A 60948-nucleotide genomic window follows, 5' to 3' on the forward strand; every position below is an offset into this window, starting at 1 on the left:
TGGGGTGTCTAAGACAAGGTTATGGTTTACTGGTTATGGTTATGCTGTCTATATGTGTATATCAATTTTGTAGTTGAAGTTATGAATATTGGCTCTATATTGTCTGTATTTCAAACTTATGCTCTGCTGCTGGGAAACATCCCAGACAAGTTGGTGTTAGCTCTGCCTAGCCTGCTTGATGGCCCATTAAGGACCATCAGCTACACAACTGACCCATTAAGAGAAGGCAGATACGCCTTGTGACTCAGCAAAGTATGCAGGGACTGGCCCATGTGACTCCAGACTCCATTTTGCTGTAGTTTTCCACAGTAAGAACAAAGAGATGTTCTTACACCTGGAAAAGACTATATAAGGCTGATATTTCCCCTCCATCTTGTCTTCAATCCTGCTTCTTACCTCTGGAGGGACTTTGCTACAAACGGAAGCTCTACACAAAGGACTGTTGCAGTGGGGGAGGTCCAGGTTGGATATCAGGAAAAACTATTTCACTAGGAGGGTGGTGAAACACTGGAATGCGTTACCTAGGGAGGTGGTGGAGTCTCCTTCCTTGGAGGTTTTTAAGGCCCGGCTTGACAAAGCCCTGGCTGGGATGATTTAGCTGGGAATTGGTCCTGCTTTGAGCAGGGGGTTGGACTAGATGACCTCTTGAGGTCCCTTCCAACTCTGATATTCTATGATTCTATGATTCTATGACTGAGGACCCATCCCAGCAGGGGATGTTCCAGAGACTTGATTTGAACCTGCAGTTTATTCTATCACTGCTACAAGCCTGAACCAAGAACTGTGCCATTACTGTATGTAATTGATCCCATTTAACCATTTCTAACTCTCATCTCTATTTTTTTCCTTTTATGAATAAACCTTTAGATTTTAGATTCTAAAGGATTGGCAGCAGCGTGATTTGTGGGTAAGATCTGATTTGTATATTGACCTGGGTCTGGGGCTTGGTCCTTTGGGATCAGGAGAACCTTTTTCTTTTACTGGGGTATTGGTTTTCATAACCATTTGTCCCCATAACGAGTGGCAGTGGTGGTGATACTGGGAAACTGGAGTGTCTAAGGAGATTGCTTGTGAGACTTGTGGTTAGCCAGTGGGGTAAGACCAAAGTCCTCTTTGTCTGGCTAGTTTGGTGCCTTAGAGGTGGAGAAACCCCAGCCTTGGGCTGTAACTGCCCTGTTTTAAGTGATTTGTCCTGAATTGGCACTCTCAGTTGGGTCCTGCCAGAACTGCATCGCTACTGTGGAAAATTACAGCAAAATGAAATCTGGAGTCACATGGGCCAGTCCCTGCATACTTTGCTGAGTTGTAGGGCGTATTTGCCTTCTCTCAATGGGTCAATTGTATAGCTGATGGTGTAGATCAATCTCTGATAATTTTCATATGACTTTACATTGTGCCTCTTCATATAACCTTGTGGTGGGTCTACCCACGTGTGACCTCTGTTTTCATGGGACTTTGTATCAAAACCTCATTTAGAAACTTTGCATTGCCCTTGGTATAATATTATAGTCCCTAAGGATAGAATAAGATAGAAGAAAAAATTCTTTTTGCTAGCAGTAGAACAAGAGCTCTCCCCGCCCCCACTCTTAATCAATTGCCCTGTTGAATGAATGAGGTGTGGATGAGCAAGGCATGGAAGGCAGCACCTCCAGACAGCCTCAACTGTTGGAGAGGGGCTGGGAGCCAGACCCAAGAACAATAAAACGTGTCAAGTGGGCTCATTAAAGACAAGCAGACATACTGAAGTCCTCGGGGGTTAGAAGCAAGCACCTTCTTTTGGAAACACCCTCTTTGCAGCATTGGGACAACACTCAAAAGAAAGCAGCACAAAGGACCAATGGACCCAGACACAGAGTTTGAATCTGGTATAGATTTGCATAAGAGGAAAGCTGCTATAAAAGTGAGGTGTCTTGCACAGGACCCCGGGTCTCGTCTTGTCAACATGGGAGCAACAATCCGGATTGGCAGAAGCCCGGCTCCACCCCCTCCCCCATCTAACTCACCTGGCCAGTGAAGTTAAGGGGAGCAACTAATTGGTAACAACAAGACGGAATGTGTTTGTGTGTGTGTGTGAGTGTAAGTGTAATATATTATATGCATATAATACAGTGTTAGTGAATACATGTATTACTAATAAATGTGGCATTTTGCCTTATTCCCCCTGAAAAGATCCTGTGCAGTACTTTAAGTACAACATTTTGGTGGAGAATGCGAAAGGGGGAGCAAGCATAGAACCCACAGTTATTATACAACTGGTGTGCACACCGCCAGCTTTAGCAAGCCTGGCACTAGAGGAAAAAGAGTGTAAACTTTCAGTTAATTAACCAAACTCTGAAGGATATAGGAGTTTAGGTTTCAATTGTGTTTCTCACTGTGATCCGGGGAAGGATTAACCAAACTCTGAAGGATATAGGAGTTTAGGTTTGAATTGTGTTATAGAGGTACATACACCCTCAGCCGTAGCAAGACTGAGCTAAAGAGGAGAACTTAGTGTTTCTCACTCTGATCCGGGGAAGGATCTAATCCGGGGAAGGATTTGTATAATTGGTATATGAACCCTCGGTGGTAGCAGACCGAGCAATACAGAGGGAAGCTTAGCGTCTCTCCCTCTGGCCCAGAGTGGGTTAAAAACATAAGATGCAGATCTTGTTCTGTTAAACCAAACTCTGAAGGATATAGGAGTTTGGGCAGTGTAGTGTGGTTTATGTTTGTTTTGTTTTTTGTAAGTAATATTGTGGTAATTTCACAATTTTGAAGAAAATGTTTAAGAAAAGGAACCAGGAAGGGTGGGGGCTAGTTGGAAAGCCCACCCTCCTTGCTAAATTGGTAGTGGAACAAGGCTTGTGCCCATGGAAAGGAACTGTTTATTGGAAAAAGCAGGATTGGGCCCAGGCAAGCAACAGATAGAGAAACTGAAAAACAGGTTGGGTACAGAGAGTTAAAACAGCACTCTCAAATCTTACAGCAGCAGTAACATCAGGAGAAGAAACATTTAAGACCCCAGAAGGGGGCAGACCTTTGGGACCCCTCTGGAGATTGGGAAGGGGGATATTTGGGATATTTGGGTAAATTCCTCCTCCCAGGGCCAAAATGCCATTAAAACAGTTAACAACAGTGCCTGCTTCTGCCTCAGATCTCCAGGCCATGGCAAAATGGCTGGAGATTTTAAAACAAAAATTTTTTTCTAGATGGAGTGTTAACGCCTTTTTACTGAGAGAAAGGGAGGATTTACACTCACAAAAAAATGCACCATTTAATTAGCATTTGTGCAGCCCCAAGTACCAAACACACTGTGGCAGAGACCAAGCAGGTTCTGCCAGGGTAAAAGCACTGTGCTAATTTGTTTCCAAGCTTCTATCTTTCAGGCTCTGAACCGGAACATCAGGAGAGCTGGTACCAGCTGAAGAGTTATAAAATACCATGGTTATAGTGTCATGACAAAGTCTGTGTTCAGTGTTGTGTGTTGCATGTTCTGTGTCTGTCTCTAGTGGTGTCCTGTGCTAGCATTGGGTCCAGAGAGAGAGGGGATACTACACTAGACAGGGCAAATGTCTTTTCCTCTCTCTACTTCCCCCATCTCCACCCAACTTATCAATCACCCCTTGTGTCCAAAAGACTTTAGTCCCCAGTGCATCAGGGTTATTTTGTTTTGTTTTGTCAGGTTCTCTAATAATCATTTTGTTGTTAATTTTTGGTCTTGATACATTTGTATTGTTAGTTACATTTGCTTGTATTATTATTAATTCCACACTTTCCTCTATGCACTCTGGTTCTATTTCCCCAAGCCCTGAAGGGTAGTTCTTGGGCCCCCATAACCTGTAAAACCTTGGCCCATAATTGTATGGCCCCATCTTTCAGGTCCCCAGAAACCTCTGAAAACAACTGTTAAAAATAGGGAATTCTACAACATTTTAGCAACTAAATAAGTCCAAATCAGTTTAACCTTGCATAACAACTGTGGTAATCCTACAAAATCTTATTTGTTGTGTGTGCTTAAAAAGGTCCTGACCTCAGTGACTTTTATTGTTTGATGGCTGTTGCAGCATCAAACTTGGGCCTCATTTTGTTTGTCAATGTACCCAATTATTGTAATGGTAATGGTTTTGTTGTATTTCCAATTATTATAATGATAATTGTTTGCATTTGTGTTTGTTATATCTGGTGTTTAGTCAATTGTAATGGTTTTACTTATATTCACCTGGTTATAATTGTTTGGTTTGTTTGCAACAAATACAAAAAATTTATATGGTGACCACTCAAGAATTGTTCTTGAGAGGTCAAAAGGGGGACAATGTAGATCAATCTCTGATAATTTTCATATGACTTTACATTGTGCCTCTTCATATAACCTTGTGGTGGGTCTACCCACGTGTGACCTCTGTTTTCATGGGACTTTGTATCAAAACCTCATTTAGAAACTTTGCATTGCCCTTGGTATAATATTATAGTCCCTAAGGATAGAATAAGATAGAAGAAAAAATTCTTTTTGCTAGCAGTAGAACAAGAGCTCTCCCCCCCCCCCCCCACTCTTAATCAATTGCCCTGTTGAATGAATAAGGTGTGGATGAGCAAGGCATGGAAGGCAGCACCTCCAGACAGCCTCAACTGTTGGAGAGGGGCTGGGAGCCAGACCCAAGAACAATAAAACGTGTCAAGTGGGCTCATTAAAGACAAGCAGACATACTGAAGTCCTCGGGGGTTAGAAGCAAGCACCTTCTTTTGGAAACACCCTCTTTGCAGCATTGGGACAACACTCAAAAGAAAGCAGCACAAAGGACCAATGGACCCAGACACAGAGTTTGAATCTGGTATAGATTTGCATAAGAGGAAAGCTGCTATAAAAGTGAGGTGTCTTGCAGAGGGTCTCGTCTTGTCAACATGGGAGCATCGATCCGGATCGGCAGAAGCCCGGCTCCACCCCCTCCCCCATCTAACTCACCTGGCCAGTGAAGTTAAGGGGAGCAACTAATTGGTAACAACAAGATGGAATGGGTTTTTGTGTGTGTGTGTGTGAGTGTAATATATTATATGCATATAATACAGTGTTAATGAATACATGTATTACTAATAAATGTGGCATTTTGTCTTATTCCCCCTGAAAAGATCCTGTGCAGTACTTTAAGTACAACAATGGTCCTTAATGGGCCATCAAGCAGGCTAGGCAGAGCTACCACCAACTTGTCTGGGGTGTCACCCAGAAGCAGAGCATAAGTTTGAAATACAGACAGTATAGAGCCAATATTCATAACTTCAACTACAAAATTGATACACACATATAGACAGCATAATCACAACCAGCAAACCATAACCTTGTCTTAGACACCCCATTTGACCCCCTTTGTACAAGATTTGGTGCCACTACAGGACTTTGGTTGCAACCATGTTCTATATGGTCCCAGACTATGTCAATAACGTCACACCCCCAACGCAAAATTGATGCAGGAAGGGATGACACAAACATTACTGACTGCACCTCAAGAGCTCCCCATCCTTGGGTCTGTCTCACTACAGCTAGTATTGGGTTAGAAGCCATATCAGAGTATAACAGAAATGGTTCATCAAAGTCATGTTCAACAACATGATTGAATCTTTTTACAAACTCAAGGTAAAACTTGGTTAGAATAACAGTGGACTGGATCTGCTTTTGCAGCATGGTTCCTGTATGTCTCGTGATCTTGCCAAGAGCTGAAGAAAACTGCTACTTTATCCATACAAGCTCGGGCAAATGTTTGGAACCCAATTAACATTATATCAATGTAGATATGAATGTTGTCCATAGTACAGGAATCTTGGCATTTAGCCATGAAAGCAATATGGTAGTGTGCCTCAGTTTCCCTTTTCATACAGCACATTAGGTCTGGAATGTCTTTTCCCCTGTGTAAAGTTCCAATACTGTTTACAGGCATTACCTGTGAAACCCCAGTGTAACAAGGCCTTTTAACATAACGTGTGTTCTCATGTATTCCTTTTAACATGTTCAAGGGATTCTCCAAAATATTAGGCACATTGTACATTTTTACAGTTTGTGGCAATAGCAACACATTCATTACAAAATTAAGCAATAACAACAAGTTCATTGCAAGTGTCCATCTACAATCATGGTTGTCATGCCACCCCTTTGGCTCAATACCATTGGAGTTTGGGCATTTTAGGGTTAACCTGTTGCTTCCCTTTGCAAAATTCAGTTTTCTCTTTCCTCCTTGTCCTGCAGGATCAAACCCTGATTTCTCTTGCTTAACAGAATTCACTGGCGGATTGGCCGGGCTCTCCGTGCTAACAGCTATTGGCAAGTCCTTCCTCTCCCAGACAGGCAAGTAATTTGCATTACCACAGACAGAAGCCAGTCCACCAGTTTCCATAGCCTTAACTGCTATCATTTCCAAGGCTGGACTCTGTCTTAAAGAGATACCACACAAATCCAAGGAGTCTGAGGGTGAGAGTTTGCTTGCTCTCCCCCGCATCCTCAAGCATTTAGCCATAAAACTGTTCTGCTTTGAAACACCAGTAACCAAATCTGTCCTCAGACCCTGAAGCACAGACTGCTCACTTAACGAATTAGAATGGAGACATTCCTGTTCCAACACCATTGTCTTCCCAACAAGCTGGCCACACCCAGCCACTTGGTTATAGGGTTGCTTAACTTTCTTAACAGCTTTTACTCCATTTGAGACCTTTTCAGAGCTACCCACACCGGATCTTTCGAAAGGAAAGTCAATGAATCCATTCACAACAGAAAATGTCTGGTTGTTAGGAACTGAAACTTCCTTGCTTAAATCACTTTCACATCCTTTAGCTGTAGCAAGCTGCTTGCACAGATTACCATGAGGATTTCTTTCCTTAGCAGCTTCTCTAAGCAACGTTTCACCCCTCACAGAAATTCTGCCCTTACCCTCTTCACCTAGGGCTTGCTCTAAAGGAACACTTTCCTGAGCAACAACAGACTCTGTCTGGGTCTTACTCACATTTAGGATCACCTTTGGCCCATCAGGCAGATTTCTACACAATCCCCTTTCAGGCAAACCCATAGACTCACTAGATAAAAGGTTAGAAACATTTTCCTTCCCTTTGCCACACACAAGTTCAGGAATCCTTTCCTTCTTGCTACAAGTTTCCACACCATCAGTAGGTAACACAATTAAATTATCTTTCTGCTTTCCTTGCCCCCTGGCTAGGATATTACCCTGATCAGACAGAGTTGCTACACCCTTTTCCAGCCACACATGAGCAACAGGTAAAATACAAGCACCAGAATTGTCTGGTCTCTGGGATTTTGCTAAGACACTAACTGGATGCAACCTAGTTACGGTGCCATTCTCCCCAGCAGACACAAACTTAGGACCATTTCCTTCCTGGGCTTTAGTTGAATCCAGAACCAACTCTGAGACAACTGCACTATTCTCAACCATCCCAGGCTGAAAGGCACCTTCTGTCTGCCCCACAGACTAAGAAGAGCTGGAGACACCTTCTTCCTTACCAGACACACAGCTACTCCCAACCAATAAACTGCTGCTCTTCTCACTACACTGAGCCACTTTTAGCAAATCACAGTTACCCTTTTCAGATTCACTTTTACAAGCTGTACTAGCCCACAATCCATCACCCATTAAAAATCTCCCCTTTCCCTCCTCAGTTAGGGCTTTAACTTGATCCTTCTCTTTAATCTGCTCCTGAGAAACATTTCCCTGACCAATGAGATCTTTCTGTGCTTGATCTAATTCCAGATTCACTTCTGAGCCATTCGACAGACATTCAGAAACTCCATTCACAGCCACACTGCTTTCTTGCACAGACAAACAGCTATTCCCCACCAGGTTCGAATCCCCCTCTCCACGGCCAGAGCAAAACTGGTTAAGTACAGAAAACTGCCCAGAGTAATACCACATATCAACAGAGTTATACACTGGATTTTCCAGAGGATACAATTTCTGCTGTTCTTCCCTTGCTTTTTTGACTGGGAGCTGGAGTCTGGCCGTCTCCTTCTCAGCCGCCAGAAGCTCCTTACGTGCTTTTTCTTCTCTCTTAGCAGCTTCTTTCTTTCTCTCGGCAGCCTTTTTCTTTCTTTCATCTGCTTCTTTCTCCAGCTGGGCCAAGGCTCACTTCTCTTTCATTCAAATTTCTGCCAGTTTTTGTTCATGTTCAGACTGCAGGCTGTCCATCCGGGCTTGCAGTTTCATTGCTTTTGCTGATGCTTTCTGGCTCATGGTCGCTGATCTTTAACCAACAAAACTCTCAATCCCAAAATTCCAATGTGGGTAGCGCGGGGTTCTGACCCAAAGCTTCATTGACCTGGTTCTGTGCATCCTGCCGACTACGCCACTGGAACGATGTGGTTCTGGCGGGACCCAACTGAGAGTGCCAACTCAGGACAAATTGCTAGTGGGTGTCAGGGGGGGTCTGTATGTGTACTGGTGGATGTCTGAAGGGGGGGGTCTGTGTGTGCATTAGTGACTAGTGGGTGGCTGGGTGGGGTCTGTATGTGCACTAGCAGGTGTATGGGGGGGGTCTGTGTGTGCACTTGGGGGGTCTGTGTGTGCACTAGTGAGTGTCTGGGGGGGTCTGTGCATGCACAGAGGGGTGTCTGTGTAGACACTATTGCAGGTGTCTGCTGTATTTGTGCATGGGTGGGGGGGTGCGCATGGATACCTGTGTATGTGCATGCCCGTGTGACAATCTACCTGGGGGTGAGGTTCCCCTACCCCCGGTCGGAGGAGCTGAGCCCTGGGGGTCAGCCCAGCCTGCCCCGGCCAGGGACTGTAGTGCGCCAGGCGGCTGGTTGCGCAGAGGCAGGACGGACCGTGTGGCGCAGTGTGTCTGACTGTGCATCACACTTGGCTGACCCCAGCCCTAGGGTGACTCTGCCCCTGCACCGTTCGTTCCAGCGTCCCAGCACCAGCTAACGCCCGGGGGTGATGAACGCCAGCCAGGAGCCCAGCGATCCCTGCTCTGCTGCGGGCTTGGAGCGGGGCCTCTCCTGTAGCCAAGACCAGGGGTGACTCATCCCAGGGCGAGGTGGCACTGGAGATGGGCAGGGGGACAGCTCCCACTCCTCCATTACCAGTGAGGCTGCCTAGGAAGGAGGAACCAGAGAGGTTGGATATGCAAAGATCTGCTCTGTCTCGAACCTACCCCCAGGCCTGCGGGGACGCAGGGACTCTGAGTGCCTGGGGAGCAGCTGGCCCTGGGGCTGTGGATGACGTGTGGGTATGTGGGGCTCTGACCCCACAGAAGCCGCAGCTCTGGGGGGGTTTGCTCTGTCTGTGGAGCTGTACACAGGCATGGGGAATGTCAGCAGGAGAAGGCAGGGGCCCAGGGAACTGCCATGGGGGTCTGGCAGCTCCGAGAGTCCCTCACGCCACGTCCATGCCCCTGGCAGCTCACAGGTCACGGCTGGGGCCTTTCGCTAGCAGGCTGCCAGGACCCAGCCGTGCCCACGATGGGGGTCCTCCAGCCCACTACAGCTGTGCTCTGCTGGGACGATGCAGCTGACAGGGCCTAGGATAGGGAGATAAAAGGCCCTGGACTTTGGAGCAAGCGGAGGGGATCAGACTTGGCCAAGGACCTGCCGGGCGAGTTGCTGCAGCAGTGGGGGAGCAGGCAAGATGGGCACGGCCACGCTCCGGGGCGAGCTGAGAAAGCAGGGGGGCTGCTGGGAGCGGGGCAGTCAGCAGGACGCACAGCGGGCCAGGCTGGACTCCAGGGCTCAGGTGCTGTGGACACAGATCGGTAGTTGCGGGGTGGGAGACACTGACGATACCCAGCTGCAATTCTTGCCCTATGGACCTTGTGGGTCTGATCCCTGGGAGCGCGGTCTGGGCCATCCAAGCCCCCAGGTAGGTCAGGGCCGCCCGGGCCTCCAGCCTGCAGGATACGGCTCGCCCGCGGGGGCAGTGCTGTGGGGCCGAGCCCAGGGAGAGGGAACCCTACCAAGATGGACAGGCAGCCTCTGTCCATGGGAGGCCGCGCGCCCGGCTGTGTCTTCCCCATGGGGCCTGCTTTGCTGCCCCGTCCCATGAGCTCAGCTCGGGGGGAGCCGGAGACACGCAGGCAGCGCTGCTCCCCCTGCCATCTGGGCAGCCCCTTGCTCCCCTTGGCCTGCCCCTTTGTCTGCACCCGGGCGCCCGCCCCGTCACTGGGCACAACTGAAGCGGTAAATAAAGAAAGAGATCCCCTCCCCCCTGGGGATGCCACAGGCTGCTGGCACGGGGGGGTGGGGGGGGCCATCGGCTTCACATGGAGTCTGGTGCCTTTGTGCACTTTATAAAAGCAATTAAAGGGCTCTGCTTCCCGCAGGCGCGAGAGCCGGGGGGAGGGGAGATCCGGGCGGGCTGGGGTCTCTCCAGCGAGGGGACGGGGGAGCGGAGATCCGGGCGGGCTGGGGTCTCTCCAGCGAGAGCCGGGGGGAGGGGAGATCCGGGCGGGCTGGGGTCTCTCCAGCGAGGGGAGGGGGGAGCGGAGATCCGGGCGGGCTGGGGTCTCTCCAGCGAGGGGAGGGGGGAGCGGAGATCCGGGCGGGCTGGGGTCTCTCCAGCGAGGGGAGGCGGGGAGGGGAGATCCGGGCGGGCTGGGGTCTCTCCAGCGAGGGGAGGCGGGGAGGGGAGATCCGGGCGGGCTGGGGTCTCTCCAGCGAGGGGAGGCGGGGAGGGGAGATCCGGGCGGGCTGGGGTCTCTCCAGCGAGGGGAGGTGGGGAGCGGAGATCCGGGCGGGCTGGGGTCTCTCCAGCGAGGGGAGGTGGGGAGCGGAGATCCGGGCGGGCTGGGGTCTCTCCAGCGAGGGGAGGGGGGAGGGGAGATCCGGGCGGGCTGGGGTCTCTCCAGCGAGGGGAGGGGGGAGGGGAGATCCGGGCGGGCTGGGGTCTCTCCAGCGAGGGGAGGGGGGAGGGGAGATCCGGGCGGGCTGGGGTCTCTCCAGCGAGGGGAGGGGGGAGGGGAGATCCGGGCGGGCTGGGGTCTCTCCAGCGAGGGGAGGCGGGGAGCGGAGATCCGGGCGGGCTGGGGTCTCTCCAGCGAGGGGAGGTGGGGAGGGGAGATCCGGGCGGGCTGGGGTCTCTCCAGCGAGGGGAGGTGGGGAGCGGAGATCCGGGCGGGCTGGGGTCTCTCCAGCGAGGGGAGGGGGGGAGCGGAGATCCGGACGGACTGGGGTCTCTCCAGCGAGGGGAGGGGGGAGCGGAGATCCGGGCAGGCTGGGGTCTCTCCAGCGAGGGGAGGGGGGAGGGGAGATCCGGGCGGGCTGGGGTCTCTCCAGCGAGGGGAGGGGGGAGGGGAGATCCGGGCGGGCTGGGGTCTCTCCAGCGAGGGGAGGGGGAGCGGAGATCCGGGCGGGCTGGGGTCTCTCCAGCGAGGGGAGGGGGGGAGTGGAGATCCGGGCGGGCTGGGGTCTCTCCAGCGAGGGGAGGGGGGGAGTGGAGATCCGGGCGGGCTGGGGTCTCTCCAGCGAGGGGAGGCGGGGAGGGGAGATCCGGGCGGGCTGGGGTCTCTCCAGCGAGGGGAGGGGGGGAGTGGAGATCCAGGCGGGCTGGGGTCTCTCTCTTGCACTGGTAGAAGTTCAGTGGAGGCTCCGGGGTGAGCTCGGGCCCTGGTTCAAGCCCTGGCGAGGTACCAGACCCCTGGTGGGCTCCTGCCCAGCGGCCAAGTGATGCCACCCTGCTCAGGCGGGACAGGCTGGGAGGCCCCCTGACCTGGGCAGCCCGTGACAGCCCCAGCCCATTCCCGAGACTGGCGCTGTACAAGGCACGATGCACAGAGCTCCCGCCAGGGGGCCGGGCCCTGGGAGTGCCCAGGGGCACGAGGGGGCAGCATCTCCGAGCTCCCCAGCCAGCCCCATCAAAGCATTGGCTTGAACCAGCCTCCTGTGGGGTGAGGGCAGGCAGGGCAGTGCCAGCTCGGAGGGGGCACAGTGCTGCAGGCCCCCTCCCCCCATGCAGCTGGCAGGGACGTCTGTGCAACAAGACACCCGGTCCCCGGCCCCAGAGGATGGGAGATGCTGGGAGGGCCCATGCATGCCCAGGTACCCACCCCAGCTGCCCTCAATGCCAGCCTGCTCCCCTCTCAGTGCCCCGCTGCAGGGGGCAGCCCCTGCCCCATGTCTTGGGGGCAGATTCTTTCCCAGCCCCCTGCTGCCTTTGCTCTCAGGGTCTTCAACAGGTGAGGCACATGGGATCAGTTTAACCCTCTGCGTGCCAGTGGAGGTGTCTCCAATAGTCCCTTTTATGGCACCTTCTGCCCTCGGCTCTCAGGGGTCAGGAGAGCTGGAGTCAGGGCCCTGCTCCAATCTTGGGTAAGTGTGACGACGTGGGGGATTTTCTTGGTTTTTCTGTGTTTTTCCAATGGTTTGCATGCAGAGGGGGTGGAACTCAGTTTCCCTGTGTGCTATGGGTTTAACGAGGTGATGGGAGAGGGAGTTTGTTGTTACAGAGGACCAGAGCGGGAACTTGGGACCCCAGCCGATGGTCTGGAGGATGGAGACGTCAGCAACTGGTGACCTGGTGACCCGGAGGCCCAGCTCAGTTCTGCCGGTTCTGGCCTGTGGGAGGACAATGGGCTGCAGAGAGAGGACCCCAGTGACCTGACCAGCCGGTTCCAGCCAGAGGGGCCAGAGGACAGAAGTGAGGAGAGGAGGCTTCGCTTTACGACCGTTTACCTGGAGAGAAGACAATGGACAGAGGCTGGGCCTGGGGCCAGGGATCTCAGATGCCCAGATGGGAGCAGGGGGGCTCTGGGCTGGAGAGGGGGAGCAGGCAGAGCCCACCTGGATGCAGAGAGACTGGGATGTGCTGGGCTGAGGGAGGCCAGGCCTGAGGGTCAGAGAGTTTCCTGTGCTGTGTTCAATGCTCAATAAACCCTCCTGTTTTATGCTGGCTGAGAGTCACTCTGGTCTAGAGAACAGGGCGGGGGGCGGGAGGGCATCATCCCCTTCGGGGGTGGAGGCTCCGGGGGTCCAGAGCGAGGGGACTCCCTGAGGGGGCCCAGGGCAGAGACAGACGTGCTAAGGCTCAGAGAGGTGCGGCTCGAGGAGGTGGAGGGGCCTGACCCCGAGAGAGAGTGGACCCCCGAGAAGGGCTGTCGCACTGAAAGGGGCACCCCCCACGGACTGCACGGGGCCAAGAGTGGGCAAGGCCTGTGAGTCCGTGACAGTAAGTTACTTAGATGCTCTGAGCCTCAGTTTCCCATCTGTGCAATGGAGATAGCGGCACTAGCCTGCGTCCCGGGGGTGTGAGGACAGAGGCCTGACAGATGGGGCGGTGCCCAGACACTACAGTGGGGGGGCATGTGAGTACCCCAGACTGGTAAATAGCCCCCCCCCCCCTCCCAGTGGGGCAGGTCACTGGCCCCATGTCACGCAGGGGCAGCCGGCAGGGCCGGCTTGATGGCTGGCGCCAGCTGGGGAGCGGGGCTGGGATGCCAGCAGTGGGCCTGGCGTCAGAGAGCCCCTGCGAGCAGTGTCTGGGCAGGGTGCCGCTCACGGGCCTGGCAACTCCCCTGGGACGGGCACACCCCAGAGCTGGCAGCCGCCCCCGGCCCCCCAGGCACGTCCTGAAGGGAGGCCTCTGCTGAGGGATACCAATGAGCCAGCCATTCCCACCCCACCCTGGGGACCTGGCAGACGTAACTGATGGAGCCAGGCCCCCCAGCACGGATGGCGCATATCGTCCGCAGCACAGTAAGACTAACGAAGGGGGGGGGGGGAAACTGACGCTCCCTCCCTTCGGAAGTGGGCGAGACCAGCGCCTCCGTGGGCCGCTCGGATCGGCGGGAGAGAGCCCGGCTGGCTCTGCGGGCTGGACCTAGTGGGCCCCAGGCAGAGATCGTCCCAGGCAGGGTACCTAGGGCTGGGGGGAGCAGTGTGCCAGGAAGGTTAAAAGGAACCACAGCTACCTCTGCACTGGCAGTGCTGGATGGTGCACCAAAGCACCCGCACGAGGGGGCTGGGCCCAGCCACGCATGAGATGGGAAGGGGTCCTAGAATATCAGGGTTGGAAGGGACCTCAGGAGGTATCTAGTCCAACCCCCTGCTCAAAGCAGGACCAACCCCAACTAAATCATCCCAGCCAGGGCTTTGTTAGGCCGGGCCTTAAAAACCTCCAAGGAAGGAGATTCCACCACCTCCCTAGGGAACCCATTCCAGTGTTTCACCACCCTCCTAGTGAAATAGTTGTTGTGGATTGTGGGGGAGTTAGGGCCCTGCACCCCTCTTCCCGAGATTCACTGCGACTCTCAACCAGCCAGTAAAGCAGAAGGTTTATTTAAGGACAGGAACACAGTCTCAAGCAGAGTGTGTAGGTACGACCAGACCCCCTCAATTAGGTCCCTCTGGGAGGTTCAGGGAGCTTAGACCCCAGCTTGGGGTTCCCTGCGTTGCACCACCCAGCCCCAACCGAAACTAAACTCCCAGCCCCTCCCGCTGCTCCTCTCCTTTGTTCAGTCTCCAGGGCTGAAGGTGTTAATTCTCCCCACCCCCGTTCCTGGCTCAGGTTACAGCTCAGGTAGCTTCCTTCAAGGGAAGTCCCACATCCCCACTGCAACCCCCCTGCAACATTCCCAGGTCAAATCTGCCCTGCTCCCTGCTCCGTCACAATAGTGTTTCCTAATATCCAACCTAGACCTCCCCCACTGCAACTTGAGACCATTGCTCCTTGTTCTGTCATCTGCCACCACGGAGAACAGTGGGCTGTAGTCCACGAAAGCTTATGCTCTAATAAATTTGTTAGTCTCTAAGGTGCCACAAGTACTCCTGTTCTTCTTTTTGCGGATACAGACTAACACGGCTGTTACTCTGAAACCCCTTCAGGTAGTTGAAGGCTGCTATCAAATCCCCCCTCATTCTTCTCTTCTGCAGACTAAACAATCCCAGTTCCCTCAGCCTCACCTCATAAGTCATGTGCTCCAGCCCCCAATCATTTTTGTTGCCCTCCGCTGGACTCCCTCCAATTTGTCCACATCCCTTCTGTAGTGGGGGCCCAAAACTGGACATAGTACTCCAGATGAGGCCTCACCAGTTCCGAATAGAGAGGAACGATCTTGTCCCTCGATCTGCTGGCAACGCTCCTACTTATACAGTCCAAAATGCCGTTAGCCTTCTCGGCAAGGAGGGCACACTGTCGACTCATATCCAGCTTCTCGTCCAATGTAACCCCTCGGTCCTTTTCTGCAGAACTGCTGCCTAGCCACTCGGTCCCTAGTCTGTAGCAGTGCATGGGATTCTTCCGTCCTAAGTGCAGGGCTCTGCACGTGTCCTCGTAGCTGCTCCGCACGGTCAGAGCGCGGCAGGACATTCAGCTCCTTTGCCAAGCCCTCCTGGCCCCTTTGTGCTCCCTGGCAACCAGCCAAACTCTACAGCTGGCCATGCCCGGGCAGGTTCAAACCCCCTGACGGTGCCAACGGGACGTGTTGGGGTCTGCTCAGACCAGTACACGGCTCTGTCACCGCCCGCCCTGTGACAGCAGGGGCCTCTGCGCTGGGGGGGTCTGGGTCAATTCCCTGCCATCAGTCGCCTGCCCACGAGCACCAGGCCTCATCCTGGCTCTCACCAGCCTGGCAGGGGAGCACCAACCCCCCTTGGGTCCCGGGTCCCCCACATCTACCCCTCCAAGTTCTTAGTGCCCACTCAGACTGTCCCTCTGGTGCATGGGCGTGAAACCAGCGCCCCAGATACCAGCTCACTTTGGGGCACGCACTCCCCCGTTTGCACCCCGCCTTGGGAGAAAACAGAAGGGTTATTTCATGGGCAAGCTGCAGATTCCCAGACGAAATAGGGTTTGGGGGGAGGGGAGCAAACTCAGCCGAGTGACACGGACGTTAACGGCACCCTCGGGTGTTACACTTCCAGCCTGGACAAAGTCCTGGGTGCAAGCAGCGTTCCCTGGCATCCTAACCCAGCCCCCCCGCAGCCCCAGGAGGGCGCCAGGCTTCCCGGCCAGCTCCCACCACAGGACTGGCCCGGGGGGCTCACTCTGGGGACAGGTTTGGGGTTGTTTGTCACTCGCTGTAGGGCCTCCGGGGGGGACGCTCCCTCCGGGCTCAGTGCCCGACACCTGGCTAGCGGCTCCCATGTGCGGCGATGGGTTTATCCTGGGCTGGAGCCGGCTTGTCTGAGCCCCTCCCTGCAGGGCTGCGCGGTGGGGCTGGTCACATCGCTGTTGCCATGACCATTTTCGGCCTAGGCACACGTCCCTTCCCCCCCTGACTGGCCAAGGGGCGGCTGTGGCTGGGAGGGGCCGTGCAGCGAACTGACCTAACACGCCCACGGCTGGTTTACCTGCTGGGGGGGGGTTAAACCACTGGGTCTCCCCAGGGGGTCTCTGGACCTGATTGCCCAGGTGTGCTGAGCACCGGGCCCGAGAGAGCCAAACCCCTTCCAGCCGCCCAGCCCCACTGCTCCCTCATGGGCGGGGGGCAGAGCGGTCGGTTCTCCGCTGCCCTCGGCCGGGACCATTGGCTGAGAAACTGGAGCTCCCGGCCGGCCTAGGGGAGCGCCTGACCCCCGGGTGGCTGCACCGCGGGCTCACGGAGCCGGCCCTGTCCCAGGCTTTGCTCTGGCCATGGAGACAAGCAGCGGAGAGTCCAGGGGTCATGTCTCGGACAGGCTCGTTCCTGGCAGGGTGACATGCTGGGTACGGGGCGGCCCATGGAGGCCTGTTTGCAGACGGCGCCAGCTGCTGATTAAGAGATTGTGAAAGCTACACGAAGGGCGGATCCAGGTGTTGCGGATTGTGGGGGAGTTAGGGCCCTGCACCCCTCTTCCCGAGATTCACTGCGACTCTCAACCAGCCAGTAAAGCAGAAGGTTTATTTAAGGACAGGAACACAGTCTCAAGCAGAGTGTGTAGGTACGACCAGACCCCCTCAATTAGGTCCCTCTGGGAGGTTCAGGGAGCTTAGACCCCAGCTTGGGGTTCCCTGCGTTGCACCACCCAGCCCCAACTGAAACTAAACTCTCAACTCCTCCCGCTGCTCCTCTCCTTTGTTCAGTCTCCCGGGCAGAAGGTGTTAATTCTCCCCACCCCCGTTCCTGGCTCAGGTTACAGCTCAGGTAGCTTCCTTCAAGGGAAGTCCCACATCCCCACTGCAACCCCCCTGCAACATTCCCAGGTCAAATCTGCCCTGCTCCCTGCTCCGTCACACCAGGCAAAGACACCGGGGCTGCGGGTCGTGAATAAGGCCAGTGGATGGTTCTGATACATCTGGGGGTGCAAACAGGCATCTGGGATCTTTCACTGGGAGCGGGGGGAGCTGCCTGGTCCCACGGGCGGAAGAGCACAGCCAGGCCTAGCAGTCCGGCACTGGAAGGACTCGGGGAGCATTGCTCTAGAGGTGAAAGTATCTCGTTAAAGAGATCGAGGATCCAGACCGTGTCCGATGGTTTTATTTGACATGTGGCCATTTGCTGCCCGTCCGTCTCCTGCGCATCGCTCGGCTCGCTGAACCTTGTGCCGTGACCTCTGCCTCGGTTTCCCTAGAGCTGTCTGTGAGCGCCGGGTGAGGGGTGGGCGGCAGCACGGGGTGGGTAGCAGCCAAGGGGTGGGTGGTGAGGGGGGTAGCATTGAGGAGCTGGGTGGTGGTAATGGGGGTGGGTGGTGGCGAGAGGGGGTGGCAGTGAGGGGCTGGGTGGTGGTAATGGGGGTGGGCAGTGGTGAGGGGGAGTAGCAGTGAGGGGCTGGGTGGTGGTAAGTGGGGTGGGAAGCAGCCAGGGGGTGGGCGGCAGCGGGGGGTGGGACAAGCTCCCTGTTGCCACACTGGCACATCAAGCAGTGTACCTGAGTGTGCAGTGCACTGTCTGTGACACACGAGCATGCCGCGGGTGTGCTAAGGCAGGGGCAGGCCGGTGCGCGTCTCACCCCAGCACGGAAGAGCCCAGGAGGACCCGGCCTCGGGGCAGCTGCCCAGTGGGGCAGAGCCCTTTGCCAGGAGGAGACCAGCTGGGCTCGGCCGTGCCCAGTGCTGGCTGCCAGTCACACGGGCTGGGCAGGGCAGCATGTGGCTGTGTGAACCCGCGAGCCCCAGCACCCTCCCCTTGCCAGCACGGGGCACCTCCGAGCAGGCGCTGGGCTGGTGCGCGACCCCCCCGACTGCCCTGCAGCGACGCACGCTGCTCTCTGGGGCTGGGTGCCCCCTGACCACTGGCACCCTTCACACACCTCAGCGCTCTCAGGCTCTCCGGCCCCATGTCCAATGGGGAAACTGAGGCACAGACCGGGACGGGACCTTCCCAGTGTCACGGAATCCCCCTGGTCACCTCTTACCCCAACCCACGCATCCTCCTCACCCAGTTGCAGAGCCCACTTCAGCCAGGACCGGCCGGGCGGGTGTGGGGGGTGTCCTGGGGCTTTGCAAACTTCCCCCTCCCCCGCCCAGCCCAGGGCTCGGAGCCACCGAACTGTTTGGAGTGCGACGTGCCCCAGCTAGTGGGGAGCCCGGCCTGACAGCTCCGTAGCTAGGAGAAGGGACGGCCAGAGAGGCAGGGACTGGGCCCCCGTTAGCCAGGGGCCAGGACTTGCTCTGTCTGGGGGGGCTGGCCGTGCAGGGCGGCTCGCACGGGGCAGTGCCGTAGGCCGGTACATTGCCAGCCAGTTTCCAGCAGCCGGAGCAGAGAGATGCAGCCAGGCCAGGCCCAGGTCGCTGTGCCCAGCCTCACCTCGGCCTCAGGTGCCCCCACCCCGCATGGCTGGGTATCCCCCCCCGAGAGCAGCCATCTCCGCCATGCTGCTGCCCCGTCATCCCCCTGCCAGGGAGCTCGCCAGCCCGTTAGCCTCCACCGAGCCCTGGACCCGAGTGCCGAGTCTGCCTGGCCGAGGGACCCTCCCCACAGGCTGGGGAGACCAGCCGAGGAGGGAAACCTGACGGTTTGGACCAAGCACCCAAGCAGGCAACTCTGACCCCGTGCAGCGCGGCCCATGGATGCCAGCCGCGATCAGCTGGGCCCCTCTGACACCCCTGGACACAGGACTCCCGGCCTCCCTGGACAAGCTGGTCTCGCTGACCACTGCCCGTCCCCAGCCTCCATGGGCAACCAGTCAGCCCCAGCCCCTCCTGGCCAGCGCCTCCAGCCAGGGCCAGCCTGGGGGAGGAACTGGGCCGCAGGGTGATGCTCTGAACAGGCCCAGCCAGGGGAGCCCGAGGCACTGGGGCAGCCTGGGGGCGCTGCAATCCCCAGGGCTAACTCTTGGGGGGGGGGGTTGAGATGCCTGGGGGGTCTGGCAGCTTCTCCCCTCCTGGACGTGAGGGGGGGTCGGCCCCTGGCAAGCTGGGGGGCTCTTTGATTGGGCAGTTGGCACAGCCGCAGGGCCAGTCGCCCAGGGACTGATGTGGGAGGCGCCCGCCCACCCCCCGAGGAGGGACCGAGGTGCCCAGGCTGCCTCCCGTGGCCCCCCACGTCCCCACTCAAGGGCCAGTCGCGGAGGGGCTGTGGGGCTGGGAGGGGTGAGACTCGGCAGCAGGGTGGGGGGGGGATCAGGGTGGGTACCAGGGCTAGGGACGGGGCAAAGCCCCAGCGGATATGCTGCAGGGGCCGCCCCCATCCCAGGCCCAGAGCGGGTGGGACCAGCAGGGCCCCCCAGTGCAAACAGCTGTGAGCAGAGCGGGAGGCGGAGCTTTACTGGGGCGCTGCCCCCCCTCACACCTGCAGCTCCTTGTCCTGCTCCAGCGGGGGCCGGTGGCGGATCACGTGGCGCGTGGACACATCCAGGTAGTCGAAGTAGTTGAGTTTCAGCTTGCGCGCAATCCGCCTGCCCAGGAACTCCATGTGCTGGGGGCGACAGGCAGGGCGGGGGGCATGAGGCCAGGGCAGGTGCCCAGGGGCAGCGGCGGGGGGGCGTGCCTGTGGGGCGGGGACAGGAGGCCAGGCAAGGGGATCCCGATGGAGATGGGCGGGCCCCCACCAAGCACCTGCCCCACCTTGGAAGGGGCCACTCAGCCTCCATGGCCCCTTCACTGACTGGCCTTGCCATGGGGCCTGGGAACATGAGCTCCCCCAAGCACCCACACACAGACACACTAGTCCTGAGAGAACCCCTGCTCCAAAGCAGCCTCCCGGCCTGCCGACAACCCGTGCAAACTCACAGCAAAGGGGCTGGGCTGGCAGGGGGCTGTGGGTCGGGAGTGAGGGGCACTGGCAGAGCTGGGGGGAGCCCAGGGCTGGGAGAGCAGGGGGCTGCGGGTTGGGAGTGAGGGGCACCGGCAGAGCTGGGGGTGGGGGAGCCCAGGGCTGGAGTAGCAGGGGGCTGCGGGTCGGGAGTGAGGGGCACCGGCAGAGCTGGGGGTGGGGGAGCCCAGGGCTGGGGTAGCAGGGGGCTGCGGGTCGGGAGTGAGGGGCACCGGCAGAGCTGGGGGTGGGGGAGCCCAGGGCTGGGGTAGCAGGGGGCTGCGGGTCGGGAGTGAGGGGCACCGGCAGAGCTGTGGGTGGGGGAGCCCAGGGCTGGGCTAGCAGGGGGCTGCAGGTCGGGAGTGAGGGGCACTGGCAGAGCTGGGGGGATGCAGGGCTGGGCTGGCAGGGGGCTGCGGGTCGGGAGTGAGGGGCACTGGCAGAGCTGTGGGTGGGGGAGCCCAGGGCTGGGCTAGCAGGGGCTGCAGGTCGGGAGTGAGTGGCACCGGCAGAGCTGGGGGTGGGGGAGTCCAGGACTGGGCTAGCAGGGCTGTGGGTCGGGAGTGAGGGGCACTGGCAGAGCTGGGGGGACCCAGGGCTGGGCTAGCAGGGGCTGTGGGTCGGGAGTGAGGGGCACCGGCAGAGATGGGGGGACCCAGGGCTGGGGGAGCAGGGGGCTGTGGGTCGGGAGTGAGGGGCACTGGCAGAGATGGGGGGACCCAGGGCTGGGGGAGCAGGGGGCTGTGGGTCGGGAGTGAGGGGCACTGGCAGAGCTGGGGGGACCCAGGGCTGGGGGAGCAGGGGGCTGTGGGTCGGGAGTGAGGGGCACTGGCAGAGCTGGGGGCTGTGGGTCAGGAGTGAGGGGCACTGGCAGAGCTGGGGGGAGCCCAGGGCTGGGGGAGCAGGGGGCTGTGGGTCAGGAGTGAGGGGCACTGGCAGAGCTGGGGGGAGCCCAGGGCTGGGGGAGCAGGGGGCTGTGGGTCGGGAGTGAGGGGCACTGGTAGAGCTGGGGGGGAGCCGAGGGCTGGGGGAGCAGGGGGCTGTGGGTCGGGAGTGAGGGGCACTGGCAGAGCTGGGGGGACCCAGGGCTGGGGGAGCAGGGGGCTGTGGGTCAGGAGTGAGGGGCACTGGCAGAGCTGGGGGGACCCAGGGCTGGGGGAGCAGGGGGCTGTGGGTCGGGAGTGAGGGGCACTGGTAGAGCTGGGGGGAGCCCAGGGCTGGGGGAGCAGGGGGCTGTGGGTCGGGAGTGAGGGGCACCGGCAGAGCTGGGGGGACCCAGGGCTGGGCTAGCAGGGCTGCGGGTCGGGATGGTGGGACTCTCTCTGATCTCTCGGGTTCACAGCGGGCTCATGGCTGCAGTGGTGACATGCGCCAGGCACAGCATGTGGGCTCCAGTGTGGTGCCCGGCACGGCCCCCTGGCAGGGCCAGGCCAGGTTGCTCACCTCGTACTGGTTCGACAGGCTGGCCAGGGTCAGCACCTCCAGCCCGTGGCCGTTGATGATGAGGCTGTAGAAGCGTTTCCCGTAGGCTGCAGGACAGGCCGGAGGCAGCCGGTGAGGGGCGAGAGTCCCATTGGGGGGGGGGGGGGAGACACCCTCTCCCTGGGCAGGGGCCGTACCGTCCGTCTGGGCCATCAGCCGGACGTAGATCTGGTGCAGGGGCCCCTCCTCCCACAGCCGCCTCTTGATGTAGATCTGGTAGCAGCCCCGGGCGTGGTTGATGATCAGGTGCCGCTTGTGCATGGAGCTGAGGAACAGCCAGAACCCAACCAGGATCCCGTAGACGAAGAAGCCGAAGTAATCCTGGGAGACCTGCGGGGACGGACCCGGGAGCCAAGACCCAGAGCCGGGGGGGGAAGCGAGCTAGAGGCACCCGCTGGTCCTGGCTCCCCGGATGGGGAAGTAGCTGGAGGACCCGGGGGGAGGGGTCCCCAGTTACCTAGAACCCACCCGGGGGGGTGGGGGGGAATGGAAACGACACCCTTTGCCCGGCCCAGTACCAGCCCCTGGGGCCCAGCCGGGGTGAGGACACGGGGCTGGCGTGGGGCTCTGGGGCACGGCCTGGGACCAGCCAGGGGTCTCCTACCTTCTCACTCTTAAAGTAGAAGACCCCGCCCAGGACACAGAGCAGGAAGATCAGGGCCCCCTTCCACAGCGTGTCCTTGTAATACTCCATGACGAACACTGGGGGGCGATAGAGAGAGCTCAGCATGGGGCCGGGGCCAGGACCTAAACCCACCCTCCCCCGTGCCAGCCAGCAAGGCCCAGGGCAATCACCACACTGGGGGGAACCTGGGGCTGCCCCAGAGAGGCCAGCAGCAAGACTCAAACCTGGGACCTTCAGTTCTAAGACCGGCCCACTCTGTCCCCGGAGCCACAGAGCCGAGCGTACAATAGGAGCACGTGGCAGCAGGCTCTTCCCTTTGGCGTGTGCCGGTCTGTGTAAGGGGCCACGGGCACCCGCACGTACGCAGTGAGTTCCACGGGGCAGGCAGAATGCCAGCGGGTTCCAGAGCAAGGGAGCAGAGGCAGCACATTTGTGGGTTCCAGATCACATTCTGGAGCAGGGAAGGCAGACAAGTGCCGGTTCCAGAATGGACTCTACAGTATATAATGCGGAACTCTTGCTGGCTCTGGAGTAGGAAGACAGAACAATTGTGGGTTCTGGAGTGGGGAAGGCAGAACCTCTGTGGGGTCCGCAGTAGTTTCTGGAGGAGAACAGACAGAAGCAGGTTCCAGATCAGGTTCTGGAGTGTAGGAGCCAGCATGGCGGTGAGTTCTAGAGTGGGCTCTGGAACAGGGAGGACAGACAATTGCTGTTTCAGAGGGGGGAAAGAGGAGTGTTTGCAAGCTCTGGAGCAGGGGAGGCTGTCTGGGTGTGGAGCTGGGAGGGCAATATTTGCTAGTTTTGGAGTGGGTTCTGGAGCAGGGAAGGCAGGAGGCTTGTGGATTCTGGAGTGTGGCAGGTTGAACATTTGTAGGTTCTGGAGCGGGGTGTGCAGAACATTAGTGGGTACCAGAGCAGGTTCTGGAGTGCAGAAGGTGGTTTCATGGCCCCTCTTCACCACACTCCCACCCAATGATACTGCCTGCATCAGACACATCCTCCTGTGGGCATCTCAAACACCTCCAGGAGCTTCGGGTGACGTGGGACCATGTACCCTGAAGCCCTCCAGGGCCCAAGTTCCTGGGCCTGGTGCCGGGGCGTGCTCCTCACCATTGGGCTGCTGCACCTGGAAGGGGTAATGCGTGTTCTGCTGCAGCCTGCGTGCCAGGCTCCTCTCCACGTCGAAGAAGGTGAGGTTCCAAAGCACGAAGGCGCCTCGCAGCATGGCTGCTCCTGGGAGGTGGGCGTCCGCCCACACCGACAGGGGCTGCCGAGGGAAGGGCGAGGAGCCGTCAGTCAGCAGGGAAACGCACCCTGTGCTACATACAGCCAACCCTGGAATTCATCAGGCCCATGTCAGCAATGGGGAAACTAAGGCACAGAGCTGGGACGTGCCTCAACCAAGGTCACCCAGTGAGTCGATGGCAGAGCTGGGAATAGACCCAAGAAGCCAAGTCCCAAGTTAATATCCCATGTTGCCATCCGGGAGGATCCCAAAGGGCTCCATAGACTCTGTCCACAGCCACCACTTCCCTGACCACTGATATGCAGCCACCTCTGGGGCTGTAACACCACCCAGCAGGAGGGGCAGGATAAGTCCTGATCTACTTGACAATACGGGGGGAACTGAGAGGCAGAATGGAATCGCCGCGCTGGGCTTTGGCCAGGACATCGGGGGGATCTCAAAGGACCACAAGCAGTCAGGGCCTCAGTGAAAAGCGCTTCCAGCAGCAAGTACCCCTAGCATTGCTGACAGCAACCCACCCCGAGCCCGAGCCGGTACGAGCTGAGACCGTCACAGCCCCAGTCTGTACCCAGGCCCCCACAGCACAGAGCCCCCCTGTCCCAGCACTTGCCAAGTCGCCTGGCCCATTGTCAGCTCCCCCTACCTGCAGGAGCTGGGGAGTCCCGGCTGGGGAACAGCGGGTCAGCGAAGACCGATTCGAGGGCCTTGTCTGTGGCAAGGGAGGCTCAACAGCAGGGCTCTTGCGGGGGGCGGGGGGCACGGAGTGCACTGCTGCGCCACGGCAACCGGCCCCTGTGGGCTCTAGAACAGGCGGACGGAGTTCTAGAGAATCCAGGATCCCGTTTCCAGGGCAACAGCGCTCAGGGAAGGGCGGTGCCAAAGCAGGCCATGTCCCCAGCCCCATGCACCAGGCCCTAGAGAAGGGCCTGGGAGTGCAGGGGGCTTGGGAGGGACTAGCACCAAGACATTGGGCAGCCTTCACATTGGCCTGCGGGGCAGGCTGGCTCCAGCTGGCCCCCCGTGCTTCCCCCTCCGGCTCCTAGGGAGCCTGGCCTTTAAAAGCCAGGACCTCCTGGCTAAGCTCTCGGCTGCCAACATCTCAGCGGGAAGGTCCCAGGCACCGGCTAGGGGGCCAGGCCAAACAGCAGCTGCTTAGCACCCCTTACTCCGGGGGGAACTCTGCACCCCTGCGCATGCGCAGAATTCATGGCCAGTGCAGAATTTGTTTTCCTCGCAGAAAATGCAGTTCTGCTTGAGACGTGCTGCAGTTCTGCCTTTCTCCCACCAGAGGCTGCCGTGGCGCCAGAACAGACAGGAACAGCTGACCGCAGTCGCATTCATCACAGCACCCTGCCCACAGAGCCAGGGTAGGAGGCACAGGATGGGGAGGGGGGCAGAGAGTCGTGCACATGGGGTTTCTGGGGGGTCACAGAAGCTAGTGGGGTGACAGCATTGAGCCAGGCGCTGTGTGGGGCTGCAGGGCCACCTGGGGATAGGGGCAGCCCGGGTCTGCATGGGGGAAGCTCCCTAGCTCCCTAACAATCCCTCCACCCCCCGCAAATCTGTTCCATACTTCTCCCACCCACACCCAACACCCAACACCCCTCCAGGTTCACTCCAAGGCTGCTTCCCCCTCCCTCAGCTCCTCCGTTACCCCTGACTCCCCCATCTTTGCACTGCTTCTGGGAGTGCAGGAAATACCATTCTGTATTGTAGTTTAAATGAATTACTCAGAGTTCTCTACTAATATGCCTAGTAAGGAATCTATTTGTCAAAAAACATTTTCTGAATCTTTTTTTGTTGTCTGCATTGTTACAGACACACTTGGTGACAGGTATTTTGAAATAAGTGACCAAAATAATCGAACTGGTGAATTTGAAAATATTGTGCGCAGAATTTTTGATTTTCTGGGCGCAGAATTCCCCCGGGGCCGGTGACCCCAGGTGGCTGGTAACCCCAGGGCCGGTAACTCCGGGTGGCTGGTAACTCCGGGTGGCTGGTAACCCCAGGGCCGGTAACCCTGGGTGGCTGGTAACCCCGGGGCCGGTAAACCAGGGTGGCTGGTAACTCTGGGGCCGGTAACCCTGGGTGGCTGGTAACTCCAGAGCCGGTAACCCCAGGGCCGGTAACCCCAGGTGGCTGGTAACTACAGAGCCGGTAACCCCAGGGCCGGTAACCCCGGGTGACTGGTAACCCCAGGGCCGGTAACCCCGGGGCCAGTAACCCCAGGGCCGGTGACGCTGGGTGGCTGGTAACTCTGGGGCCAGTAACCCCAGGGCCAGTAACCCCGGGGCCGGCGACGCCGGGTGGCTGAAGCCGGGAGCCGAGACCTATCCCCTGTGGCAGGAAGGGAAAGCTCACTTAGTCCATCCCTTAGTGAGTTGAAGGGCTCACGGGTCCCCAGGCCGCTGGGGAGGCTGGAGGGGTGGCCAGTGGGCCCTGCTCTTGGCCTGTTCTGCATAGACTCACTGGAGCCGAGCACCTGCCAGGCCTGGGTCCGTTCTTGGGCGAGCTGGGCCCCTGCTTCCTTTCTCCCGGCCCCGGGGCCAAGCTGAGCTGGCATCACATACAACCCCTCAACCCTGGCCCATCGCCCACTGTCCTATTGGCCTTGGCTCTTTGCCCCCAGAGCGTGGCTTGGCCTTGCAGAGATCACAAGCCTCTCGTCCCAGCAATGTGTGTTTGACACTGGACGCCCCTCCCGAGTGCCGCCCACCTGGTCTCCTCTCAGCCCGGTAGAGCAGCCGTTCTGGGCAGCCCATCACAGCCCAGTCTGCTGGCAGGGCACAAGACCCAGGTGGCCGGAAGAGGGTGAAGCAAGGTCTTCAGAAGCCCCCCAGTGCAGGGGAGATCAGGGAGCATAGCTGGGCCCAGCGGGGGGCATCCCCCGATGCCCACTAGGGGAACGTTGTGGTGACTTGCTCGGCCAGGTCGTCTGGGAGCCAGACCCACTGAGAAGGGGAGGCCCCTGGTGGAAGCTGCACTCTGCCTAGCCACTGGGGGAGCAGAGATACCAGACCAGAGGCAAGATGTGGGTCTTTCACACCCCGAGCGCCTCTGCTGGGTCCTATAGACGGGGGGGGGGAGGGGGGCTCAGCCAGACCCAGGAGTCCCCAGGCATGTGTACAACCCCTGCGTAGGGTTCTTAATGTTCTAATCCCTGAAAACCGAACACCCCTGCCCCACCCCTTCTCTGAGGCCCTGCCCCTGCTCCACCTCCCCCCCCCCCCGTCGCTCACTCCCCCCAGCCCCCAGGACTCACCTGCCACCTGCAGAGCTGGGTTGAGAGGAGGTGATGTGGGGCCCACCCAATCGGGGCTGGGGGGGGGGTTGGTCCCTGGAGCGAGGGGCTGGGGAGCGGAATTGGGGCTCGGCGGAGGGGGGGGCAGTCCCTGGAGCAAGGGGCTGGGGAGGGGAATCAGGGCACAGCGAGGGGAGGGTCAGTCTCTGGAGCAAGGGGATGGGGAGGGAAATCGGGGCACGGCGGGAAGGGTCGGTCCCTGGAGCGAGGGGCCAGGGAAATGGAGGCACAGTGACAGGGGCGTCAGTCCCTGGAGCGAGGGGCGGGAGGGAAATCGAGGCACAGTGGCAGGGGGGGGTCAGTCCCTGGAGCAAGGGGCTGGGGAGGGAAATCGAGGCACAGTTGGGTGCGGGGGTTGGTCCCTGGAGCGAGGGACGGGAGGGAAACTGAGACACAGTGGCGGGGGGGGTCAGTCCCTGGAGCAAGGGGCTGGGGAGGGAAATCAAGGCACAGCGGGGGGGGGGTTGGTCCCTAGAGCGAGGGCTGGGGAAATCGAGGCACAGCTGGGGGGGGGGGGGCAGACCCTGCCCACACGGCTCCGGCAGGTACTTTGGAGCCCAGTCCGGGCGCAGCCAGTTCGGCCAGGCCGGGGCGGGAAGAGCAGCATCCGCCGAACAGACCCACGGCTCCAGGCCCCAGCAGCAGCTGCTCTTCCCGCCCCCAGGTGGCGGAAGCCGGTTACTGCAGGTAACTGGACTTTTAACATCCCGCCAGCTGTGCTGCCAGCTTCCCTTCTCGACCAGATGTTCGGGTCGAAAACCGGCGCCCTGGGAACCCCACCCCTGTATCCGCCATCGTCTCAATACCTCACGGAAGGGGCGAGTGGGGTCAGACCTGGCTGGCTGCTGTGGTCACGGCAAGAGGTTTAGACGGGAAAGAACTTGCGAGGGACGCGATGTGCAGGGTCCTGCCTTTCACACCTGTCACCCAAGCAGGCAGGTGTGAGCTCTCGCAGGCCACGCTGAGAACAAGGCACAGCCGTGGAGACAGGCTGGCCTGGCCGGAGAACCCAGGTGAGCTCCTGGAAGAGGAGGCGCTGGGCTCAGAGCCACGCGCCTGTGCCTATCTAAGCAGCAGAAGTGGTTCTCCATTACAGGACAGACTTTGTCGGGGGAGGGGGAAGGTGTCTGGTGACCAGTGGGCCCCAGCTGCAAGGACTGGCCTGGGGGCGAGAAATCCCCTATGACAGGACAGGAACTTGTGTCGACTTTTGATTGCGTCTTTTGTTTTTCGCTTGCCTGGAACCTTACGTTTCCAACCCCTTCTACTGGCTTTCATCTGAATCTCGGCTGAAGCTCTGTTAAAGAAACTTCGGTTTGATTTCTAGAGAAACCTTCGGGCCTGGTGCTCAGGAGAGCGATGAACTGGGGCACTGTGTCCATGGAGGCAGCGGATCTGGGTGCACTGCAGGTGTCCAGAAGACGGGGACTGGGCCCTCGGGTATAACGAGGCGGGTGTGTAAATTGCTAGCCTGTTTAAAGGAGTGGGGCTGGGGAATTTCCCTGGCAGGGGGCGCACACGGGGCTCCCTCCCGCTATGAGCCGGTGGTAGCGATTCACCCCAGAAACCCTGACAAGTGCCACAATCCAGCCTAGGAATTCAGCTCAGGGGAGCCCTGGGCCAGAGAACTGTTGTGTGTCCTGGGGTCCTCCAAGCCTCCCGAAGCCCTTGGGGGAGAAACACCCCTTCCCCTGAGAAGCTGGGTTACAAAAGCCATGTGGTTGCTGGAATCCACTGGGCTTGGTGGCCTGCAGCTCCCCACTCCTCCTCCCCAGGGCTCTGACTCCCTGCCAGGCTGCAGCAACGGGCAAGTCCCTCCCTGCACGGTGAGCGCCAGGCCCCGGGGACAGACCCACGCATTCCCTGCAGGAACAGCCCTTTATTCGGGAGCACCGGGCGCTGCGCTGGACAGTAAAACACTGACAAATCCAAGAGGAATGTCATACAGAAAGGGGGTGCTATCAAAATGGGGAGCGGGGAACCAGGCACGGCTGCCCCTCCCGGGGGAACAGGCTGCCTGCGGCTACAGCACCAGGTGGGTGCCCAGGTCCCAGGTGCCACCCACGCTGCCAGGAACGTCCCAGCGAAACACCAGCCCCTGGCACTCAGCCTGTGCGTAGGGTTGCTCCGGGCGCAGGCCTGCGGAGGTGCTGGTGTCATTACGACGTATCCTCTGCAGCCGCTGGCTCGTCGGCGCTGGCCAGCAGCTTGCTCAAGCACTGGTGGATGTCATCCTGGCCCCGATACACCCTCTTCATGCCCCGGGGCAGGTAGCGGCAGGACGACAGGTTGAGGTAGCTCAGGGCAGGACAGCTGATGATCAGGGCACTGTGGGGAAGCAGAAATGCCTCGAATTGCATCCCTCGGCTACCTGGGGCTTCCCCCTAGATTTAGCACGTGGGGCGGCAGATCCAGCGCGGAGCGGAGCCATGGTGGGAGGCTGAAGGAGGCAAGGGGCCAGCCCACATGCCAGTGGTGGCACAAGAGAAGGTGGGAGGCCACGTGGGAGCTGAGCAGAAGGGCCCAGCCAGGAAGAGGCGGCGCAGCGGGACAGGGGAAGAGCCAAGCAGGGCCGCAGTGCGGAAGGAGAGCGGGGCAGTGAAGGGACTCGGGGTGCGGAGGCCGGCGTGGCAGGAGAGGCTGGTTTGGGGGGAGAGGAGGCTGCAGCAGCCACACAGAGAGTCAGTTACACACAGCAGCTCTCCGGCGAGAGGGAGGCTTTGCAGCTCAGGTCCCCGGGGGGAACGCAGCCATGGCCGGTGAGCACCAAGCCTGGCTGCCCGCAGCCCCTCTGCTGGCACTCACCTGACAGTGCTCACGGTGACCTTGGTCCCGGTCAGGTTGAGGGATCGCAGGGCTGCCCGGCTGCTGCCCTGCCCGAAGGCGGCCATGGCGCACTCCAGGTCGTGCTCGCTGAACCTCTGCCCTGCCAGATCGAGCTCCTGCAGGCTGTGGTGCCACTTCCAGGTGAGCAGATGGCTGCCCTCTGAGGGCAGGAGCAGGTGGTTATTGCTGCAGTACAGGCCCAAGTACAGCTGCTCTAGATCTGGGGTGCAGAGAGAGATACGACGTTACTCGAGATAGTTCAGGCCCAGGCACTGCGGGAGTTCCAAAGGGACCTCACAAAGCCGGGGGACGGGGCAACACAATGGCAGATGAAATTCAATGTGGATAAACGCAAAGTAACGCACATCGGAAAACATCATCCCAACGCTACATATAAAATGATGGGGTCTAAATTAGCTGTTACCACTCAAGAGAGCGAGCTCGGGGGGAGGGATAGTTCAGTGGTTTGAGCATTGCCTGCTAAACCCAGGGTTGTGAGTTCAATCCTTGAGGGGGCCACTTAGGGATCTGGGGAAAAATCAGTACTTGGTCCTGCTAGTCAAGGCAGGGGACTGGTCTCAATGACCTTTCAAGGTCCTGTCCAGTTCTAGGAGATCTCCATTAATTTATTTAAAAAATTTAATTGTGGCTAGTTCTCTGGAAACACCCACTCAGTGTGCAGCGGCAGTCAAACAAGGTAACAGAATGTTAGGAACCATTAGGAAAGGGATGGATAATATGCCAGTAAATATAATGCCTCTATATAAATCCTTGGTTCACCCACACCTTGAATATGGCATGTAGTTCTGGTTGCCCCAACCCAAAAAAGATACATTAGAAATGGAAAAGGTTCAGAGAAGGACAACAAAGATGACCAAGGGTATGGAACGGCTTCCGTATGAGGAGAGATTAATAAGACTGGGACTGTTCAGCTTGGGAAAGAGACGACTAAGGGGGGATACGCTAGAAGTCTATAAAATCTTGACTGGTGTGGAGAAGGGGAATAAGGACGTGTTATTTAACAGGCAGCAGGTTTAAAACGAACAGAAGTATTTTTTCACACAACGCACAGTCAGTCTGTGGAACTCTTTGCCAGGGGATGTTGTGAAGGCCAAGACCATAACAGGGTTCAATAAAGAACTAAGTAAGTTCCTGGAGAATAGGACTATTAATGGCGATTAGCCAAGCTGGGCAGGGATGCAGCCCCATGATCACCTGAGACATCTGACTGCCAGAAGCTAGGAGTAGACCATGGGGAATGGATCACTTGGGATTCCCTGTTCTGTTCATTCCCTCTGGGGCGCCTGGCATTGGCCACTGTCGGAGGACAGGCTACAGGGCTGGATGGACCTTTGCTCTGACCCAGTACTTATGTTCTTATAAGATGGGGGGTTGCTTTAGAATAACTATATCCTCTCCCATTTCCACAGCACCAGGCACCCCAGTGGGCCTTGCCACGTTTACAATGGTGTCAGCTGTGCTCAGGGCACAGGGCTGGGAGCCGGGACTCTACACCAGGGGCGGGCAAACTTCTTGGCCTGAGGGCCACATCGGGTTTCCGAAATTGTATGGAGGGCCGGTTAGGGGAGGCTGTGCCTCCCCAAACAGCCAGGCATGGCCTGGCCCCCGCTCCCTATCCGACCCCCCCACATCTCACCCCCTGACAGCCCCCCTGGGACTCCTGTTCCATCCAACCCCCCTGTCCCCTGTCCCCTGACCGCCCTGCCCCTTCCAACCCCTCCTCTCCTTCCTGACTTCCCCATCCAACCACTTCTTCTCCCTGACCCTGACTGCCCCCTGCCACCCCATCCAACCCCACCTCCTTCCTGACTTCCTCCGGGGACCCCTGCCCCCATTCAACCCCCTGTTCCCTGCCCTCTGACCGCCCCAACCTTTATCCACACTCCCGCCCACCACCCTGAACTCCCCTGCCCTCTATCCAACCCCCCCACTCCCTGCCCCCTTACCGCGCTGCCTGGAGCACCGGTGGCGCTACAGCCGCGCCGCCCAGAGCACCAGGACAGGGAGCCGCGCCGCCCGGCTACAGCCAGCCACGCCACCGTGCAGCAGAGCTCCGAGTCAGCTGCCCGGCAAGAACTCGCAGCCCCGCCGCCCAGAGCATTGCACCAGCGGCGCAGTGAGTGAGGCTGCAGGGGAGGCGGAACAGCAGGGGAGGGGCCAGGAGCTCAGGGGCCGGGCAGGAGGGTCCCACGAGCCGCATGTGCTACACATTAGGCTCAGGGCCTCACCAGGAGGCAGAAAGACTGTCCCTAGCTGCACCAGATGCACCTGTCCTCCACACGAGACACCCGCCTCCTCCTCCCCAGAGAGGGGGACTCCAAGGCTCACCAGGGCACGGCAGCTCCTGCAGCCCCTTGGGTGTCACGCGGAAGCAGCCACGCAGATCCAGGACCCGCAGCCTGGTGGAGGCCTGCAGGATGTTCTGCAGGACGCCGTCACTGATAAAGGAATAAGAGGTGGAGGCCAGGCACAGCTCCTCTAGCTGAGGGAAGCCCAAGGAGGTGGGGACGAACCGAGGGCTTGGCTTCGGGGACCAGACCACATTGAGCAGACGCAGCACCTGGAAGGGAAACAGATGGGGGCAGAAATGACCCACCAACCCCAGACAACAACCTCCCAATCAGCTGACAAGCTCTGGGGCTGGAGCACCCACGGGGAAAAATTGGGGGGTGCTCAGCACCCACCGGCAGCTCCCCGCTCCCCCGCCCAGCTCACCTCCGCCTCCTCCCGAGTGCGCCGCATGCCCGCTTTTTCCCCCTAGCTCCAAGAGCTTGTGCCGCAAAACAGCCGTTTTGCGTGGCTGGGAGGGAGGGGGAGGAACGCGGTGTGCTCGGGGAAGAGGCCGGGCCGGGGCCGGGATTTGGGGAAGGGGTCCAATAGGGGCGGGGACTTTGGGGAAGGGGTTAGAATGGGGCAGGGGAGGAAAAGGGTGGAGTCGGGGCAGGGCCAAGGGGGCGCAAGCACTTACCGGCGCCAGGGAAAGTTCGTGCCCATGGGCAGGAGCAACCCCTGGCCTGCTCCACTCAGGGCTGCTTTAAAGAGTAGGCAGCAAACATTGACCAGGTGCAGCTCCTGATGTGCTACAGTGCACCCCGGGGAAACTACAAATCCCAGCATGCAATGCAACCAAATGCACTGCATGCTGGGAACAGCAGTACCCTTGGACTATAGCTGTCTCTATTCCATGCATGTACACCGTGCCCATCATGGGGACAGGAGGGCACAGGAGGATTAAAACAGCCAGTGCAGATCAACCCTCCCTGCCTGCCTCCCATGGGGTGACGGACACCCTGCTCCAGGCGCAAATCAGAAGACAGAGGGAACAAAGAGATCCTGCACTGCGTCCTAGACCTGGCTTGGACAGGCTCAAGCAGCAGGCAGGAAGGGGTTCCCCTGAGGACACCCTGAAGTCCTGTCCCAGAAGGGAGCTGCAATGGGCAGAGTGGGAGAGGTGACCCCTGAGACAGCCAGGCTGCTCAGGGCCTTCCGGAAGCGAACCAGACCCTGGATGTGCACTGGGAAGGCACATGCCAGCGCTGTGCACAGCTCCAATAAAACCGGCCCTGCCCTGGGCAGCGTGCACTACAATCGTCTGAGCTGCGTCTGCCGAGATGCCCAGGGAAACTGGAGGAGGGGTGAGCTACAGACATGACGTCACTGGCACACACCGCTGGGATGGGCAGAGCTCCGGACATGGGCGAGGGTCTAGGGAAGAAGCAAGTCTCTAGGAGGGATCTGAAGGGGTGCCTGGTACCTAGGGTTTGGGAGGTCTCCCACCAGCAGGGGGCAGCGTGGGAGAGGGCAAGGCAATGCACGGCCATAAAGCAATGCCAGGACATGCAGGCATCACCTGCTGAAAAGCAGCTGCCTAGCTGGGAATGCCTGTGAGCCCTTCACCCAGGGATTGCCCAGCCTCTCCAGAGAGAGAAAGCACCCAGCGGCAGGGGACGCCCTCAGGTGTCAGGAGACCTCTCCTGGCTGCAGGGGCACACTGGGCGAGCGCACTGCATCGAACCGAGCACCACTTGCAGCCATGGGTGGCCACACAAGCTGCCAAGGTGGGGGGGGACGCAGATCGACAGGGAAGGGGCAGGAGAACGAACCGACCTGAGCTTCCGGGAAGCCTGTGAAACCAGAAGGAATAAGCTAGCATTGGAGCTGCAGGGCGGCCAAGGGTTCCCAGGGTGGGGGAGCGGAGCGAGGGAGATCAGAGGAGGAGCGGGAGAGGAGGGAAGGAGAGCTCGCGGGTACCTGCAGCTGCCGGCAGGCTGCCTGCAGGGGCTCTACTGAGAGCTGGAGGTGCTGGCTGCTCTGCCCGATCTCCGTGTTCACCTCCAGGAGCTGCAGCCCAAGGCAGCAACCGCTCTGCAGAGGGGCGACAGGTTCAGAGAATGAGGCACTCCCTGCTGATCGGTCGGGCCCCACGCCCACCCGCCTTGCTGAACCTTCCCAACGTGACCCAAGACAGCCTGGAACAGCAGCCCTGAGAGGTACGATCTGCCCTGTTCATCCCAATGGAGTGTTAACTCTGAAACCTAATGATGCAATGTGAGCTGCTAACCATGTCACAGCTGAGCAGAGCTGCCGGAAAGAGCAATGATTACAATGGAAATCTGACACATGACTCAATGGCATCTCATTTCAGAGTCAGGAATGGGGAGCGCCCGGCTTGTGGACAGAGCCTGTGGAAGCACCACTCCCAATTCAACCCCTGCCTCTTGTTGTTCCAGTCTCAGCAGAAGCAGCTTCCTGGGTCTCATAAGCCTCTGTTGAAGCAGGCTCAGAAACTGTCCCATCCCACGTACGTATGGTGCAGTCCAGCTCTGACAGGGAACACTCAGGCAAGGCCAGCCCCTCTATAACTCCCCGTCCCCCGGCGGCCTTTGCCAGGCTTACCGAGAGCGTGGCGATGATGGCATTCATTTGGCTGCTGTACGTCAGCCAGAGCTGCCGGATCCGAGAGCCAGCGGCCTCCAGAAAGCTCACCACAGCTGAGGAGTCAACCTGGAACAAACCAGAGGCCACCCAGCGAGGGGTTACCACCCAGCACGTGGCAGCCAGACGCCATGCACCGCCCTCAAAGCTGTCTGAGGAGATGCTGGCTAATTAGCCACAGAAAAAACTCCTTGGTTGTACACAGCTGTTGGCTACAGCAGATTAGGCGAGCAATCCTGGGACGGGATAAGGGGCTCGTCAGGCATGTCTGGGAGGGGGCTGGGCACTGTCCCAGGCAATGGAGTTGACAGTCTCAGCGCAGGCCCCGTGGGTTTGACTGGCTGTAGCTCAGTGTTCTCACGTTCCTAGGGGACCAGAGGGCTGGCAGATGGCTCCTCTCTGGCAGGGCACACAGTGCTCCCCTGGGGGGCTGGGCAGGATGGGCCTTACGACACATTTCCGAGCCTCGCCCCCCCCAGCAGGTAGCAATAGTGATGTGGCTGCAGCATCGCCCCGCAGGATGGCCCCCTTGTATTTCTGGGAGGGCCTCATGGGCTCCCCAGCCTAAACTGACCCCGTCTCCCTTCAGCTCAGCAGAGCCCAGCACACCCCTACCTGGGAATTCTGCAGGTTTAAGCTTTCCAGCCGGGGGCAGCATTCGGCCAGTGCACTCAGGGACTTGGTGGTCACTCCACTGCAGTGGGTCAGCTTGAGGGAAACGAGAAGGGGGCAGGACTCCGCAAGGGCCTGTAACGAGAGAGGGTGGTGAGCCAGCCAGCCCTGCCAGCCCACGAGCAGACCCTGTAAAAGGCGGGCTACATGCAGGCTGGGTTCGCCACCTCGCTCCAATTAAATTCCCTGTGAGGAAGACGATTCTGCTCTCAGTGCTGACAGAGGCTGCGTGACTGACAGCAGAGAGGGCCCGAAACGCGGAGCCTGAGGGCTGGATATCCTTTGCTCTTTGTGCCACTGGCTCTTAGTCGCAGAAGGCCCGCTTGTGATGGGGCTATGGCTACATCCATCCAAACCCAGGGATCGGAGCGGGCTGGCCGGTGTCCCAGGGCAGAAGGGCATTGCCCCCGGGGAGCAATCACCAAGGATGGCAGAGTATCACGCCAAACTGACCCCTGCCGTCTCACCTGCAGGACAACGGGCACGTGGCTCTTCCAGTGACAAAGAGCAAAGTCCCGGAGAAGTGAAAACCTGCACGGAGGAAAGAGAGAGTTAATCTACCTGCCGAGCCAGCCTGCATCCAGCCGTCCTGCGAGAGGGCAGTATAAAGGGGGAGGGGCAGCGCAGCGTCCAGCCCCTAAGGGGAGCTGGAGTGGGAAGGAATGTGGGGGTGACACAGCAGGAGAGGGCCAAGGCATGTGTCATGCACAGGGGATAGGACACCCCCCTCTAGAACGCAGCACCCACCTGTTCAGGGCCAGCCACTCCATCGTGCCGAGGATTCTCTTCTCGGTCTGGGGAGGCTGCTTTGTGCCAGGCTCCACCCAGCAGAAGCCGATTGACACCTTCTGCCACAGCACGGGATTGGAGGCTGCCCCGTACCACAGCCGGCACACACGAGCCACCCTGGGGATGGAGACAGCCGTCACTGCAATGGCACACGCCCGGTGAGACACCTAGCAGAGCCATCTCAGCACAGCGGGCCCCCAGGGGCCCACCGCCAGCAGGGGAGAGCCCAGCTAATGGTCAGGCAGAGCTTTTCAGGTGGGTCAGACCCCTTCCCTCAGCCCTTCCGCCCGAGTCTGTGACCCAATACAGCAATGAGCGTCGCTGGGAGCCCCCTGGAAATGCCCCTCAGGCTGGAGTGGTGGCAGAACAGGCCGCATGTGGGCCAGGGCCGGCTCCAGGGTTTGGGCCGCCCCAAGCAGCCAAAAAAAAAAAAAAAAAAAAGGCCGCGATCACGATCTGCGGCGGAAAGTCCTTCGCTCCGAGCCGGAGTGAGGGACCGTCCGCCGAATAGCTGGACGTGCCACCCCTCTCCGGAGTGGCTGCCCCAAGCACCTGCTTGACAAGCTGGTGCCTGGAGCCGGCCCTGATGTGGGCTCCAGGGCCACTGCCCATGGAGAGTCGGTGATGCACACACTCCGTGAATGTCACTGGCCACCCATTATAATCCACCAGGCCCACCTCAAGGCCTTGCTCTTGGGCTTTCAAACCGTGCACATTATAGGGCCAGCTGTCCACGGCACTGAGGTGCCCGAGGCTGTCCAATAGGTACCACCGGCCATCTCCTCTGAGGAGCACAACTCTGGCCATTCCTCCTCCTTGTTGAGTGCCAGCGCGCACGGGGGATATCCCTCAAGGCCAGGATCAAGCTACTGGGCCAAATTCAGCCATGGAGTAGGTGGCAGCAACACCTGGTGACTTCAATAGGGAGCTGCAAGTGCTTGCTCCAGGACTGACTTTGGTCCCAGGTCCTTCTCAGTCTGTTGGTTTACAGCGGGGTTCTGGGGACTGAGATGACAGGGTTGGGGGTTGGTTTGCCCCCAGCCCTCCTGTGACACCCTGAACTTATCAGCCAGGCCCTGCTCTGGGAGGTTTATATTCTGGCTTGGTAGAATTCACTTTTTATTCTTTATAATTCCTACACATAATATCAATGGTCTAGCTAATACTTAGTCCTGCCAGGAGTGCAGGGGGTGGGACTATCTGACCTCTCGAGGTCCCTGCCAGTCCTACCGTTCTCGGATTCTGTTTATTTGTAAGCCGGTTTTGTTTAGATTTTTACCAATTTACATTTTCACAGTTGTGTGACATTATTAGGGGTGGGGGCTGAGCACAGACAATAATTATTTAACGAAAGTAGCAGTTGAGATTCAAAAGTTAAAGCTACCTAAATGGCACCTCTGCTCCAGCTCCCTTAGCACCAGCATTACAACACGCTTTACACACAAGCAACACTTCTCTTACTTTGCCCATCTGTACATGTTGATTATTAGCGCTGGGAATACCTTTTCCTCGGTTTGTGGGTGTGCACGCTGAAATCGACGTTTACCGTTATTTACCAGTACAAATCTAATCCTTCCAAGCCCATTTAGATTGGTTCAAGTGCCCAGAGGCTGGGGGCACAGGGCACCAGTGCAGAATGTCAATGTAAGATTCCCCTGGGGGTACTGGAGACCCATAACACAGGGACTGCAGGCCGACCCCCTGAGGCATTGGGCTACCTCACCACTGCTCTGGTTAGCCCATCAGGTGGGACCGGGGAAGGTGGAGAGACATGACGGGAGAGCACGACATGGTGAAAGGAGCCTCGGAAATACCTTAGAGACGTTGTCAAGTGAGGGGTTTCTAAGCTCTGGGAGAAGAGCCCTCATGGCCGCCTGTCTTCTCTTCCTGGACTACTGCTTTACAAAACGAGTTCAAAGCCACGCCAGTGATAGACACACGATGGCAGGGTGCCTGGATTATTCTGATAAGTGAATCCCACCGCTCTAGGCATCAGGCTGTGGGTCAGCAAAGTGCCCCCTTTGTACTCAACTGCCCAGCTCCTGGTAGGTCTCGAAGATGTTCTGAGCATTCATTACAATGGGCCAGGGCAGCATGCAGGGCCAATGATCCTGAGAGGCATTTGATTCTGTCTCCCCCAACACCAGCAGAATTGGCAGCTGGCTCCCTGCTGCAGAACCTGCATCGGTGGCGACGCTGTCAGGGGCAGAGAGCGTCTAGCTCGGCCTGCAGAGCCAGGAGTGCCAGCCGTTACAGCCAGCTTGCAATGAGTGAAGGGACCGGCTTGGATCTGGAATCAGAGAGGCTAACCCTGCGATCCCACCACGTCACATCCCTCGTTACCCTCTGTCATAGGTTCTAACATGTGTTGTGATAACCGAGCCTAGAAAGTTACCCTCGCTGTGAGCTCAACTGTGAAAAGTGAGTGAACGATTGTCTCACACTAACGTCTCACAACACGCGTGGATGTGGAAGGGTGTGAAAAGGCAGCGATCGCAGCAGTGGCTGCCTGAAAGGACGGGACGGGACCACCGTCTGAGTGATGGGGAAGGAGCAACCTTCATCATCACGGCTGCCACCTGGACCCAGCGTGACACCCTGTGCCTTCTCCATCCTAATCCTGACAGGTGTCCTGACCGGAGTGGGCCAGAGAGAGGGACCCAGATGGCACCATCACCTCTACCAACGCTGGCTGAATCCTGAATGCCACCTGACATGTGAGACACTCCCCTCCCCTAAACCTAACCTGTCCTTTTCCTTCCCCATCTTATTTCTTTTCTTTCCTAGCCCTCTCCTTTTCCCTTCTGTCTCACAACAGGCTGGCTTAGCTCATTCCCCGCCACTGCTGTGAGCCTGTGACGAGACGCAGCTAAGCAACGTCCTGAACAGCCTGAGGCTGGTACGAGTTTGCCAGGTCTCAGAGTGGCAGATCAGACTGCGGGCTGGGTCTGTGTTTCTCCAGCAGGGAGTCTGCAAGTGAGAGTCAGCACTGGAGACAGGACCTGCATCTTTGCTGCTCTTTTTTCCTTCCCTCATGAGGGTATTTGTCTTGTTTTGTCTTTTAGGGAACGGGATTGGACTTTAACATCAGCCACAATGCCAGCTCCAGCCCATCTCTACTAACGTCTTCGCTCTTGCCCCCGGACAGTTATTGCCTCTTTAACACCAGACGAGTGTCTAACGGGGGGTTGGTTCTAAAAACTCGCTCCAGCTAAAGGGAAAGGGAACAAGGGAGATCTGACATTTCAAATGCTTTCACATTTTATCCCCCTCCCTTCTTTTCTGTGTCTTTAATAAGGGTGAAAAGGACGTTTAATGGGGTGTTTGCCATGGGACTATGCAGGCTGAGGTCTCTGCGTACCAAACCCCGAACCTTGTTCAACACGATTTAATGTTGGACAGATACAGTGTCTTGTTAACACCTTTGAGTCTTTGGGTCCCTTTATTCCATCTAAATGAATACACCGTACGGGCCCCATCACCAGCGGATCTGAGCACTGCACACCCTTCAATGGATTTAGCAATTTATCCTCACAAACGGCCCTGGGGGGCAGGGCAGAGCTATTGTCCCCTCTGGAGAGAAAGGGAACTTAGGCAGAGGGACAAAGGGCCAGATTTTTAAAGGTATTTAGGTGCCTAGTGGGATTTTCAAAGGCGTCTAGTACCTGACTCCCATTGATTTCAAGATCTTTACAAAGCTGGCCCTAAGTGACTTGCCCGAGGTGTGACAAAATGGGGGATTTTCGTGTTTTTCCAATGGTTTGCATGCAGAGGGGGTGGGACTCAGTTTCCCTGGGTGTTACTGGTTTAACGAGGTGAGGGGAGAGGAAGTTTGATGTTACAGAGGACCAGCGAGGGAACTTGGGACCCCAGCCAATGGCCTAGAGAATGGATACCTGAGCGACTGGTGACCTGACGACCCGGAGGCCCAGCTCAGGAGTTGCAGCCGGTTCTGGCCAGTGGGAGGACAATGGGCTGCGGGGAGAGGACCCCGGTGACCTAACCAGCGGTTCCAGCCAGAGGGAGCCAGAGGACGGAAGAGGGGAGAGGAAGCCCAGGCGACCCTGTTTACCTGGATAGAAGACAATGGACAGAGGCAGGGCTTGGGGCCGGTGATATCAGATGCTCTGGGCTGGAGAAGGGGAGCAGGCAGAGCCCACCTGGATGCAGAGAGACTGGGATGTGCTGTGCTGAGGGAGGCCAGGCCTGAGGCTCTGAGAGTTTCCTGTGCTGTGTTCAACGCTCAATAAACCCTCCTGTTTCACACTGGCTGAGAACAGGGTGGCATCAACCCCTTTGGGGGTGGAGGCCCTGGGGGTCCAGAGCACGTGGACTCCCTGAGGGGGCCCATGGCGAGAGACAGACGTGCTAAGGCTCAGAGAGGTGCGACTCCAGGAGGTGGAGGGGCCTGACCCTGAGAGAGAGTGGACCCTCGAGAAGGGCTGTCTCACTGAAAGGGGCACCCCCCCACGGACTGCACGGGGCCAAGAGTGGGCACGATCTGTGAGTCCATGACACGAGGTCACCCAGAAAGTCTATGACAGAGCAAGGAATTCATAGATTCCAAGGCCGGAAGGGACTGTTGTGATCATCTGAATGGAACCAAAGTCCCAAGCTAGTGCCCTAACCACTGGACCATCCCTCCTCTCTTCACCCCAGCCCCCCATTCCCTCCGACCCCAGCAAAGCAGGAAGCAAGGATGGAATACTAGCCCAAAGAGAAGGAAGCCTGCAAGCGTGCTCCCGGAAGCATTGAGTGACTGTGCCGTGCTGACCGCATGGTCCCTGCTAACCCACTTCCCGGTACCTCCACATACCTGCAGAGCAAGGGCACGGCCCCCTCAGATGCCACCAAAGACTGGAAGATCTGCACCAGGATTTCTACTGGGAGGCGCTCTCCCCAGGAGGCCCCCGCAGCCGCCCCGCTTTCCTCAGCCTGGCCCCCAAGCACAGGCTCCTTTGCGGCCAGAGCCCCTTCTTTCTCTCTCTTTCTCTCTCCTGCCACGGCGGTCCTTCGCATGCGCTGCAGCTTTCTCTTTGCCACTTTCCTGGAAGGGCGGTCTTGCCCGTCACCTATGTTGGAAACGATCAGCAGCATGTCATTGTCCGTCTCATGAACAAAGTAGTCCGGGGCCACTCTCCTGGGGGCCTTGAAAGCCTTCTTCTTTCTAGAGGCCTTGCTGGCATCCCCGGGTCTCCCACTTGCCTTGGTGCTCTGCTTCTTGGAAGCATTCTGCCCTGTGCCGGACGGTTCTGAAGAAGCCCCAGCCTCTCCCAAGTTCTCTGCTGCCCTGGACTCTTCCATAGTAGCCCGTATCGGCTGGGCTAATCGGCAGGGACAATCTGGCCGTATATTTCTGGCACAAAAGACAGGTGACAATCCCTACTAGGAGCGTTCGGGCCCTGGCCGCATGTTCCTACTGAGACACCCCGGCAGCTAAGTGAAAACCAACACAGGCCAAGGACAAAAGCTGAATCTCATTCCCTGGTTCCAGCCTCCGAGTGTTCACCCGTGGACAGGGCGTGGCGCTCGAAATGATGGATGTGTGTTCTGTTCCCGGCTCTGATGGGGATGTTCGACCCCAGGTGACACCTCTCTGCAACTCCGTTTCCCCAGCTGTAAATTGGGAATGAAGATCAATGGATTTTATGGCCAGAAGGGACCATCCTGACCATCTCGTCTGAACTCCTGCATCGCCCATGCCAGAGACCCCGCCCCAGTGAGAGTCTGGGTCCAGCCTGAACTAGAAAGACTCTAACCCAACCCAAAGGGGGTGACCTACCCAGAGCCCGGAGAGATCGACAGGGGAAATCAAGTACTACTGTTCCCATGAGCCTTTACATGCACGGCCCTAACTTCCCGCTTCTTCCACACAGCGCCCAATGAACTCCTGCCAGTGCCCCTGGAGACATCTGCCTATCTTCAGGGCTTCTCACCCTGGGGTCACCCCCAGCCCTGTGCCCCATTTCTGATCTGCCATGGGAGTGGACATGCTGGGTCACTCGGGGCTGGGCACGCTGCAGGAGCTGGGTGACACTCCAGGAACCGGCGTGGCACTGGGGGCAAATCTGCGTTTATGTCAATGTGGTGGGTGAATTTACTGGTGGGGGAGGGGCGAGAAGGGGAGGGGCGGGGGGACGGGACTCGGGGTGGGATGGGGGAGGGGCTAGAAGGGGGAGGGGCGGGGGACGGGACCCGGGTGGGGGAGGGGTGAGAAGGGGAGGGGCGGGGGGGACGGGACTCGGGGTGGGGTGGGGGAGGGGCTAGAAGGGGGAGGGGCGGGGGACGGGACCCGGGTGGGGGAGGGGCAAGAAGGGGAGGGGTGGGGGGACGGGACTCGGGGTGGGGTGGGGGAGGGGCGAGAAGGGGGAGGGGCGGGGGACGGGACTCGGGGTGGGGGAGGGGCAAGAAGGGGAGGGGTGGGGGGACGGGACTCGGGGTGGGGTGGGGGAGGGGCGAGAAGGGGAGGGGCGGGGGACGGGATCCGGGGTGGGGGAGGGGCGAGAAGGGGGAGGGGCGGGGGGGACGGGACCCGGGGTTGTGGAGGGGCGAGAAGGGGGAGGGGCGGGGGACGGGACTCGGGGTGGGGGAGGGGCGAGAAGGGGAGGGGCGGGGGACGGGACCCGGGGTGGGGGAGGGGCGGGGGGGACGGGATCCGGGGTTGTGGAGGGGGGGTGGTCAGGGGCTCCGTGGGGCAACCCAGGGGTCCCGCGCTGAGGATTGTGGGAAGGGGCGGGGGGGGCCGCGCGCTGCTGACCGGGATCCCCGCGCGCGCCGCCAGTTCCTCAGGCAGGGGCCCGCGAGGCCGGAAGTTGCGGCGCCATCCCGGGTCCGTCACTTCCGGGGCGGGGCCACACACACCCCCCCCCTCGCCGAACCGGGAAGGAGGCTGGAGCCGCGTGCAGGTGAGAGGGGGGAGCCGTGGAGGTCCGGGGGGCGGGAGGGGGGGGAAGGGGGCCGTGAGGAGGGGGGCGGGGGGAAGTGGGGGCGGGAGGGCTGGGAAGGGGGGCCGTGAGGAGGGGGGGCGGGGGGAAGTGGGGGCGGGAGGGCGGGGAAGGGGGGCCGTGAGGAGGGGGGCCGGGGGGAAGTGGGGGCGGGAGGGCTGGGAAGGGGGCCGTGAGGAGGGGGGGCGGGGAAAGTGGGGGCGGGAGGGCGGGGAAGGGGGCCGTGAGGAGGGGGGGCGGGGGAAGTGGGGGCGGGAGGGCTGGGAAGGGGGCCGTGAGGAGGGGGGGCGGGGAAAGTGGGGGCGGGAGGGCTGGGAAGGGGGCTGTGAGGAGGGGGGCCGGGGGGAAGTGGGGGCGGGAGGGCGGGGAAGGGGGCCGTGAGGAGGGGGGCCGGGGGGAAGTGGGGGCGGGAGGGCGGGGAAGGGGGCCGTGAGGAGGGGGGGCGGGGGAAGTGGGGGCGGGAGGGCTGGGAAGGGGGCCGTAGAAAGGAGAACGGGGGGAGGGGGAAGTGGGGACAGACTCTGGGGGACATGCCCGGAGCCCTGCAGCGTTGGCGGCCCAGAGCCGGAGGCTCGGTCGGGGGCAGCCGTTCTCCAGGTCTAGGCAACCCGGTGGGTTGGGGAGCTCCCCGGCAGGGGCAGAGCCAGGGGCCCGGCCTGGGGTGGTTCCTGCCCGGGGAGGGGGGCTGGGAAAGCCCCCAGTCGGCCAGGCATGATGTGGGGCATGGGCCGGGTCAGGGGCTGTGAGAGGCTCTTGGTCCGTTCAGCGGCTCTGGACCTTTCCAGGCTCCTGCCCCACTGGCAGGACTCGGATTGGTCTGCCCTCCCCCCAGGTTTCACCTCACAGCCAGGCCAGGACTGAGCAGCGCCTTCCCTTCTCGTTTCCATCGTGTTGGTATCAAATAAACCAACTATCGCACGTGCATGTCAGTGCACAGAGCCGTGGACACAAGTCGTGGTGTGAAGTCTGAGTTTGTCCTGTCGTTGCTAGTGCTTTTTCTGTAGCCTGTTGTAAAACCATGCAAATATCCAGATGAGCTGATGGGCCCCCGCAAGACCTCTCAGTACCCCCGGGGTGCACCTACCCCTGGCTGAGAGCCACTGGCAACTCTAACTCCTAAATAACGGGCCATGTGCGGTCGGGGTGGGGGTCACTGGTCCGGATCCAGCCAGCTCAGTCTTCAATCAAGCAGCTCTGACCGGCTGGCTGGGGTTCTCAGAAGAAGCCAATAAACTAGCAGATAAGAGGGGTCCATTGGGTGCTTAGTGGGGATTTCACAACACTTTTGATAAGGCGTCTCCATAAAAAGCTCTTCGGGGAAATGAATAACCCCTGGTAGGAGGGGAAGCGTTGTGGTGTGTTGGCCGCTGGCTGGGTGGGGCGAAGCAGGGAGCTGTGGTGAGCAGCAGCTGGCCTGTTTGGATAGAGGTTAATAGTGGGTGACTTGTTTGGGTGTTGGGCCCTGGGCTGTAGAGATTTAGAGGAAGGAGTGACTGCAGGTTGATGAAATTCACCAAGGACCCTAAGGTGTGTGAGAGGCTCAACTCCAGGTGGGAGTGAGCGTGGCCATGGGTAAGGCGACTTGTGCTGGTGGAGATGGTGTCTCACGCTGCTGGGCTCTGCATTTCCAGGACTTGCCGAGAGGGAGCTCAGGAGGTGTTGGGGACCTTGAGTGGTGCTGGAGTCTCATCTCATGGGCCGTCTGGCTGCCTCCCAACCGTGAGAGAGAATCTCCTGAGGCTGCAAAGCTGCAGAGAGGGGCACTGCGGATGGCCAAAGGTACGATGGGGTAATTTAGCTCTAGGATGAATGAGAACTGGTCCGCCCAGCCGCCGCCTTTCTCCCATCATCTGAGCCCCTGGAGTTACACAGGGACACTAGTGGCAGGTCCATTTAGCTCAGGTTAAAGGAGCAGACTCCGCTTCCTGCGGCAGGAGGGCAGGGAGATCAGTGCTGGGGCTGGATCTGAAACTACTGCTCTTGGTAGCTGTCCTGTTAAACTGGGAGCGGGTGGATCTCTGCCCGCTCAGAAACGCCCATTGCACAACTTCCCGCAGGCCCCGTTGCACAATTGGCCTGGCGCACACGGCCTGCGGGGAAGGAGCAGTGCAAGGTTTGTCGAGGTGCTCGATGCTCTTCTCCCAGCACCTGGCGCTCAGCTCTAGAGCTCAGCATGTTCCGTGCCCTGAGGGATCCGCCATCCTGACTTCTGACATACCCGCTCTGTGCTGGCTGCCACAGGGCAACTGCCAGGAGCCCTCCCAAGGGTGCAAACGGGACTCTTGCTCCAGTAACGCTGCAGTGACTTGCCTTGTCCTATGGCCCCCTGAGATTAACGCCCTGGAGGGTTAGAGCAGTGGTCCCCAACTTTTTCCGTGGGGCGGGCGCCAGACGACTAACCGCCGAGGACCGTGGCTGCTGGACAAACAGCCGCTGAAATGCCGCCGTGAAGCAGCGTCATCAAGAGGCGGCATTTTGGCGGTAGCACTTCTCGGCAGCATTTTGGTGGCTGCTTTTCTGGCAGCCAGTAGGCGGGCACACAGGGATGCCCCGGCGGGCGCCATGGCGGGGACCCCTGGGTTAGAGGAAGCAGCATCAGGCCGGCCGTGAGGATGAGGTGCCTGTTGGACATTCCAGATTGCAATCTGGAGCAGGGAGGGGCTGCGTCACCATTAACCCTGCAACCTGGGGGGCCTCCCAATGCTTTGCTGCTGTAGCTCCCAACCTGGGCTCCTCACAAACAGCCTGCCAGCACGCGGGTCACCCCCCGAGTGTGTGTGTAGCTGCAGCTCTGACCCCAGCAGCCTGTCAGCAAACGCCAGCCACACACTGCCTTCCAGGAGCTTCAGGGTGATCCTAGCACACTCCCAGTCCTGGATTTCCCCCTCCTCCCCCCCACGCGCACACAGGTTGTTCTGCACTGTCCAGCCCCCTCCTCAGCATACAACAGTCGCTCCCGTAAATGAATTCACAGCTCTGGATTCATTTTAATTAAAGAATGAAACAAGTTTGTTTATTTACAAAGAGGGAGATTTTGAGGGACTACAAGCATAAGGCATTGAAGTCGGACATTCTTACAAGAGAGAGATGAAGATGAAACGCTTTCTGAGCTTACAAACTAGACTTGGGTCCCGCTGAAGTCCCCTACTGCAGGTTTTCAGTATATTGCTGACCAAACCTGTAGGCCAGGATCGGCTTCTGAAGTCCACAGACTGTTTCTTTTGTCGTCGATTGTCTTTGGTGGAAAAGAGAGATGGAGAGGGAGAGAGAACTGGGTGTGGTTTTGCCCCTCACTTTTACAGTTCAATCATCCTTTGAAATGCGTTTTCCTGAGAGTTACCCCTAGTTAAAGTTCATTCACCCCATAAAGAAGGCCATGTGGTGTCTGGTGGTGAAAGAGGATGCACGCTGGTTCTTCTTGCCTTTGTTTGCCGAAATTCAGATTTTCCTTGTCTCCTGTTTTCCCCCCTCTTGCTGTCCGAGGATCCTGTTATAAATTGAGATGAACACACATCCTGTTGTTTAGGACCTGCCCAGGCGGGGCGACATGGGTTTGAACATGTGCCACCAATGTCATTGTGAAGGGATTTGTAACTTTACATGTATTGTTGCTACCCACATTCTGCCAGGATGTTATTGACCAGCGAGTTATTATTTTTCAGATGTACCTGACCAGGCCTATTTTGCCCACAGCCGATTACGGGTTTTGTAGGGTGTGAATACAGGGCGCGTTCCGTCCCAGCCTGACGCTGAGATGATGTGACTATGGAGCAGGGTGAAGACAGGCGAGGGTCCGTGGGGAGGCGGGTCTAGAGAGCTAGATCTGGGACCAGGTGTTGGCAGGGAGGTGATTGGGGCACGGGTAAGGTCACTACGAGGGTGTGGGGCATCCAGTGGGCTGTACTGTTATGTAGGAATCCAGGCCAAGCTCCAGTGGCTCTGTCCCGCTGGGCACCTGCTGCACTTGTGTCCCCTGCGTATTGATGCCCTCGCTCTCTGCCCATTGGGCAATGGATGGGTTCTGCAGTGGTCCCAGCTCGGGGAGCTAATGCTGTAGTTGTAACACACCAGGTGATGTGGCTGGAGGCTGCAGAGACCCTGTCCCCAGGGGCTTGGGAAGAACAAGGCTCAGCAGGTTCCCTCTTGCTCCCGTGTCCCAGTCCCAGTCACCGGATCGCTCGGCCTTAGCTCCTAGTCTTAAGCCGATCACGGGCCCATAGATACACCTCTGGTCCGCTCTGCCTTGCTGGGGAGCCTCCCTACACACAGCTCATCTCCGCCTCTGCTCAGGTCTCTCATTGCCCAGAGCTCTGGCATCCTCTGATTCTCCACGTCCCCCTCTGTCCATTTCCACCCCTGGGGGGCTGCTGGTGTCACTTCCCAGCACCTCCATCTCCTCTCACCTCAACTGCAACGGCTTGTCACCCCTCTTCAGAGCCCTGTAACTGCTAGCATGGGCAGAACGCCGCTCAGCGCCTCCCGGAGCCAGTCTCTCTGCCAGGCCTATGCTGGGTGCCCTCTCCTATTAGCCAGTGAGGGCTGGACAAGGAACCCATCGCCATCATTCCTGGGTCAGCCAGAGGAGTCACTGCAGAGCAGTCTGAGGTTTCTCCCCCCCACCCCCTCCCACCCACCCAGGGGGCTCTAGCCCCCCGCTGGGCCATGGGGGATGGGCCAGGCCACTCTGTGTGTTGTTGTTTGTATGGGGGGGATCTGCGTAGAGCCCGGACTCACCCTGGCCTTCCAGCGGGTCTAATCACTCAGCCTCTGGCTGTGATTTAGCACGTGTGGGGTGGTCAGTCCGTGTGCTACTGGGGGACATGGGCTCTGCCCCACAGCAGGTCTGGTCAGAACTGACACAGGGCACAGAAAGGTGCAGGGAGCGTGTCCCACAGCTGCTCTTGAGCCTGGGTCGAAAGTCTGACTAGAGGGTCTGAAGACAGCGCCCCCACTCCTGAGGGCCTTGCCCAGCTGTCAGCACCCCTGGGTCCTGCCTGCAGCTCTGCCCTGGGCTCTGACAGCGCGAATAGGAGTTGACCATTGGCTTGTTGCATTCAGCTCACTGGCTTATAACCGTGCTGAGACGTTGGATGGGAGCATTCGGACGTGCTCGCTCCGTGCATGGTCCCACCGCACCACCCCTGCTTGAGCCCTGGCCGCTGGAGCTCGGCGCTGGGCCCTGCTAGGACAGCACACCAGGCTGCCGGCTCACTGGTAACAGATGTTGTCTCTTTCAGCGATGGCTGGCTGTGGGGATCCCTGCTCCAGCAGCTCTGGACTCCTCATTGCCCTTCGCCTGGCATAGCTCGGGCTGTTGGGAGCGATTCGGTTTTGGATCCACCGGCCTATGAGGTAACCCCAGGTACAAACCCCCTGTTCTCCCCACCCCTCCGCTTCCCAGCTGCCCAGCGAGAGGGGACACAGGTGGGGCGGAGACAGCCCCTGCTGCCTTATAGGAATTAATTGAGTCTTCCCCTTAGTCACAGACAGACCCTGACTCACTGGTCGTGCCCTGTTCCTAGTGGCCAAATGCTCAGACCAGCGATTGCCGCCGTGAGCAGCTCTTTGCTGTCAGGCCCCTGCAGACAAGGGACTGGCTGGGCCGTGGAGACTGACAGACTGAGCCTCTGGGACAGGCGTGAGGCAGGCTGGACGGATGGGGCTGTGTGAAGGAAGCCGGCCCAGCTCTGTGCATGCACCTCAGTACCTGTCCGTCGCTGGGAGGGGGCTCTGCTGCTTCCTATGCCAGGTTCTCCTTCCCGCCCCATTCTCCCTGGCTCTGCGCCCTCTCCACTGCAGCACGCCTACCCCGGGAACCAGGGCCCCGCCTGCAGTCCCTTCAGAGCTGGCGCTGTTCACCAGTGCATTAGCTGAACTGGACCTTGCTCTCTTCTCTTGCCAGGGCTGAGAGGATGGCTGCCTCCGTGATGGGCCAGGCCATGGTCACCCACGTGCTGGTGGCCCTTTTCGGGATGGGCTCCTGGGTCTCCGTGAACTCCTTGTGGGTGGAGCTCCCCGTGGTGGTGAAGTGGCTTCCAGAAGGTGAGGCGCTGATGGGTGGTGATAAAGTGCAGCCTGTGGGCCCGGGATGGGTGATGCCCCTGGCTTCGCCTGGCACGTAGGAGCAGCCGCAGTGGGGGGTCAGGTGTCTTGCCTTCTGCTGTGCCGTTCATCTTCCTTTCTAGCTGCCCCGGAGCCAGCGGAGAGGAGGGAAGTGTTGAATGGGGAATTGCTGTTGTTACCCGGTCACATTCCGGTGATTGTGAACGGGGGTGGGTGGGGCTCAGACAATCCCCGTCCTAGGGAAACAGCTGTGAAGCTGCTAGTCCGGGGCTCGGCGACTAGGGGTTCTGGGGCGTGGGGGGTTCTCACGTAGCCCCCCCCCAGCGGTGTAAGGCCTCCGAATGCTGCGTTAGCCTGCGTGGCGCCCACCGCCCAGGTCACGAAGGCACAGAATGGGAGCCAAAGCTGGGCACGCGCCCGCAGATCGTGTCTAACCCAGCTGCTGGCCTGCCCCCCCGCCCGAGCAAGGCCCCAGAAGAGCAGCTGGCACCCTGCTGGCTCTGGCTGCCGGCGGTGTCCTGGACTCAGAGGGGGCCGGTGCCCAGAGCTGGCGGCGCAGAGATGTGCTGCCCTGCGAGCGTGCGGAACGTGTTGTGCTAACTGAGCACAAGGATGCACCAGCCCCAGGCAACAAACAGCACAGTCCAGCCGACGGGCGGAGAACAAAGGCAGGAAGGGCCGAGCTCCTCTGGCTTCCAGGGCCCAGGGCGAAGGAAGAGTCATTGGCAGGTCCTTGGTGGAGCGGGAGGCAGCAGGGACACTCTGGTGTGAACACGGGCAGCAGCCCTCTGGGCTCTGGATTGCTAGCTGGGGCCCTGAGTGCAGGGTTGCTGTAGGAGCCGGGAACGCAGGCCCCAAGGGAGCTTGGTTCTGCTCCCGGGCGGCTGTGCTGGGGGGCTCGGCCGGCCTAGTGAAGAAACGCTGTGGAGTCCCTGGGGGTCCAGCAGAACTTCTCCCCAAGGGGAGCCCTGCCTGGGGGATGGTTGGGGTATCCCGGTCTCCGTGCTGGGAGCCAGCAGGTGCTGCCTGGCCTTGGCCTTCTGCCCGCACTTCCCAGAGGAGAGCAGCTCTTAGCCCGTCTCTCGCGGATGCAGGCTGTGTGCTGGGGAAGGCCATCGGGGCAGGCTGACGGGGGGTTTCCGGAGTGCTGGGGCTGGCTCGTTAGCGGGATAAAGAGCCATAGGCAGGGCCGGGAGGCTCCGACCCGGTAAGTTAGTGTTCGGGCTGTTCCAGTTCCGCCCCCCAAACGGGTGAGGCTCTGTTCATGCTCGGGGAGGGGGGGGGGTGCTGGGTAGCCCATAGGGCTGCAGTGATCTGCACCAGCCCCACGCACGGCCCTGCCACAGCCACGCCATGAGCGCAGGGAGGCGGCTCTTCGCCCTTTGCTCGATCCGACAGCAGGATCTGATCCCCTGGGCAGAGAGGGGCCCACTCGCCTCTTCCGTAGCCGGGTTGGCTAGGAGGAGCCGGCCTCGGGGGTTCCAAGCGCTCCCATGGGGCGGGCCACACCTTGGTGACTGGCAGAGACAGCGGAGGAGGAGCAGGGGGATTTCCAGGCTCCTTTTGTTCCTGGTTTAACTCCCCTCCTGTCTGCCCTTCTCTGCCACTTTGCACACACATGCCAGCCACCTGCCCCCCTGTCATGCCCACATTTGGTCCCCCGCACCCACGCTACCCAGCCTCCTGGGGGCCCTCTTCTCCCCTTCCCCTGCTTCCCGCGGCGCCTCCACCCCCTGGGGGCAGCTGTTTCTCCTCCTCTGTGGAGGTCCCCCGCTGCTCCGGCATGCTCCCTCCCTGTCACGCAGAGCTTGCATTGCTGGCAGCCAGCCCTCTGCAGGCCATGGCAAGGGAGCCCTGGGGCTGGAGGGGCCCTAGCTGCAGGAGGCTGTCAGGCCAGCCCCACGCTCTGCACAGGCAGGGTCCTGCGGAGGGGGCAGGCTGGTGTGCTTCCCCTGGGGGGTTATTGAGGGTGCTGGAGATCTCGCCGTTGTGCCAGGGCTGCCCACCTGAAGCCTGCCTCTGCACCTGCTGCGGGCACGTGTTGTTCCCGGCTAAGCACTGCCAGGGGCTGGAGTTGTTACCCGGCCGTGCCAAGGGAGGGCAGGTCCTGTTCCCGGCACTGTGTGCCTGAGCCTCTCCGCCTCTCAGCTGGATTCCCTCGGTGGAATTCCCCTGCAGCCTTCCCACGCATGCCCTCGCCTGGCCCCTGCCACCAGGGCTGGCTGGGGCTCGGCTGAGAATAGCTGGGTTCTCGGGCGGTCTCCACGCAGGCCCAGCGCTGGGGGGGAGGGGGCCGTGGGTCGGGAGTGAGGGGCAGCAGCAGAGCTGTGCTTGTTGCTTTGCTAGCAGCATTTCGTTAGCTGCAGAAGGGCCAACGTTGGCCCAGCCCCCAGTCGCTATCTGCGGGGAGATCAGTCCCTGAGCTCCTTTCTCCTAGGTAGGGCTGCGCTGTGCGAATCCCACAGAAGGCCGCAGCAGCCCCATGGGAGCGCTGCCTTATCTCCCCCAGCCAGAGCTAGGACGATGCGAAACCCAGGCACTGGCCCCTTCGGGATGCTGTCCTGAAGTCTGTTTGCAGCCTCTGCTTCCCTCTCTGGCCGCGGGAGGAAAGGGGGAGGGGGGGCGAGGCGGCTCTGCTGGCCTGCAATAGAAGGGGGCAGAAATACAGGTGGCACCGCTCGGGACTGGGCCCTGGGTGCCTGGCGCACCGAGGATCCGGCTGCCCTGCACGGCAGCAGGGCGAAGGGCTCGGGGCGGCGGGGTGTCACTAGCGCTGCGTCTCTCCCCCTCCAGGCTGGAATCTCCCTGCCTACCTCTCAGTCCTCATCGCCCTGGGGAACGTGGGCCCCATCGCCGTCACCCTGGCTCACAGGCTGGCCCCTGGGCGGCTGAAGGAGCGCTGGGTCATCCACGCCATCCAGGTGCTAGGCGTGGTGGCAGCCCTCTTCCTGGCTCTCTTCTGGCACCGGACGGCGACAGTGGCAGGGGAGTCCCACAGCCTGGCCTTCCTGCTCCTGGCCTTCCTCCTGGCCTTCGTCTGCTGCACCTCCAACGTCACCTTCCTGCCCTTCATGTACCAGTTCCCCCAGCAGTTCATCCGCACCTTCTTCGTGGGCCAGGGCCTGAGCGCCCTCTTCCCCTGCGTGGTGGCACTGGCCCAAGGGGTGGGCAAGCTGGAGTGCCGCAACACCACCTCCGGCAACGGCTCCCAGCCCCACTACCTGGAGGAGAACTTTCCCGCGGCCACCTACTTCTGGCTGATGTCCGCCTTGCTCGCTGTCTCGGCGCTCTCCTTCCTGGGGCTCATCCTGCAGCGCCACCGCGCCAGCCGCTCCGCCACCCGCCAGGAGAGCTCTTCCAAGGGCAGCGTGGAGACGGAGGAGTCCTTCCCACTGCGGGACGGCACCCCCACGTCGGACAGCGCCATGGAGATCACCCAGGGCGCCCGCCCCCCGGCCCAGGCCACCTTCTGGACAGGCCGGAACATCTACCTGCTGGTGCTGCTGGGCGTCTCCAACGCACTGACCAACGGCGTGCTGCCCGCGGTGCAGAGCTACTCCTGCCTGCCCTACGGGAGCATGGCCTACCACCTCTCTGTGGTGCTCAGCAACATCGCCAACCCCGTGGCCTGCTTCGTCGCCATGTTTGTGCTGTGCAGGTAGGGCCGGGCGCATGGCCCAGCCTCCTCCCTTACACCCTCTTCACCCTTGGCCCAGACCCCCTGCCTGAGAGGGGCCATGTGCGGGGCAGGATTGAGGGGCGTTGGCGCAGCGGAGGGGCTCTGGACTGGGCCAGCAAGGAGAGCCGCGGGTCACAGCAGCATGGAGGCCCTGTGGTCGGAGTTGGGTGCCCGTCACGTACCTGAGTCATTCCCAGTGGTGTCCCTAGTGAGCAGCTGAGCCGGGTCCAGGGCTTTGCACGTTAAACGTTTGTAAAACTGAGACCACGTCCCCGCCTCCCGCTCCGAGCCTGCCAGGTGCCTCTGGGCTTGCCAGGCTCCCCCCGCCATCCAGCCGCCGGGTGGGGAGGGGGCGAGCTCAGACTGATCGGGCAGGGGCCCGTGGGAGTCGGGGGATATTCATGGAAAGGGGGGGCTGAGAGGAAAGCTGGCCCAGCGGCTAGGCCCTGGGACTTGGGAGAGCTGAGTTCAGTTCCCTGCTCCGCAACAAACACACTGGGTGACCTTGGGCATGTTCTTTAATCTCTCTGTGTCTCCGTTCCCCACTTTGTGCCTCCCCCGGGTGCTGGGAAGGTTTGAGGTGCTCAGATACTACAGGGATGGGGACATACCAATGCTACCTGTTGACTCTGGGGGGGTAGGGACAGAGCCCCTATTGCACAGCTCTGCCCCTTCCTTTCAGCCCCACTTTCCCCTGCATTGGTCCAACACCCCCTTGCCACTCAGACGCCCCTACTGCTGCTGCGACTCCTTCAACACACCTGCTGCTCTGATCCCCCCTCCCCACACGCCCCCGCTGCTCCGAGCCCCTCTCTCTACACGTCCCCGCTGCTGAGCTCTCCCTCCCCATATGTCCCCACAGCTCTAAATCTGGCCTAGCCTATGGGGAAGAGGCTCTTCGCAGAGCAGGCTTAGAGAGGTGTGATGTGGCCCATTCATCTCAATGAGGTGTTCTCAGCTGAAAGAGGAGGTCCCATGGAGATGATACAGCCTGACCCATCAGCTTGGGGAGGTGTGAATTGCTCCAGCTGGGAAAGTGTACGTACACACACACCACACACACACCCCCGGTCAGGTACATCTACACTAAAGCGCTACAGTTGTGCCGCTGCCCCACTTCAGTGTAGACGCTCACAACAGCAATGGGAACGGACTGAGCTCAATCCCTCCCCTACAGAGCTCTGCTTTGAGCCCCAGATGTGCACAAAATAACTTACCCCCCCCCCCAACCCAGCATGTTACTAAATCAACAGGGGCCTTATCGTGGGAGCCCCTTTCTCAAATCACCCCAAATCTTGCTCATGAGCTCTCCCTGGCACCCCACAGAGAACAGCACTTAGCGCCCCCAGGAAGTGCTGCCCAATCTAACGCGTACGGAGCGGGTGCGCCGCTCTGACCCTGGCAGTGCCCGGTGCTGCTCAGACAGCGGGGCAGTGCTGCTGTCCCCTGCCCCCACTCGCCCCATCGGCCCCTGGGCCCGCGACTGACCCTCGTTTGCCTTCTCTCTACCCCCAGGTCAGCGGTGGGCTTGGGCGTCATCTCTGTGCTGGGAGGCGTCTTTGCGGCCTATCTGATGGTGCTGGCGGTGCTCAGCCCCTGCCCTCCCCTGCTGGGCAGTGCCGCAGGAGTCGCCCTGGTGGTGAGTAAGGTGGAGTCCGGGCCCCGGTCTCTCTGGGGGCCCCTGCACCTGCCTGCAAAGGAGCCATCACAGCGTCCCCTGCTGGTGGGCTGAGGCTTCGCTCCAGGGGCTGTTTTCTGGGGTACCGTCCAGGCAGCCTCTAAATGACGGGGCTTCCCAGGGCCCTTGGCAAACGTCCCTCCGGTCTCCTCCCATGGCTCCCGGTTCTGCCCCGCGTGCCCTGTGCTGCTGCTCGGGGTTCAGTCTCCGGGGGGTCTGACACAGGGCCGGCTCCAGCTTTTTTGCTGCCCCTAGCGGTGAAGCGAAAGAAAAAAAAAAGATAAAGCCAATCGGTGGCACTTTGGCGGCGGGTCCCTCGCTCCCTCTCTTTCTTTTAAGCGGCACTTTGGCGGCAGCTCAAAGAGGAAGAGAGGGACTGAGGGATGTGCCACCCCTTTCCATTGGCCGCCCCAAGCAGCTGCTTCTTTCGCTGGTGCCTGGAGCCGGCCCTGGTCTGATAGGAGGCTCCCAGGGCTGGAGAAGTGTCTGGGAGTCCAGGCAATGCCCGGGATCCCCAGGGGCTGGTAGGTGCCCCCTGGTTCCCAGCCGGCCACCCAGGCCGGTTTGCTCCCAGAGGGTTTCTGGCCCACAAGGCGGGGGTGGCTGTGTTGGTCCTGCCCGTCATGACCCGTGGCTTCCCGTGGGTCGCTGTGGTCGGCCCCCGTGGCTGAGGCCATGTCTCTCCCCGACAGGTGCTGGCCTGGATCCTGTTCATCGGGCTCTTCTCCTACCTCAAGGTGGTGATCGGCAGCCTGCTGCACGAGGCTGGCCACGCAGCACTGGTGTGGTGTGGAGCGGTCATCCAGGCGGGCTCCCTGGTGGGCGCCCTGGCCATGTTCCCCATCGTCAGCATCTATCACCTCTTCCAGAGCGGGCAGGACTGTACCGACAACTGTGGGGCATGAGTGGGGGGCAGGCCACAGCAGCCCCATGGGGAGCTCTGCCCGGCTGGAGCTGCCACCAGCTGACCTCCGCCTTAGGGACGTAAGAATTGCTGTAGAGGGTCAGAGCGCTGGGCATCTCGTCCCGCGGCTCCTGGCCAGTAGCTGATGCTTCAGAGGAGAAGCCCGTGGTGCCCCTGGCCAGCTGGGAGCCTCTGCTCTCCCCTGCTGCTCGGAGCAGGGCCCTGGGCCGGTCACACTACAGTACAGACCAGGCGCTAGGCGGCCTGCCCAGCCCTGCTGCATGGGGAGAGGGGGAGCAGGCCTGCCTTGTGGCCTGGTTCCCAGGGGCTGGCAGCTGCTGCACTCGCTGCTTCTCCGGCAGGTTTTAGGATGCACTGAACTGGGGCTGGGGTGGGGGCACTTTGCTGGCACTGCTGCCAGAGCTGGGGGCCCCTATGGCGCAGGACCAGGCTCCACGGGGTCCTCCCCCCCCGCAGGGCTCCCACTGCAATGGCCGCTGACTGGATGGAGCCGCTGTGCGCCCTTCTCCAGCACCGTTCCACTCGCTGCGCGGCCTCCCCCAGCCGTCCCAGCGCCCGCCCAGTGCTCTCAGTACACGTTAACCCTGAGCTGCCCCGTCCTGGGCATCCCTGCCCCCGCCCCGCCCCCAGCGCTCCGGTCACGGACCAAGCTCGCCAAGCACAGCACACCTGGCACCTGGGCAGGCACTGAGCCTGGGGATCTGTCAGGTTAACCTGCCTGCCTGCCTGGGGCTGCGCTGTGCTGTGCTAGCCCCTGGGGCACCCTGCTCACTGAAGAGCCAATACTTAGCAGGGGGATCCCGGGGAGCCCAAGGAGGGGTTGGTCTCTGATCCCAGCCAGTGCAGCCTGCTCCCCCCAGAGCTGGGGTCTGTGCCCCGCCTTCAGGAGGGTGTTCCCTGGCCGCCACCTGCGGGGGGAGGGCGGGTCCCTGATGCCAGCCGGCCCCATGTTTCACTCCCAGCAGCTTCTCAGCCCGGGGAGTTTATCTTGGCAGGACAAGGGGCAAACAGCTGCCTGACCCTCTGCGGGTCTGCATGGCTCCTGCCCCCCCAAAACAGGGGGGCGGGGGGGGCCCAGGATGGGGCAATCGGGGGATGAGGGTTCCTCACTGCGTGGGGGTGGGGGGGCACTCTGCTCCCTGAGCAGCCTGGGACCAAAGCCAGCAGGGAGCCCCCAGCCTTGGGGGGTGTCCTAAGCCAGGCCCATAGTCGCAGGTCTGGTGCAGGGTGGCACGTATAGCCTGGCTATTGGCCATGTCACCTCCGCGGGCCCTGTTGCCTGCCCAGTGGCTCATGCTGCTGCGTCTCACTGGCTCCCGCCGGGCTCCACGTGGCTTGGCGGGCGGGCGGCGATCTGTGATTTTGTGTAGACGCTGTCTCCCCTCCCCCATGGGCCAAGGAGGGGTGCAGCAGGAATAAATCTCCTTATCCCAGTCACTGGGGCTTGGCACTGGTGTCCCTGGGCTGGGGGGGCCTGGGGCTGACGCGTCCCCCCAGGAGGGACGGAGCCAGCTGCGGGGCTGCACGGAGAGCGAGTCATGGCGCCATTCTGGGAACGGGCAATGGGATGGATTAGTTGGTGATTCCCTGTTCTGTTCATTGCCCCTGGGGCACCTGGCACTGGCCCCTGTCGGCAGACCGGACACTGGGCTAGATGGACCTTTGCTCTGACCCAGTCTGGCTGTTCTGATGCAGCTACTGGGGCGTAAACCTGCCCTGGCCAGCCCTGTTTGCGCCAGCCCCTGGCGAGGTGGCTCCTGGCCCAGGGAGGGCTGCAGTTGTGTGTGGACCCGTGCAGGCAGGGGCGTGCAGAGGCCCCCAGCGTGGCCCATGCAGGTCCGAGTGCTCCCTGGTTAGTGACGCCCAGGGGCAGCACCGTGGCCCGGCTCTGGGCTTGGCTGCTGAGCGTCAGGAGCTGTCTGTGCAGAACAGGGCTCCCTTTGTCCGTGCAATAGATGGAGCTGCAGGCAGCAGCCATGCCGCACCACGAGGGCGTGTGGGCCTGGGGCCGGCTCCTGAACACTCCGCGGCCTTCAGCTTGCTACAGCCTCCGGCCAAACCGCAGCTGCTCTCCACAAGCCCGCGTGATCTCAGGAGCACACGGGGCTCTGCTGGGCCTGGAGCCAGGCAGCAGGGGCACAGGGAGGACACGTGGCGGGGGCTGTGTGTCCTGGAGAGCTAGTGCTGGGGTGCAGTGCCGTAGAGAGGAGCTGTCACGGACTCACAGATCGTGCTTACTCTTGGCCCCGTGAGGTCCGTGGGGGGGTGCCCCTTTCAGTGCGACAGCCCTTCTCGGGGGTCCATTCTCGGGGTCAGGCCCCTCTACCTCCTAGAGCCGCACCTCTCAGAGCCTTAGCACGGCTGTCTCTGCCGTGGGCCCCCTCAGGGAGTCCACTCGCTCTGGACCCCCGGGGCCTCCACCCCCAAAGGGGTTGATGCCACCCTGTTCTCTAGACTGGAGTGACTCTCAGCCAGCATAAAACAGGAGGGTTTATTGAGATTTGAACCCAGCACAGGAAACTCAGGGCCTCAGGCCTGTCCTCCCTCAGCCCAGCACATCCCAGTCTCCCTGCATCCAGGTGGGCTCTGCCTGCTCCCCCTCTCCAGCCCAGAGCCCCCCTGCTTCCCAGCTGGGCCTCTGAGATCCCCGGCCCCAGGCCCCGCCTCTGTCCATTGTCTTCTCTCCAGGTAAACAGGGTCGTAAACTGGGGCCTCCTCTCCTGCTTCTGTCCTCTGGCCGGAACCGGCTGGTCAGGTCACTGGGTCCTCACTCTGCAGCCCATTGTCCATCCACTGGCCAGAACCGGCTGCGTCTCCTCAGCTGGGCCTCTGGGTCACCAGGTCACCGGTCGCTGGGATATCCATCCTCCAGGCCATGGGCTGGGGTCCCACGTTCCCTCTCCGGTCCTCCGCAAAACACACTCCCTCTCCCCTCCCCTCGTTAAACCAGTAACACCCAGGGAAACTGAGTCCCATCCCCTCTGATGCAAACCATTGAAACCCCACCGAAAACAAACAAGAAACCCCCCCACTGCGTCACAGGAGCTCCTGGGGATGCTGGCCGGGGGCAGGGAGCTGGGCTGGCTCCAGAGGGGAGGGAGGCTGCAGGACAGCGGCGAGGGGTGTCTGTGCCAGGGGGAGGCAGGCAGCTCCGCGTTGGTCCCCGCCTGCTGCACGGGGAAGGATGCCTAGGAGGGTTGATTGTTGGGCAGCTCACGAAATGCTGGCACGTGACTAGCCCTGCCCTGGGGTCTGCACTGTACTCTGCACGGCATAGGGCAGGGCTAGGCCGGGCCCAAAGTCCCTTTGTGTGAGCTCCCGGCTGGGCCTGTCCCGTCCCCTTGCCTAGGACTGTGGGTACTATGGGAGCCTGGATGTTCTCCTTGGAGGCCGTCCGGGGAGGAATCTGTCTGCTCCTCCCCTCCATGGCTGGGGAGAAGATTGTGCCCCATTTTGCAGACCCAGAGCTGGCCAGGGTGCCCCACACATCTGGGGCTGCTGCACTTGGTTCCCGCAGCTCACTCCAGCTGGTGAGGGAGCTGCCTTGATGTTCCCCCGGCGCTCAGCGCAGTGCCCCAGGTCCCTGTGGGCGCAGCCCCTGCTGCCCCACGCTGCCCTGGTTCCCTGCTGAACATGGGCCAGCTGGAGGCCTTGGCTTGCTGTGACGAACTGGGCCTGTTCTCACGGTGGTCTGTGAATGCTGACAGGGGAGTGTGACTAGGATGGTCTGCATTGCAGGATGGGATCTGCCCGAGGGCGCATACCTGAGTGTGTAACATGAGAACCCAGGAAGGGGTTGAAGGTGAGGCGACTCCTTAGCCCGGGAAACTGAACAAAGGCTGGGGGAGGGGTCGCTAAAGGAGAGGGGTGGAAGCAGGGAGAAGCAGGCTGGAGAGATGGCTGGGAGGCAGAGATGGCTCTGACCCCCCCAAAGGGGGGTGGGCTGGCATGCCCTGGGACCCCAAGCTGGACCTAACTGAGGGGGGCCCTGGTGTCTGTGCCTGCAAGACCTGTCTTGGACTGTATTCCTGTCATCCAAATAAACCTTCTGCTTTACTGGCTGGCTGAGAGTCATGGTGAATCGCAGGAAGCCGGGGGTGCAGGGCCCTGAGTCCCCCAATACTCCGTGACAACTGGTGGCAGCGGCGGGATCTACTGCACCCCGTGGACGGCGCTTCCTGCAGTAAGTGACTGGGGAGCAGTAAAACGAAGGGGGATTGACGGGGACCAGGCCTGCTGAAGAGTGGGAGAGAGACGGTTATTACCCCTGGGAGTGTGTGACCAGCGAGAAGGACTTTTGCAGTAACAGGGTCCCCCGGGGGGATCGCAGCGAGTGGTCCCAGGGGCGGAGGAGTCTGCAGCTCGACCCTGGCAGAGAGGTGGTGACCTCGAGAAGGGCTGGCACACTAGGGGGCCCCCTGGGAACTGTGGGGAGCGGTGAGCACACAGGCCGGCGAGTGGCCAGCAGGAAGATGTATGCCAAGCGGCTTAAGAGCGACCTGGTGGAGCTGTGCAAGCAGAGGCGGCTGCGCATTGGGAGGCTCACCAAAGAACAGCTCATTGCCCAGCTGGAGGCAGAAGATCGCGCGAATGAACTGATCCCTGTGTCTCAGGGAAGCAGCCTGGCAAATGCAGCGCAGGCACCAGTGGCTGTCCCAGCTGGGAGTGGTCAGCCGGCTGCTGAGGGCTTCCCGAGACCCCTCCTTCCTATGCCTAGGGGAAGGGTGGGGAGGAGCCCAGCAAATACCGAAGGCGCCGTGGCCCCCCCGGCCAGCAGGGGGTCCCCCCGGCGAAGCTCGCCGGCCAGCAGAGGATCCTCCCGGCGACGTTCGGCATCCGGGGAGCGGAATTGGCTGGAATGGGAGAAAGAGCTAAAACTGAGAGAGCTGGAGGATCGTGAACAACAGAGACAGCATGAACGGGAGGAGAAAGAGAGACAGAGACAGCATGAACGGGAGGAGAAAGAGAGACAGCATCAGCGTGAACGGGAGGAGAATGAGAGACAGAGACAGGAGAATGAGAGACAGCGTCAGCATGACCTGGAACTGGCGAGATTGAAGGGCAGCGAACCCCCGGCTGCGGTGAGTGAGGGGGGACCCAGGACTGCACGGAGCTTTGATAAGTGCATCATGGCCCCATACAAGGAGGGGGAGGACATGGATGACTTCCTGGAGGCCTTTGAGACGGCCTGCGAGCTGCACCGGGTGGATCCCGCGGACAGACTCCGGGTCCTTACCCCCTTACTGGACCCCAAATCCGTGGCATTGTACCGCCAACTGGGAGAGGCAGAGAAAGGGGACTACGAACTATTCAAAAAGGCCCTGCTACGAGAGTTTGGGCTGACTCCTGAGATGTACCGGGAAAGGTTCCGGAGTCAGGATAAAACCCCTGAGATCTCATATCTGCAACTAGCCGCCCGCATGGAAAGATACGCCAGCAAGTGGGCTGGTGGGGCCCAGACGAAGGAGGACCTGATTAAACTGCTGGTACTGGAGCAACTGTATGAACGGTGCCCATCCGACCTGAGGCTGTGGTTGGTGGACAGAAAGCCAGAGACCCCGCGACAGGCAGGCCGGCTGGCCGATGAGTTTGTAAAGAGCCGGTCAGGAGATAAAAGGGAGGAGTCCCAAAGGAACAGTCCCACCACAACGCAGAGAGAGAGTCACCATGGGACCTCCCCGTGGGAAAA

General features: G+C 60.1%; 2 protein-coding genes across 5 annotated transcripts; one reads left to right on the forward strand and one right to left on the reverse strand.

The window, feature by feature from the left end:
• Nucleotides 1-28591: 28591 nt before the first annotated feature.
• Nucleotides 28592-42810, reverse strand: FBXL6 (F-box and leucine rich repeat protein 6). Its single transcript, XM_054017488.1, has 10 exons — nt 42728-42810; nt 40787-41586; nt 35929-36087; nt 35649-35712; nt 35125-35256; nt 34471-34578; nt 33826-33939; nt 31903-32134; nt 29533-29773; nt 28592-29055 (listed from the first exon to the last, which is right to left on the reverse strand). The coding sequence occupies exons 2-10, from the start codon at nt 41272-41274 to the stop codon at nt 28887-28889; spliced, it is 1707 nt and encodes a 568-aa protein (XP_053873463.1). The 5' UTR covers nt 41275-41586; nt 42728-42810; the 3' UTR covers nt 28592-28886.
• SLC52A2 (solute carrier family 52 member 2) lies at nt 42800-56696 on the forward strand. Of its 4 annotated transcripts, none has more exons than XM_054017489.1 (8): nt 42800-42875; nt 44546-44693; nt 48152-48266; nt 48395-48663; nt 48817-48956; nt 51771-52635; nt 54172-54295; nt 55027-56696. In XM_054017489.1, exons 4-8 carry the CDS (start codon nt 48608-48610, stop codon nt 55237-55239), a joined length of 1398 nt encoding a protein of 465 aa, XP_053873464.1. In that variant the 5' UTR covers nt 42800-42875; nt 44546-44693; nt 48152-48266; nt 48395-48607; the 3' UTR covers nt 55240-56696. The 4 variants fall into 4 exon arrangements, with proteins under 4 accessions (XP_053873464.1, XP_053873467.1, XP_053873466.1 ...); XM_054017490.1 differs by lacking the exon at nt 42800-42875 and adding an exon at nt 43438-43525; XM_054017492.1 differs by lacking the exon at nt 48395-48663 and having other exon boundaries at nt 48152-48276.
• The last annotated feature ends 4252 nt before the right edge of the window (nt 56697-60948 follow it).

Source organism: Malaclemys terrapin, chromosome 2 (genome assembly GCF_027887155.1).
Source record: "Malaclemys terrapin pileata isolate rMalTer1 chromosome 2, rMalTer1.hap1, whole genome shotgun sequence".
Classification (NCBI taxonomy): domain Eukaryota; kingdom Metazoa; phylum Chordata; order Testudines; family Emydidae; genus Malaclemys; species Malaclemys terrapin.

Bases quoted from the DNA above. Each gene is read 5' to 3' on its own strand.
- SLC52A2 (XM_054017489.1), top strand. From the start codon at position 48,608: ATGCACCTCAGTACCTGTCCGTCGCTGGGAGGGGGCTCTGCTGCTTCC. The intron at 48,664-48,816 runs GTTCTCCTTCCC...TTCTCTTGCCAG, and splicing joins TCTGCTGCTTCCTATGCCAG to GGCTGAGAGGATGGCTGCCT. The intron at 52,636-54,171 runs GTAGGGCCGGGC...CTCTACCCCCAG, and splicing joins GCCATGTTTGTGCTGTGCAG to GTCAGCGGTGGGCTTGGGCG.
- FBXL6 (XM_054017488.1), bottom strand. From the start codon at position 41,274: ATGGAAGAGTCCAGGGCAGCAGAGAACTTGGGAGAGGCTGGGGCTTCT. The intron at 32,135-33,825 runs GTACCCGCGAGC...TTTCCCTTCCAG, and splicing joins CAGCCTGCCGGCAGCTGCAG to GTGCTGCGTCTGCTCAATGT. The intron at 29,056-29,532 runs GTGAGTGCCAGC...GCTTCCCCACAG, and splicing joins GTCACCGTGAGCACTGTCAG to TGCCCTGATCATCAGCTGTC.